This window comes from Adiantum capillus-veneris, chromosome 11 (assembly GCF_014529385.1).
Source record: "Adiantum capillus-veneris isolate H3 chromosome 11, ASM1452938v2, whole genome shotgun sequence".
NCBI classification, from domain to species: Eukaryota; Viridiplantae; Streptophyta; class Polypodiopsida; order Polypodiales; family Pteridaceae; genus Adiantum; species Adiantum capillus-veneris.
The window spans coordinates 34,445,284-34,517,372 of record NC_140941.1 but is presented as its reverse complement, the minus strand read 5'-3'; positions in this window follow the sequence as shown (position 1 = coordinate 34,517,372).

Here is a 72,089-nt window from a genome sequence, read left to right as displayed (position 1 = left end):
GGCCCAGTCCAGGCCCGAGGGCAAGAGAGCACTAAGGTTGGACAAAGACTATGGTTAGCCAAAGTGGGGTCATTGACTAGCCAAAGTGAAATCCTTTGCTACAGAGGCTACATTTCAGTTTTGGGTGTGGCTGCACTGTACAAATTGGGTCAGATGACCTAGAAAGATACAATGGCAGCATCTCCTAAAATTTAGGAAACTGCTATTTTGGGACCTGAAAATGTGTTTGCGTCATTACCTCCGGAATGACAAGGAGAACATTTTCTTACTCTGCCGTGAAGTCAACTGGGCAACCGGTTGGGAGATTTTTAGGCGGCAACCCCGAAATAGGAAAATGCTTGTAAATGCGCCAAGTGGCACAATTCTGTGCACTTTCCTCATGCAAGAGAAGGGGGCGCTGATTTTAGAGAGGAGAAGGGCTCATTTGCAGATTTTGTCACAGGTTAAGAGCTATGGAGTGCTTCCTTTCCCTCCTATGTACAGTGCGGTGCTAGGAGTGATGCCCTGCACGCTACGCACTGCCCTCTCTCTCTTCTATGGCAGTATGTTATGCCCCTCTAGTGGGCTTTTCATTGACCAATGTACAGTTGTGTGGGTTCATGCGCGATTGCCGAGGCAAGAGCCTCTTGCACAGGTACTGGATTAGCTAGCGGCTAATCCCCCGCAGATACGGGTGAATTCGAAGAGGTTTCACGCCAGAAATCTCGTCCGATTCAAAGGGCAAGTAGCCCTACAGGTGCGGGAGCTCGAGGACTTGCTACGGATGCGACCGGCACGTGAAACGGAGCCCGAACAGTATATTACAGCCTGCTGTGTATTTTTGCAAGTTTAGGGTTTTGGCCCTAAACGGTCCCTAATACCCCCAGGAGGTTCGGGGACGCGAGGGGACCGCTGTACAGTTGATCTGGCACATTCGGGGCTGAAAACAGAGAATTCAGCGTGCTACAGATTCTCGCCAGGTTTTGCAAAGTGCCCATATGCGTCAGGAAAGTCATTCAATGCGTGGGAATACTGACTGTGAAGTGTCCTAGTACAGTTATGCTGCCAAAATCGGGCCGGAATTGTTGAAATTCAGCCAAGCTTGTGCAGGGCAGCTTGTAGGGAACCACAGCATTTATTCTCTCTTTTAAACAATAAAGAAATACCGAAAGGGGCGCCTAAGTTAGGGGCCAATCTGGTGTCAGTCTTCCCATAAAGGTGCAATCTAGCAGCCTGTATCCCTCTCCCCTTTTGTTGTGTCTTGAAAGTACAGATAAAGTGGACGACAAATTAAATGGGTGAAAGCAAATAAGGTTTAAGTTTAAAGTCTACCGCCCTTTTTGAAAGTACAAGCCGGTTTCATATACAGTTTAAGCAGTGTGATGGTGGTATTGCCTTGTGTCAGAAAAGTTACATAGAGACATTGCTATGTAAGTTTGGACTTGAGCATTGCAAACCTATTGCCACTCCCATGGAAACAGGTTTGAAGTTGAGTCTACATGATCCTGGCGATCCTGCTGATGTCACTCTTTACCAAACTGCTGTTGGCTCCCTCATTTATGTATGCAACACGAGGCCGGATATTCATTTTACAGTCTCACAAGTAAGCAGATTTATGCATAGCCCAGGGTCTAAGCATTGGCAGGCTGTCAAGAGGATTTTCCGCTACCTTAGTGGCACTTTACATCTTGGCTTGTTTTATCCCAAGGGGGGATCATTGCCGCCAGACTTACATGCTTTTTCAGACTCAGATTCGGCTGGTTGTTTTGACACGCGAGTGTCCACAAGTGGTTTTTGTTTCATGCTTGGCAGTTCATGTATATCATGGTTGAGCAAGAAGCAACCTACTATGGCCACTTCGAGTTGTGAGGATGAGTACAGGGCAGTCTTCACAGCTACGGTTGAGTGTGTATGGCTCAGACGCCTTATGGCTGATTTGGGTGTTGGACAGGACACTGCCAACACTATCTACACTGACAATCAGAGCGCATTGGCAGTTGCGAGGAACCCAGTTTTTCATGCTCGCACAAAGCACATTGAGGTGCATTACCACTATGTCAGGGAGAGGCTCTCAGCAAGAGAGATCAGCTTGGCTTATGTGCCAACACAGGACAACCTTGCAGATCTTTTCACAAAGGCATTGTCTTGTGAGAAGCTTGAAGCTTTCCGCAAAGCTTTGGGCTTACTCCCCTTTGTGAACTGATCCTGTCCTAAGGGCATGGCACTTCCCTTTACTCATGTGCCAGCTCTCGTTCACCGCATCACTCCAGGGGGGATTTGTTACCATATACATGTGGTAGTGATGTGTGTGAACACACTAGGACCGTCGGGGCATTTTTTCCCTTTTTAGGAGGTTTTTTCCCCCATGCATTGTATATACGCCCATCACTCTAGGGCTATCTATCTTTCCATTGCACACTAAGTAACACACTCTCTATTGTGTGCCTTGAGCTTTCTTCGTCTTCTCCAAGCTGTGTGTGTTTCTCTGCAACCCTAATTCCAACAGAACTTTGCTCAAGATGAGTGCTCCGAACTGTGCTCAAGGGTTCCTTTTACTTACGGAAAGGAGAGCCTTCCGTTCCTTTAGTGAGAGAGTGCAATGATCACAAACAAAGTGAATGACACTGTGAATGAAGGGGATGAGATTGAGAGAGAGAGAGAGAGAGAGAGAGAGAGAGAGAGAAGAATACGACACTAGAAGGTTCTCAAACCCTCCTCCAAGCGCCCCTCTCTCAATGGCGAAAGAAGTCTATGCTATTGATTGCACAAATCTGGTACAATGGTGCTGATGCAAAGTTCTTGATGCTATGATGCAATGATGGTCTAAGTCGATGAATGTTGAAAGTACTAGCAGTGACGGGCTGATGATACTTGATAAAAAACGTTGGGTCTTGACAAGGTAGCATCCGCACGTAGTACTGATCCGTACAGTACGGTACAGCCGTACGGTACGGTTCCGTACGTACGGATAGGTAGTGTACGCATTTTTTTTTTTCACAAATTTTATTTTTTTATTTTTTTATTTTTTTTTAGGGGCATCTTGCCATTGGGCAATGGACTAAAGTTTATTGTATCATATAGTGTATTCCCATTTTTCTGTCTTTTTGACGGTAGAGTTAAGTACGGATAACATTTGAAGTAGATAAATCTTTTTGCGGATAACATTTGAAGCAAAAAGACGGATAACATTTTTCTGTCTTTTTCTAAGAGTTAAGTACGGATAACATTTGAAGCAGTATCTAATGGACATTGAAGCAGTATCTAATGGATGTTTGAAGTAGTATCTATGTCTAGACTCTATGTAGTTCCTAGTATGTATGGGCTGAAAAAGGCTAAAGTCACTATTCTTTTTGTTGTTACAAATGTTACGTACTGATTACATACCGTACACTCCGTACCTTTCCACCTTGGGTCTTGATGAGGTTCTTGCTGAGGAGAAACACTAGAGGGCCTACTGCAGATATTGCCTGTGCTCTCTTGGTTTCTTCCGCTTCTACTGAGTGACTGCCAGGTTCCTTTTGAATTAACTTAGCAAATTTGCCCTACCCACTTTCCCAACAAAGTCACTTATTAATAATAAGTGAAACATGGATAAAATAAGGAAAATAGGTTCTGTGCACTGTAAAATGCTCATGATGGGTACCGACTGTCATGCCGATGATCATGATGTGTTCAACCAGAGGATATGCAACTACTCTAAGTGCCTGGACATGCACGGCCTGCGTACAGGCTCACACAGGTGCCAGATAACTTTCTAAGCTAACCTGAAGTAGCTTGTCCACATGCACATAGGGTTAGATGTGCACGTGACACTTAATAAGTGTAGCGAGGGGGCCTAAATCACTTTGAATTGATCCTAGACACCCTTTTATTGTTCGGATTCCAAAGCCGGTCGGCCCGACCAGCTCGTGGCGAGAAGGCCTTCTCGTCTGCAGGTAAAATTCTCGATCATCGGCCGTTTCACATTGGCCACACAATGTCCGGCCATTTGTGGCTTCAAAAAGAGGGTCCCAAAAATTAAATAAAAATCATCGGAAAGAAACCAACAACTAAGGTTAGCAATTGCCACATCCTTGACAGTCAATGGTGATTGTGACGATGACGACGATGGTGTCGTCGTTAAGTCCGAGATCTGCGATGAAGATGACGATGTCGATAACGACGATGGTGTCGACGACGCCGGCGTCAAGGCTGAAAACTGAAAACGCTAGATATTGTGCTATGAATCTGCAACTCTGGCGGCACTGCCGGGCTAATCTGCACCACCGGAGAGCGTTAGGGCTGAGATTACAAAACGCTGGCTGATCTGGAATGGAATTGCAAAACGCTGGCTGTTTTGGCTGAAAACTGAAAACGCCAGGCTGATCCAACAGGAAGTGGGGGATCTGCAAGGCTAAGGGCTGAAAACTGAAAATGTTGGTGGCTATGGGCTGAAAACGTTGGATTGCCTGAGGGTGCCTGCTTGTGTGTTGTGGGTGCTTGTCTATCCTGTGTCCCTGCTTCTTCTACTGCTTCTAAGCGCTTGAGCCTTGCTTATATATATTGCAAATGCTGGGTCGAGCAGCCTTCCCAACAGCCCACGATCCCATAAATAATAAAGTCCAAAGTCACTTATAGAATAAATGACTATAAGAGGTGTTTCATACGCTAGGTCGGAAACTAAAACCATGCGGTGGAAAATGCTCATGCTAGGTATTGTATCATGATGCTAATGCTATGGGTTGTGCAATCAGAGGGTATGCAACTACTCTTAAGTGCCTGGACATGCACGGCCTGCGCACAAGCTCACAAAGGTGCCAGAACACTTCCTAGGCTTCCTAAACCCTAGAAGTGGGAAAAGCTAGTCCACATACACATAGGGTTAGATGTGCATGTGACACATCACCTAGTCCTTTCCTACGGAACTACGGTACAATAATGCTCCGTCACGCATCCTATGAGGTATCAAAGATGTACGTTCTTGGATGGTCGACTCGTCCGATGTGACGCATCAGAAGTACCCATTCCTAGTGGCCTTACAGATATTCCCGTTCACAGTGCTCTCATCATTTCTCCGAACAACGCATTAGAAATATCTGTACTCGAATGTCTCGAGTGAGAAAAACCATCTCACTTATAATTGCAATAATTCATTTAGAACTATTTTTCTTGGTGTCCAAACAAGAAAACCCTCTCACTTATAAATCCAATAATTCATATAGAATTATTTTTATATTAGATAAAGCCAATTTAGCAACATCTCGCTCCAACACACTTCCCTTCCCAAAAATTTACTTGAAGAACACTAGGACCTAGTGTCCTCTCCATGATGATTGCAAACTTGAAATGATCATCTAGGATGGGCATGTGACTTTAGACATTGAGAACGATAGGGATAAAATACTCATCAAGGGGTTTCAATATGAAAAACAGTAAATTGTATTTTCTTTCCTAAGACATCTTTCAGCAATATGTTGCAACAATGCAAGTATTCGAACTGTATTCACATTATTTCAATCATATAAGAAAGAGACTTGTTTCCACAAAAACAACACTAAGCACATGCATACCTTGCAAGTTCGCTCTCCAACCCTCTTGCTCTTTCCATGAAACTTTCCACACACCTTGTTACAACAACACTCTTTGCCATGCCCCATGTTCTTCCTTGTCCATGCAATGGCATGTTCTTGTTCTCCGGGTCGAGTGCAGAAGTGGCCTCTCTTCTGGTGTTGTCACAAGCCTGCATGCATCTTCCAAAGCAAATTTGGCCAGACAAAATGTTACACATTCATTGTCAACTCGGGTAATTCCCTGCATCAACTCAGCCGGAAGAGGTGGAATCAGCTGTTGCATTAATTGAGTGGTTGATCTCACCCTTCGCCTTGCTTTCATACTTGCGAACATCACCATCATTCTTATCAGAGAGACGATTTTTTGAGTTGGCCCACATTAACTCCATCTCACTGGTTGAGGGTAGACTATCTCTTGGCTGAGTTGCTGTCACGTGACACATCCAACCCGATGTGTCTATGGACAAGCTACAGCATGATCAGGGTTCAGTCAGTCCAATCAGTCTAGATTTAGAAGTGATCTGGCACTTTTGTGAGTCTATTCGTAGACCGTGCATGCCCAGTCAATTAGTGTAGATGCATATCCTCTGGTTGCACACAGCAGCATGATCATAAGCATTCCCACCAGAATCCATCAGGGGAATTTTTCGGTGCATTTAGCCTATTTTTGACATTTTTCACTTATTATTTTTAAGTGACTTTTGTTAGAAAGTAGGTAGGGCAATTTTGCTAAGTTTGTATATAAGCAAACTAGAGCTAGCACTATTTGGCAGAAGAGGCAACAGGAGCCAAGCTCAGCAAGCAACTTCTCAACAGGACCTTGGCGGTTTCCCCCACCAAGCAAGAAGACTTCAGCCCCTAGCGTTTTCCATCCACAAGCATTCCCAGTGTTTTTGGAAAGCATCAGAGCCTGGCGTTTTGCATCATCACACCAAAGCCAAAAGACCCAGCACATAGCGTTTTTCCATCAGCATCATCGCCAGCAGAAGACCCCAGCCTACCTAGCGTTTTTTATTACCATCAGCCTAGCGATTTTAACAGAAGCAGCCTCGTGTCTTCATGAGGATTCAGCCCCCTAAAGAAGCAGCAGATTCAACCGGAAAGAACCTCAGTTTCAGCCCCTTAAGAACCTCAATTTTCAGCCCTAAACCTGCAAACTTTCAATGTCAAAGACCTACAGAAACAGTCCCAGAATCAGCGTTTTTGGACCTGTAGCAGATTTCAGCCCATAGCATTTTTGGACAGCAGTAGAAAGATTGCAGATTTCAGCCCTTAGGTCGGTCTCGTCGTCATCACCGACATAGCCTAGCATCAGTCACATGCATTTCCATTGTACCAAATTGTGCAATCATAAGTAGACCACTCTCGCCGACGAGAGTGGGGCCTTCGGAGGAGGGTTTTACAACGTCTCTGGTGTCGTATCTCTCTTCTCTCTCTATCTCTCAGTCTCGTACACTTGCACACACAGTGTCCATTCACTTTGTTTGTGATCATAGCATTCTCTCATTAAGAACAGAAGCTCTGCCTTCCATAAGAACAAAAGGAACCTTGAGCACAATTCGGAGCACTCATCTTGAGCAAAGCGCAAACATTCATTCCGCTGCACCTAACATTGGTATCATAGCTTTGACAGTGTTCTGTATCACTCAAGGAAAGAACCACAAGAACCACATAATTTATTTTTTTTGCTTGTTGCGGTCGCACGTAACCCAAGTCTTCTTAGGCGTGTTGATTCCTAATCGTGTTTTTAAAGACTGACAGGAATCCCAGGAAAGAAGGGCTTGTCCAGCCTCCTCTTGTGTCTCTTTTCACTCATTGAGAGCGGACCGTGCACTTAGCGGCCGGCCAATCGACGTGAGGTTGGAAAAAGCAACCTTGGTGTGAACGCAAGGCTGCCAAGGGGTGCGCCCGCGAAAAGGAGTAGAACTCGGGTGAAGAGAAGATCCTTCTCAAACACGGTTTGCAAGCGAAAGAAAACCTCAAAAACTCAAGACTCCCAAGAACCCAAGTTCCTCGTGCACTTAAGAAACCAAGACCATAAGAACCCACGACTTCAGAATGGTCATCACTCGAAGCGGAATGGATACTTCGCTTGGAGGTGATGAGCATGAGAGAGACGAAGAAGAATTTTCCCCACCAGGAGGTTTTTCTGACCCTTCCCCATCTACATCAAGGATTGCACTAACTCCTATGGGGGCTTTGGAGTTGATGTTTATGGAAAGGAACTTAGAACGCGAAGCAAGAAATGCAGAAAGAATAGCAGAAAAGAATCGCAGACACGCAGAAATAAAAGCAGAAATGGATCGTAGGCACGCAGAAGACAGAGCAGAAAGAGAAGCAGAAAGAAAGTCAAGACAAGAACAGCGCGAGCGACACATACAAGAGTTCTTGCGACTCTTTTCTCAAGTGCCGGCACAGATGCAAGAGATTCAGGAGACGGAGACTCTCTCAGTCTCTTCTTCTCCAAAGCATGACACATAGGATTTGCATGATTGTAAGCAGCATGATGATTTGAATGACAATGATTTGCATGATGATGATTTTGTTGACAATCATCAGCATGATGATTTGGATAATAATGACAAGCATGATGAATTGAATGTCAATGATTTGCATGATGAATTGGATGCCGATGATTTGGATGACAATGACAAGCATGGTGATTTGCATGATCAAGATGTGATTTCTCACGAGCATGATGATTTGCATGATCAAGGTGTGATTTCTCACAAGCATGATGAGTTGCATGAAGATAATGTGATTGTTCACAAGGATGATGTGTTAATGGATGCTTTTTCTAACGAAGCTAACCTTGTTGTAGATTCGATCAATCACGAAGAACCGATCTTGGCTTTTGAGTCGAGGTCCAAAGAACCCCACAAGACGATTCGATCATTCAGGAAGAACCGATCTTGGCTCTCGAGCCTAGGTCCAAAGAACCTTCACAGGAAGTATTATGTGTTTGCATGATTGATACGAACGCATTGTTCGAGTGTTTCATTCGTGATCGTTTCCTGTATTTTAGTCAGCATCTTTATGTGATCCCTTTTTCTAGACATGACATATTGTACGTTGAGCACATTTCACTCGTGAATGAGCACGAAAGTATGCGGATTTTTCATGAAAAGCTAAAAAGTATTTATGTAAGGAATTTACATTCCATGTCTCTTCCTTTGCATGACACATTTGTAGAACGAGCACATGATAGTATGAGCACCAAGTACGGGCATTTTCGTTGTGAATTGCCACAGCTGATTGCTTTAGATCAAAAGAGCACAATTCGATCTCATTGTTTGCCTGTGTGTGGTGAACGGTTTGTCACTCCGTCTCTTTGTTCATCTACATTGCATGCACAGTCTTTGAGGAAGACAATATTTTTTCCACTCACTTTACATGAATGGGTATGTTCATGTTTTTGTGTTGGAAGTGGTTTCAGGAGTTTTCAGCCATGGAGATTCTTGAAGAAGAAAGAAGCATGACACCCTACGAAGTTGAAGCATTGAAGGAGCCACAGAAGACTTTGTGTCGCTTTCGGCGCGGCCCAAAGAAGCAAGCGTTGCAAACCTTTATGAACTTCAAGTACCGCACGACCCACACATCAGAGTGGGCCGGCGAACAGTCCCTTCTAGGATTCCGGATGCTACTGGCGATCTCCCTAGACGCCATACAGTTCGGTACCAGTACCTCACTTTGAAAAGGAGGGGATGTCACGTGACACATCCAACCCTGTGTGTCCGTGGACAAGCTACAGCATGATTAGGGTTCGGTCAGTCCAATCAGTCTAGATTTAGAAGTGATATGGCACTTTCGTGAGTCTATTCGTATACCGTGCATGCCCAGTCACTTAGTGTAGATGCATATCCTCTGGTTGCACACAGCATGATCATAAGCATTCCCACCAGAATCCATCAGATTCCATTAGGAGAATTTTCCAGTGCATTTACCCTATTTTACCTATTTTTAACATTTTTCACTTATTATTTTTAAGTGACTTTTGTTAGAAAGTAGGTAGGGCAATTTTGCTAAGTGTGTATATAAGAAAACTAGAGCTAGCACTATATGGCAGAAGAGGCAACAGGAGCCAAGCTCAACAGACAACTTGTCAACAGAGCCTTGGTTTCCCCCACCAAGTAAGAAGACTTCAGCCCCTATCGTTTTCCATCCACAAGCATTCCCAGCGTTTTTGGAAAGCATCACATCCTGGCGTTTTGCATCATCACACCATCGCCAAAAGACCCAGCAAATACCGTTTTTGCATCAGCATCATCGCCAGCAGAAGACCCCAGCCTACCTAGCGTTTTTTATTACCATCAGCCTAGCGTTTTTGGCAGAAGCAGCCTGGAGTTTTCATGAGGATTCAGCCCCCTAAAGAAGCAGCAATTTCAGCCGAAATGATCATCAGTTTCAGCCCTTAAGAACCTCAGTTTCAGCCCCTTAAGAACCTCAGTTTTCAGCCCTAAACCTGCAGATTTTCAAAGTCAAAGACCTACAGAAACAGTCCCAGAATCAGCGTTTTTGGACCTGCAACAAATTTCAGCCCATAGTGTTTTTGGACAGCAGTAGAAAGATTGCAGATTTCAGCCCTTAGGTCGGTCTCGTCGTCCACGTCGTCATCGCCGACATAGCCTAGACTTGCATCAGTCACATGTATTTCCATTGTACCAGATTGTGCAATCATAAGTAGACCACTCTTGCCGACGAGAGTGGGCCTTCGGAGGAGGGTTTTACGTCTCTGGTGTCGTATCTCTCTTCTCTCTCTATCTCTCAGTCTCATACACTTGCACGCACAGTGTCCATTCACTTTGTTTGTGATCATAGCATTCTCTCATTAAGAACGGAAGGCTCTACCTTCCATAAGAACAAAAGGAACCTTGAGCACAGTTCGGAGAACTCATCTTGAGCAAAGCGCAAACATTCATTCTGCTGCACCTTACAGTTGCTGCAATGTACCAGGGAATAAGAAGGGGCATTGGTTTTTTCCTCTTCTTTGAGTGAATAACTAAAGGGCCAGGTACCAGGGAATAAGCAGGGACACTGGTTTTTTCCTCTTCTTTGAGTGAATAACTAAAGGGCCAGGTGAACTCCTTTTGGAAGGAGAACTTTGACGCAGGGGTAATTGATTTAATGGAGCAACATGACCATTCACCCCAGATCTAGAATCCTCGACCTTGAAGTCTTCGCCATCCTCCTCTTTACTAGATGACTCATTAAGATGTGCAGCACGCTGAGTACATTGACTAGCCAAAAACATTTGTCGACAATTCTCGACACTGAAATTTTCTTGCTTTGGCTTTTGAGAATGCAAAGCCTAATCATTGCTAATGTCTGAAGGCAGTTTTAATTTGTCACGTGCACATCTAACCCTATGTGTACATGGACAAGCTACTTCATGACAAGGGTTCAGTTAGCCTAGCTTAGGAAGTGTTCTGGCACTTTTGTGAGTCTGTCGCAGACCGTGCATGTCCAGGCACTTAGAGTAGATGCATATCCTCTAGTTGCACACAGCATGATCATCAACATTACCATCAAAATCCATCAGGAGCATTTTTTCAGTGCACAGAACCTATTTTCCCTATTTTAGCCATTTTTCACTTATTATTAGAAGTGACTTTGTTGGGAAACTGGGTAGGGCAATTTAGCCAAGCCAATATATAAGAAAACCTAGCGCTAGCAGTTTCTGGCAAAAGAGGCAGCAGGGACCAAGTGTCCAACAGAGCACCTTCTCAGCAAGCCTCCCCGGCAGGCAACCTAGCGTTTTCAGCCACAAAAGACCAGCGTTTTTCTTCGGATGCGGATCAGCTCCAACGTTTTGCAACTTGCAGATCAGCCTGGCGATAGCAGAATCAATAGCGTTTTTGCAGCAGATGTCCCTTCAGCTTAGCGTTTTTGGAGTTGCAGATCATCTAGCGTTCTGCAATTCCTCGGCGACAGATTCAGCCCTAGCTTCAGTGTTTTCAGTTTTCAGCCTATAGACACCGCAGAACAGCCCCCAAACCTCGTAGATCTCACCTTCCCGCAGCAGATCCTCGCCACACGGTCAGATCAGCCAGTGTTTGCAGATTCAGCGCGCTATTCGCAGATTTCAGCATCTGCGTTTTCAACGCATCGTCGTCGCGTCGTCGTCATTGCCGTCGTCGCCGACATAGAGTCAAAATTCAGCAGATAGAAGATTTTGTAACAGACTTGGACACTCCAAGTCAAGAATCAACCGCGACAGCACCAAATAACCACTTCAAAACCATTCACAGATCACAATAGATTTGCACTGGCCCGACGGAGTTCCGTGCCTAGAGATATTGGCCCCAAAGACTGGCGCCCCTTTCGGTATTTCTTTTTATATTAATCAATCATCAAAGTACAAAAAAGCGGTTAGGGTTTCACTCTCAGACTCTGCGTCCAGATGCCCTGAGAAGTGAGGCCCTCACCACTAATTTAAAGGTTACAAGGGATGCCCAAAAGCAGAGCCCCAAAAGCTTCAAATCAAAAGCAATTGCTCTCTCTCTCTCACAGAGAGTCAAAACATGAAAGCAAAAGCATTCTCTCTCTCTTTCTCATTTAAGTAGAGAAAAAGCGAAATTTGCGTCGCTCATCATTTTCCTTTTTTTTTTTTTTTTTAATAATAATCCGCCTCCGCGATTTCCGGAAATTAGGGTTTCTGTTGTCCGCCACGTCATCACTTTGTGACATACCCCCCTCTTGAAAACATTGTAATCGACCACGATTACGCCTGCAAAACCGACAAAAGCCATAAACCATCTTAGCAGACACTGACTGTTAGTACCTACGTACTAGGAACACACATCTAGCACATGTACAAAATCGACAGTCACATCACACGACATCACTGGACATCACAGGACATCACATGACATTCAACATTCATTCCGATCTTAAACCATGATTTATCGGCAATGTAGCTAGCAATCACATCTAGGTCCAATCGGGACCTCAACGATGTCCGATTGTCTAACCCCTATTGCAACCATGTCTATTCGAGATCAATCAAACCAAAATGTTGCAGTCATTTCGGCTATCAGTTCCTGCACTCACAAGAAGTCAAGAACAAATCAGTATCATAATCAGGAATTCCATTTCATAAAGTCATCCAGCAGAATACTGTCAGCTCTCAGTATCCCTGAAGCTCAAAGAGACATCAGTGACTTTAGTATCATAATCGAGGCATCTGTTGACAAAGGAGTGGAGTGACTCCCCTCTTGTGCATCCCACTGCACCAGATCTCCGGCCAAGCTGAATTCTGGGTTCCGTTTGGAGTAGACTATGCTAAACCAAAACATCGAGGTAAAGTTTCACAATCCGAGGAGTATCTGCTAGGTCCTCCTCCTCCATCCACTTCGCATCAAATGCAGGAAAGTTCTTGAACTAAACCAAGAACCGCCTTCGGACTTTACCTTTCTTCGTATCATTATGTGCCAAAATCTGTTCAGGAACAAGGATCTCCTCGTTTTCTTCCACTTTGGGTTGCTCATCAGGCTCCCCATCATCAGGCAAATCACCTTTAAAAGGTTTCAAGAGATTCACATGAAATGCATTGTGAATCCTCCAAGTATCTGGCAGTTTCAGTCGGAAGGAGACTTCATTTATCTTGTCAGTAATCTGGAAAGGTCCGTAGTATCACATACTAAGCTTTGGAAAAAGCCTCTCCTTTCCCTTTTTCTTTCTTAGGCGTGCCTTCTCAAAAGTAAGAGCACCCAATCATCCTCCTTCAGTTTCAAGTCGCGACGATGGCGATCCGCTGCCTTTTTCTGTCGTTCTTGAGACTTCTGCAAAGTCTCGCGAACCTTGGCAAAAGCCGTATCCAAGTCTCGCGAATATTCATCCGCTTCAAATTTCTAATCTTTCGTGCTCAGGAAGGATGGAACCTTCGCAGCACTTTCAACAATCTCACATGGCGTCTTCCCCATCGAAGAGTGTATCGTGTTACTATAGGCAAATTCCACCAAAGGTAAGTTCTTTTCCCATTGAGTCTTCTGATCCGAGATACAAGACTTCAATAAATCTAAAATCACTTAATTGGCAATCTCAAATTTCCCGTCAGTCTGCAAGTGGAACGATGACGAGAACTGCAGCTACGTGCCAATGTTCTCTCAAATTGCCTTTCAAAACAAACTCATAAATCTGGGGTCTTTGTCGGAGACAATCGTGCCATGTAATCGGAAAATCATCGTGATCATTCTGTGTTCTTGGGAGATCAAAAATGAAATCCATTGCAATACTTTCCCAGGGGTGGGTGGGTATGGGTAAAGGCTGTAAAAATCCCTTTGCCTTATGCCTATCAAACTTGACCTCTGGCATACCAAGCAACTGCGCACAAACTCTTCCATATCCTCCTGAGTTTCCGCCAAAAGAAATATCTCTCTACCCCTTTCATGGTGGTAGCAATGCCGCGGTGACCCGTAAAAGGTGGACAGTGGCATTCAGTCATAACCTTTTCCCTCAACGGCTGTGTAACGCACAACATAGTCTTTTTCATCAAGTAGCCTTCCCGAAGGGAGTATCCAGCTACTATCTCCCCATCCCGTATCCGTGTGAAAATATCTGCAAAATCTGTATCTTTGGCATACTGATCGACCATATCCTCGAAGCTCCTATGATGTATCGCGGAAATAGCCAGAACCAACGGTTTTCGAGACAAAGCATCTGCCACCACATTCTTCTGTCCCTGCATATGGACAATCTGGAAGTGGAACTGTGACAAGATATTCACCCACCGCATCTGCTTTTCCCAAAGCTGCTTCTGTGACAAGAAGTAGCGCAAACTCTGATGGTCTGTAAAGACAGTAAAATCCGCTCCGAGTAGGTAATGCCGCCACTGAGTAAGAGCGTGGATAATCGCCAAAAGCTCTTTCCCATAGATCTGTGCTGTCATCTCCGGCCTAGAGAACAAACGGCTCTCGTAAGCTATGACATGGCCTTCTTGCATCAAGACCGTACCCAGACTACGACCACAAGCATCACAAAATACTTCAAATGACTTCTGCAAGTCCGGCAAAGTCAAATCTGGTCCTGTAGTGAATTTCTCTTTCAATGTCCGAAAGGCAGTCACCTCTGTGGGTCCCCTCGAAAAAGGTACTCCTTTCTGTGTCAAGGTATGCAAAGGGGAAGCAACCTCTGCACACTTTCGTATGAACTGCCTGTAGTACGAACACAGTCCCAAGAAGCTTCTAAATTCATGGACATTCCTCAAATCGGGCCAATCACGGATAGTCTCTATCTTGGCCGGGTTCATTTGCACTCCTGCTGTTGACACAATGTGTCCCAAAAAATGTATCTCTGGTAGGAAAAATTCACTTTTCGTAGCATTAATCACTAATGTGTGATCTCGTAATGCCTGAAAGACCTGAAGCAGATGATCTCTGTGTTCTGCCTCATTCTTGGAGAAAACAATGATGTCGTCAAAGAAAGTGCCAACAAATAGCCTGTACTCTCGAAAAATCCTATCCATCATCCGGTTAAATGTCGCAGGAGCATTGGTTAAGCCAAAAGGCATCACCAAAAACTCAAATAACCCAAAAGTCGTCCGAAAAGCTGTCTTGTAGACATCTCCTGGCGCTATCCTAGTCTGATGATATCCACTCTTCAAGTCAATCCTGCTAAAGCACGAGGATCCCTGTAACCTGTCGAGTATATCATCGATCCTAGGAATCGGAAATCTGTTCTTGATGGTGATTTCGTTGAGAGTGCTATAATCGATGCACATTCTCCAAGATCCGTCTTTCTTCAAAACCAACAACACTGGAGAGCAATACGGTGAAGTACTACGCTGGACAAGACCCTTTTCCAAGAGGTCTTTCACTGAGTTCATAATCTTTTCATTCTGTACTCGGCTCACACGATAAGGTGGCCGATTCGGTGGCGTGCTTCCAGATATCAGATCAATGGTATGATCTTCAGGCCCTCTTAAAAGCAATCGGCATGAGCGTGGAGAAAAAAATCTTGGCATTCTTTTCTTCAGGTCAAAACATATTCAACCTTTATCCATCGTTCAGTTCTCCCAAAAGAATGAGTAAGAAAACTGAAGTTCATCAAGTACAATCTCTAAGCCCTTCATTTATCAAAGTCGCTTTCTCGGCCCGGTAGTCAACCACGGCGTAGTTCTTGTGGTACCAAGGGATCCCGAGTAGAACGTCACTCGCGTGCCCTGAACACCCCTGTCATTGCAAACAAAGTTTGCCAATGCTCGGTGTAATGGCAACATCCCATCCGGGTGCCAGTAGAACTACCTCCGCCTGTGGCGTCAGTCTGTCGGGCGTAGTTCCAAATCGAGCCGCCAATTCCAAGTGAAAAGAAGTTGGCCTTGGCTCCTTCAAAAGAGCTTCCTGATCCTTCACTTTGCCCCGAAAGCGGCAAAGTTTGTACTTTCATTCATTAGATTCGGTGCAGGTCCCACGCCATGTGGTACCAGTTCTGCTTTTCTATCTGCCTTTTCTGCCACATTCCTCAGCTGCTCTCGAACTCTCAGACCTGTCGTCGTCTCTATCATTCTGTTCTTTCTGTGCCTTATCAGGGCACTTCGCGGAAATATGTCCATGTTCCCCGCATCCAAAGCACTTCCCCTCTCTGATGAAGCGAGCTCTCTCCTCGGGAGTAAGCTTGGGTCGTGCATCCTTTTTTTTCTCTGGGTTGCTCTTTTTCATTCTACTTTCATTCCCAGAAGTCTGTTCGGCTCGTTGTGTCATGGCCTCATCTGTGGGGTAGGTCAGACTGCCAGAGTGAATGGCAAAGCCCCGCTTCGCATGACTCATCAACTCCTGAATAGAAGCTGACTTCTGTTCCAAGCAGTGATCTCGGATCTCTGTAGGTAGACCCAAGGTAAACCGCTCAATCTGTTCTCTGAGCGAGATCTTCTTGAATGAAGAGGCGGGTAGAAAAGAGTTCCAGAATCTTTCACAATAAGCATTGATTGTATCTTTCTTGGTCATCCGAAGATGGTTCCAAGCAGCTCGTACATCTTGTTCATATTCTTGCGTCAACCAAGAAGAAATAAAAAGCTTCTTAAATTTCAGCCATTTAATTGGCGCAGTCTTGTTTAAAAGAAGCGTGGACCACCAAGTACGAGCATTCCCCTTAAAGTAAGAGGCAGCTCTCCGAATCTTGGAGTGCTCTGAATAGCGTCCTCCCGCGAAAGCGATGTCAAACTGCTGAAAAAAGACACAGCCTTCGAAGCATCCGAGTATCCTGAAAAAGTATCAAACTTGATCGAGTGGCCACCTTCCTTAAACTCTCGGACTTTCTTGCTTTTATCTTCGAGAAAGTCATACTGGTTGGCTTTGTAAAAATTCTTCTTGTTCGCATAAAACTTTCCGTCATCGGAATCTAAGCTGCCTGTAGACGAGTCCTCAGTAGAACTGTCAGTCTCTGGGCGAGATGTAGCCTTCTTTGCCTTTTTCTTGCCCTTTCCGAAGCTTTGTGTCTTGCTTCGCTTTTTGCTTTTTCTGTCTTCTTCGCTCTAATCCGAGGAGCTAGAAGAACTGTCAGAAGAAGAAGAAGAAGAACTGGGTACTCCTTCAAATCGAACACGCTTCTTCTGTTTCTTTGCCTTGTCAAATGTCAACCGACGACCCAAATATCCCGGGAAGTCAGTGCCTTTCTTCTGCTTTTTGCCGTGCTTTTTGTCTTTCTTTTGTACGTCGAAAAGCTGAGCAATCCGTGCATCAACCACCAGTTCCTTCTCCGTATATTTCTTGGAGGCAGAAGGTTTCTTGAGAGTGGGTTTCGAGAGTGGTGTTGTGGTTCTCTGCCACTCCATCTGTACCTCTTTCAAAGAGGTCTGGTTCATATATTTTGCCATCTTCGGGTCCTTGGCAAAATTGAGCATCATCTTTGTTGCATCGCCGATCAACTGGCGACGCTGTATCTCTCGCCGCTCCGCCTAAGTAGGCCAAGGCGGGCCATACTCTCTGCCTGAATCTTCGTTGTGATCCCAGCCCGCATCTCCAGATGCAGAGGGAGTCGACTGATCATTGCCTGAAGCCATAGGTGCCGCGGAAAAAAAATTCGGGGATCGGATTTCCCGTAGAAGAGAAATCGACCGTGCTCTGATACCACTGTAACAGACTTGGACACTCCAAGTCAAGAATCAACCGCGACAGCACCAAATAACCACTTCAAAACAATTCACAGATCACAATAGATTTGCACTGGCCCGACGGAGTTCCGTGCCTAGAGATATTGGCCCCAAAGACTGGCGCCCCTTTCGGTATTTCTTTTTATATTAATCAATCATCAAAGTACAAAAGAGCAGTTAGGGTTTCACTCTCAGACTCTGCGTCCAGATGCCCTGAGAAGTGAGGCCCTCACCACTAATTTAAAGGTTACAAGGGATGCCCAAAAGCAGAGCCCCAAAAGCTTCAAATCAAAAGCAATTGCTCTCTCTCTCTCACAGAGAGTCAAAACATGAAAGCAAAAGCATTCTCTCTCTCTTTCTCATTTAAGTAGAGAAAAAGCGAAATTTGCGTAGCTCATCATTTTCCTTTCTTTTTTTTTAAAATAATAATCCGCCTCCGCGATTTCCGGAAATTAGGGTTTCTGGCAGAAATTAGGGTTTCTGTTGTCCGCCACGTCATCACTTTGTGACAGATTTGCAGATTTCAACCCCTAGCGTTTTCATATTTCAGCCCGTCTCGTCGTCGTCGTCATCGTCGTCGACATCGTCTGCAAGAACATTGCATTCAGACCATTGTAGAGATTTGTGCAATCAAAATTAGACCGCTCTCGCCATACAGAGTGGGGCCTTCGAAGGAGGGTTTGACAACATTCTAGTGTCGTATTCTTCTCTCTCTATCTCTCAGTCTCACCACCTTCATTCACAGTGTTTACCACTTTGTTCGTAATCATTGCCAACATTCACTTCCGCTGCACCTTACATTGGTGTCAGAGCTTTGGCAGTGTTCTGTATCGCTCAAGGAAAGAACCACAAGAATTTTTTTGGCTTGTTGCACTCGCACGTAACCGAGTCCACTTGGGCATGTCGATTCCTAATCGTGTTTTTGAAGAGTGACAGGAAACCCAAGAAAGAAGGGCTTGTTCAGCCTCCCCTTGTTTCTCTTTTCACTCATTGAGAGAGGACCGTGCACTTGGCGGCCGGCCAATCGACGTGAGGTGGGAAAAAGCAACCTTGGTGTGAGCACAAGGCCGTGCAGGGGTGAGCCGGTGGGAAAGAGAAGAGCTCGGGTAAGAGAAGATCCTTCTCCAACACAAATTGCAAGTGAAAGAAGAACCTCAAGAACTTAAGAACTCAAGAACCCAAGAACCACAAGAACCCCAGTTCCTCGTGAACTTAAGAACCCAAGACTTCAGTGTATAGTCATCACCCGAAGCGGAATGGATACTTTGCATGGAGGTGATGAGCATGAAAGTGGCGAAGAAGAATTTTCTCACGAGGAGGTTTTTCCGACCCTCTCCCTTCCCCATCTACACCAAGGATTGCACCAAATCCTATGGAGGCTTTGGTCAAGACGATGATGGACATGATGATACGACAAGAAGCGCAACGCGCCACCTTGTAGCGCGAGCGCGAAGAAAGAAAGCCAGAATTGGATCGTGAACGCAAAGAAAGAACGGCAGCCTTAGAGCATGAGCGCGAGCAAGCGCGCTTGACAGTCGGAAAAAGAAAGGCAAAATTGGAGCGCGAGCGCGAAGAAAGAAAGGCAGAATTGGATCGTGAACGCGAAGAAAGAATGGTAGCCTTAGAGCATGAGCACAAGCAAGCACGCTTGGTGGCCGAAGAGAGAAAAGTAGAATTGAATCGCGAACGCAAAAAAAGAAAGGCCGACTTGGAGTGTGAGCGCAAGCATGGGCGCTTGGTGGCCGAAGAAAAAAGGGTAGCCTTGGAGTTAGAGCATGAGGCGCAGAGAGACCAACGCATACAAAACTTCGTCCTACAGGTACTCACCTCGAAACCCGAGCCGGCCAAAGATGTTGGTGGTTCGTCAAGTAGCAGAGACTCGAACTCCAACAACCCCGTCACAGAGAAGATCACGTTCAGTAAGTATAATGGTAAGATGGATGCTAGTGTTATTCATTCTTGGTTGCATCAATAATGCTTATTTTGCGACAACTAAGAAGACAGGGAATAGCAAGGTTTTGACGGCATCCATGTACCTTGCCAGTGATGCCATCAATTGGTACCACGCATGGCAAGAGGCACAGTTGGCCGTGCACCTAGCGGAAGCCGACGGAGACGCGCCCCTTTCCTTCAATTGGGCCGACTTCCAAGACAAGCTCAAGGCGCGGTTTATGTCACCACAGTACCTAGCACGGTTGAAGGACGATTGGCGCAGTCTCAAGCAAAATGGTTTGCCAGTTATGTCTTTCTCTAATCGTGTTTTGCAGCTCGACACCCAATTACGCAAATCGGATAAGCGCAACGAAGTTTCCATTTTCAAGTTAGATTACTATATCAGGTTTGATGTCGAAGTCCTCGACCCCGTAGATCTCAACACGGTGGTAGCCATTGCTTTCACGCAGGAGATGAAGCACACTAAGGGAAAGCCTAGGAAAACAAGACTTCTCCAAGGACCACTCAAACTTCTCAAAACCCTCATAACGGTAAGAATGGTAACTCTTCTAATCAATCTTCCTCTAGTCTCTTAGCAAAGAACTCTCCAAATAAACCTAAGGGTAAAGCAAACACAATTGCTAAACCTAAGCTCACTCCAGATGAAAAGGCAAAACAAGGAATTTTACAAGGATACATCACGTCAGAAGAACAAAGTATTTATTCTAAGGAAGGTGGATATTATCATTGTCACATCAAGGGTCACATAAAAAGAACATGTCCTAAGATTGAATCTAACGAATCTAAAGTACCCACAGAACCCACATCCTCTGTTAATGCGAACACGAGTGTGACCCAAGTTTCTCATGATCCTTTCATTGATGAGTCTCTCATTAAGCGTTATGGTCATGTAAAGAGTCAGCGTTTTTGTCATATTGTTTGATCCAGGCAGTATGCATGATGTGATAAGTGACTCTCTTGTCGAAAGAGCCGGCTTGGAGGTTAGCAAGACATCTCCTTTCGAGGTGTTACATTAGGCAAAATTTGGACTCACAAGGGGCCCTTTAAGGAGTTTGACTTTACCTCTCTCTACCAAAATGGACGCATGGATAAATTTTTACAAACTCACTCCAAAGTTGGCGGAGGTTTGACAGTTAGAATGTCCTCTTCAAGCTCTATCTACTGATATATAGCACGCCATGAGATTCCTCATATTTTAGAAGATTCTTTTTTTTATTCACTTAGATTCCGACAGAGTTGTCACATCATAGGAAGAACCCTTCTCAGCAAGAACAAGAAGCACCTCAGCCTTGCGTTTTCAACAAAGGGACTTCAACGTTTTCAGCAATACAGCACTTTCTTTGCACCTGCTGGGCAGTGTTTTTCGCTCAGCATGTTAGCGTTTTTGGTGAGCAAGATCAACGATTACGCCCTGCAACAGACTAGCGTTTTTGGCCAACTATAACCAGCGTTTTGGGCTGCTATATTCAGCGTTTTGAAGCGGCAGATTCCAGCCACTCGTAGCGTTTTTGGACAGCAGTGCAAACGGCGATTTTCAGCAACATACGAGAGGTCAGCAGATAGCGTTTTTTGAAGCAACAACATTCAGCCTTCAGTCGAGCCAACGTTTGTATCAAAATTCAACAGATAAAGATTTGCAAATTTCAACCCTTGTCATTCTCAGATTCAGCCCATCTCGTCGTCCTTCTTCGGTTTTTCAATTGCTTTTTGGATTGATTTTTCGCGTCCATAAGCTGACTGATTTGAGTATAAATCACCTCTTAAAGTTCTTGTTCTGTAAACATCCTCGGAGAAGGAGGTTTCTTGATTGCCGGTATGATTGGTGGTTCGATTGCCTTCTGTCACTGAGTGCACTTCAGCGCTGGACTGCTGAGACAAAAATTTTGCAACCTGAGGATCTTTCGCAAATTTAATCTACTTTGTGCACTCGGCAACCTGCTGTCGACGTTCCGTCTCTTGAAGTTCGTACTGAGTAGGCCGAGATGGCCCGTACTCTTCCTCTGTTAAATCATTAAAATCTTATGTATGGTCTCCTCCTGCATCAGCAAATGAAGAAGAAGTCGATTGATTCTTTCCAAAATCCATAAGTGTCACCAAATAAGGGATCGGATTTCCCAATAGAAGAGAAATCGGCCGTACTCTGATACCACTGTAAGAAACTTGGACACCCCAAGTCAAGATTCTGCCGCGACACAGCAAAGATTCACTTCAAAATAACTCACAGAACAAAAGAGAGACGACACACCCCAGCGTAGTTTTGTGCCAAGAGGTATTGGCCCCAAAGATTGGCGCCTCTTTCAGTATTTATTTTTATGTGAGCAAAGTACAATGGAGCCTTCGGCTGCTCGCTCTCAAACTCTGCGTCCAGATGCTCTGAGAAGTGAGCCCTTAAGGCCACTTATAAAGATTTTACAAGGGTTGCTAAAAGCAGATCCCCAAAAGTTTCAACTCAAAAGCTGTCAATGTGATTTCAAAAAATCGATACAGTCAACGCCTTTGGCGGAGTTCCGTACAATCAACGCAAGGAGCGGGTTTCCGTACAACTGCCACATCAGCCAATCAGCGTGATATCCGGGTGTCTGTACTGCTGGGTTGCACTCGTTTTTTTGGCCTATATGTTCCCAGGCCCCACCTCAGCCAATGTCTCTAAGTTGGAACAACTTATAAGGTGAAAATCCTTTTACTTTAATGTCCAGGGTCATGCCACGTCATCAAGTTGTGACAGTTGCCTATGTCTGGAAGGTAAAGTGTCAACAGATTGCAGGCTGCTCTCACTGGCAAACTCTGAAGCAAAGGATTAAGCAAAGGATTTTTGTACGTTAGCTTTCTCGAGTTCCAGTGCTGTGTCTACAAATGTACCATCCCCTTGGCCTAAAGCCGCTTTACGAAGATATCCTAGGATTGAAAGGCTCTTGAAGGGCTTCAAATGTGCCTCAATTGGTTTGTCAACAGCATCGGCAGTGCTGGTCAATCTTGCAGTCTGAGCAGTACCAGCTGTTACTTCCTAATTTGAAACTTGGTGAAGCAACAAACCCTGCTGCAGTAGATACTGATCTTCACCAAAAGTTGACAATCGTGCATTCGAATCCCTCATTTGAGATTCTACTTGTGAAGGGATGGAATTCAAGGTTCTCAAAACTGATAATTTGGCTGCCTGTCCTCCCGATTGCGATTTACTACTGTTTATCAAAAGTGATTCTCTACTTTGTCTCTGCAAATCTGAACATAAGCCACTTCCTTCCAAGCTCTTGGCCGTGGGATTCGGTCTTGGCCAATGGCCGAGATCATGACAAGTGGCCACTTTTAGGATCAGGAAGCCAAGAAACCTCATTAGGCTCACCACGTAATCATGTATCTGAAAATGAGACCAAACGCAAGCGTACCTGTAAGCAGGATGATCGAGCTCTCTGGAAACAGAAAAGTCTTCATGAGAAGGTATTTCATGCATTGGCATCATTGAGGGTTTGGGGGGAGAAGGGGCATACTGTGGAAAGGTGCAGGAACGTTTCACCATGGCTAATTGGTGTTGTAGAGAACTCTCCTCACGAGCTGAGATGGGTGCAGTGAGCATCGACAACTTCAAGCCATCTCCCGTCTAGAAAGGCACAGAAGTTCCTAGTCGATCGAGTTGAAAGTTGCAACTCTTTGCATGTCATGCTGTCTACTGTCTACTTGGAACCTTTGTGAAAAGGCAACAGGTAGTACAAAGCAACATAAAAATCCCGAAAGAACAAAATTGAGACCATCCAGATTGCTTCATACAATTTTAAATGCAACGACACAACAATGAAGCCTGTCTGTGAAACTGATGGGATCTGCATCTTAAACTTCATCTCCAGACGAAGGCCCAATCATTCCAGCCAGCCTCTTCAAAAGTGCGAGTAAGTCTACCATAAATTCTACACTAACCAGATGGGAGAACTTGGCCAAACCATCAAGGCAGGAACCAAGTAGAGGCCGTGGCCCATACTCTACCAATGCTGCTTTTACAATCCTATTTGCAGCTCTTGGGTTCATGTCTCCTGCATTACGTGGGACGCTTCTTTTACTGTATCTTTTTCTTGGAATTTTGGCAGGTTCTGCAGCAGTGAGTCTTTGGAAAACAATGAAGGGGAATGATGATTCTACACGCTGGACATCAACTGCATGGTGTGTTGCGTGCTTCTTCCCTGGGATTGCTTTTGCCATCATGGCGGTTCCGGAATTTCTTCTTTGGGCTAGTAAGAGCACAAGTGCAGAGTGCTCTTCCAATCTCGCTCTTCTTAGTCCTTCTGGCTCTATCGTTCTGCATATCCGTACCATTGACACTGCTGGGAGATTATTTCGGAGCAAGAGCAGAGCATATTAAATATCCAGTGAATACAAATCAAATTCCAAGAGACTCCACAACACCCTTCGTGGCTACTGTTCTTGCGGCAGGGACGCTTCCATTTGGAGCCCTCTTCATCTGGTCCAGCATCTGGCTTGGCAGGGAGCAGTACGCGAGCCCAGTATCAAACCTCAAACTACCAAAGTCTGAGATCTAAACTGAACATCACAAAAGAGTGGTGTTTTCTTAGAGCTCGCTGACCCGGACGCAGCAATCTTTCTCTACCGTGAAGGGTTCGCCAAAGGACTGCGAGGCCTTCAAAACGCAGACAGCTCTCGTCTTCTGATCGTCTCCCATACGTTAACATTTGCAATTCAACCAACAACGCGAGAAAAAAGCGTGCCCCACGTTGCTTGCGATGGGGACAGAGCCTTGAGCAGCTAACCTGGTGCATACAACAGCTGCACACTTCATGAGGAATGTCCTGGACGCCATAACCTAGAACCCTACTCGAGGAAGGATTTGCGGCGGCGGAATTTGGAAAGCCCAGTAGGCTAGCTCCAGGAGGTCAAAATAGGGCACCCATAGCCACGGCACTAAAGGGCACGGGTAGAAAGAGATGGGATCGGCGACGGAATTTGGAAAGCCCAGTAGGCTAGCTCCAGTAGGTCAAAATAGGGCACCCATAGCCATGGCACTAAAGGGCACGGGTAGAAAGAGATGGGATCGGCGACGCACGGCAAAAGGGGGAATCTCGAGGGGGATTGAAGGTGGAAAAAAATGGGCGTCCATGGCGGGCATGGAGACTCGAACCCTCGCGACCATCGTGAGAGCCCAATGCGCTAACCGCTATGCCCGCGAGATGGGGAAGTTGACATATGGGTAAACTGGCAAATGATAAATAAACGTGGACAGTCCCCCCCCTGTTTGTCCAAGTTTACCTTTTGGTGTCCTAGTTTAACTCGGCATCCTACGGTTGCGCGCGTCTTGAACTTCGTGTTCGAACTTCGCTGCCGTGGATCGCACCGCTTGAGCTTCAATAAATCTCCCGTGCCCTTTAGTGCTGAGGCACCCATAGCGTGGAGAGGCTTTTGTGTAGAAATGCTCAACCCCTTCAAATTGAAAAGTTGAAGTTTCAAATTGAAGGCAGAGAAACTTTCTATCTTTTTTAAATAGAAAGTGATAACCGATCCCCCCAAAAAAAAAAACCCTCCCTTCGTCACTATATGGCACAGCTCTATCTCAGAAGGGATCTAGGGCCAAAATTGGGGGGGGGGGGGGGGGGGGGGGAGGCGGCTTTAATCTCAGTCGTCGGATCATGCAAGGAACTGGGGGTGAATTAGGGGCAGGTAAGCTGGGGGTGAACTAGGGGCGAGTAAACTAGGGTGTGATCATGTGACATGCCAATATGGGCAGCGACGCGCGCTAGCGTGATGATAGGGCATTCGTGTGGCAACCGAGACGTCCCGGATTCGACCCACACCCCACGAGGCGGGTAAAATAGGGGTGAACTAGGAGTGAACTCGGGGCGCACCATTTTTGCCCCGAGTTCACCCCCTAGTTCACCAAGTCGACGGACGGTTGAGATTGCATTGCGGTTTTCGTTTCTCTTTCCTACCATAGATCCCCCCTGGTTGGAGTCGTGCCATATAGTGACGAGGCCCCTCTCCTCCCTATCTTGTCTAACTCTCAAAATCCCCCTCCCGCACTTCCCCCCCAAGTATCCTCTCTCTCTCTCTCTCTCTCTCTCTCTCTCTCTCTATGTGTGTGTGTGTGTGTGTGGGGTTGGCGCGAGCGCGCACGCGCGCGACTGGGCTCGACTATGAGTGCCTTCGAGTGGCTTGCTGCTGACGTCAACTCGTGCGACCTTGGCAACGTCCCCATGACGTCGTCCTATACCTAATCAAAAGGCCACGTAAGTGGGCTTTTGTATGAGGTATTATAACCATAATAATCATAATACTATCTTTTGTGTGCTAAATTAATTGTTTTAAAGGGTGGGCCGTCGTGTGAATAGGGCACACAAAAGATAGTTTATAATTATTAATGGAGAGGCATGTTGAGTTGTTTGTGGGCCTGCAATACAATCCACCAGCCAGTGCGTAAAAGTAAAAGGTGCATGTGTGTGGGCTATGAGCAAAGATGAGAGGCCCAAAGGGACGACTATAGAGTCTAGACGAAAGACAAGAAGAGAGGAAAGAGAAATGAGACGCTTCATGTAGAAACCCCAAAAGTGTGTAGGTAGTGCACACATATAGCATGGGCATAGCTCTATATATATCGCCAACATTGTGCCCTTGCTACGCTTAACATATTCATGTAATTCGTTGTAGCAGTACCAGGCAATGGAGATGCATGTCTTTGTGTGATGTGTGTCTCGTGTGATGTGATCAATCAATGACAATCTTTTCTAAGCTAAGACAAGGGTAGATCAGCCGCGTGGCTCTTTAAACAAATGCAATGCTCGTGGTGCCTGTGAGGTTTATGTCGAATTCGTTGTTTTGTAGCACCAAGTTTATGTTCTTCATGCATAACAGACAAGCAGAAGTTTGGAAATATAAATTTTGTATGGTTCACGGGATATTCTAAGCCGGCTTTGAGGTTCAGGATAGGTCAATTCTAAGATGGGACATGGAGTATGTCTCTACTTTGTAATGTACGTCTTTTATGAAACAATTTTGTCAAACAAGGATTTTCACCAAGGAAAAATTTGTGATGCACAAGGGTTCATGATCTAGTAGAATAGAATCTATGGAGTGCAGGTTTTGTGTTTGTGAGATTGAGTGGGAGTAAAGAACAAGCAGTCTCCAGAGGGAATCCAGAAGAAAATTTATGCATTGTCTCATGTATGCAATGGACATTGGAAAGTGAGTGCTTAACTTCCAAAGCTCACTTAGGAGTTCTACAGTAGGGCAGAGGACTATTGACCAATAGCACGCTGCCTCCCCTGCAAGTATGTTTTTTATGTGTGTATGTGTGTGTGTGTGTGTGTGTGTGTGTGTGAGAGAGAGAGAGAGAGAGAGAGAGAGAGAGAGAGAGAGTTGCTGCAACAGTTGGCACCTTTCACGACTCACAATATTGCACAGCAGGGCTTGTAGAGACTTGCAATGGAAAAGGGTGGCTTTATTCCAATGAGATATGTTGATGCACGCTATGGGGCATCACCAATAGCTCGTCCCCCTCTCCTCAACTGCCTTCTTAAGACCTCCACATGTCTCTTGGAGACCAATCTGTTGCCTCTCAGAGCCCTGGTGAGGAGGCCTTCTATACAGGCGTTGTGACTGCAAGCTGCTATATGACCTTCTCAAGCCTTGGCCGCCCCACCCCTCCCATGCGTCTATGAGGTTGCATTCATGTGTGGAGTATGAAGCAATTTAGTAGCACGAGCTTAAGCAAGCTTGGACATGGTGCCATTCATTGAGAGACATGTCTCATATCAAGTTTCTGATGGATTGAATGCCTGTTGTGGTTGATCTTGAACAAGGGGTTGCGGATGCACTCAAACTGTTTACTGATGGATACCACGCTAGTTTCTCACAATCGGTAACAGTCATGGCCACCAGTGGTCTAAGGTTGGGGATTCGTGCTCATATGTATGTGACATAGGTTTATTTCCCTTGGTATCCATGTGGGTACCAGAGTAACCCCTCCTAGCGCATTTGCGGCAAGACGGGTTGGACTCACTCTAGTAGGCCACCCCTAGCCAAGTTCTCCCAGTTTGCGCTTTCATTTGCATCAATGATAAAGTGGCAGCCCAAGATCTTGAGCCTTTGGTTCTTCAAGCCCCTTTCTACCCTTAACCTCTTGCAGATACTAATTTACCTTCTAGCTTACAAATGCTCCATCTACTAGCCAGTGCTTCTTCCAAAGCTCTAGTTGGAGCTAATATATACGAGCACTTTAGCCAGGGAGAAGCATGCATATGAACCATTGCCGGTGTTTGTTCTGTCTGTGCAGTTTTTTGCACTTTCATGTGCTTAGGGAGGATTCAAGTCATTGTCACAGGATTTGTGAACTATGGTGTTTGAAGCACATCAAAGTTCATAGGCCCAAGCTATGCTTATGGGAGTCAGGTGTCAAGAGCTACAACAAGTCGGGAAGATGGGAAGATCAAGTCCTTGTTGCTTTAATTGGTGAGTGAGGCACCCACCCTTCACCTGGGAATGGTGACGATACTTTTGCTACCCACCATGTGAGGTAGGATGTCCATAGCCCTTGGGAAGATTTGTATCTACTCTGAAGTTTAGCATATATGAAGGACGTGGAGAGGGACTTTGTGAGCTTATGTGTATGTCCACAAAATAAGCATAGAGCTTGAGTCTCCCTTTTGGAGGCTAGTGATGGAAGGGAGAGGCAAGTCATCTTTTGTGGCTAAGAACAAAGATGGCTATGGTAGAGAGAGCAATGGACCTATGTAGGGAGAGGGGGGGGGGGGGGGGGGGGGAGAGAGAGAGAGAGAGAGAGAGAGAGAGAGTGAGCGAGAGAGAGAGAGAGACCTATGTAGGCTATGGGGCATGCCCAACGTTTCTCCCAGCTTTGTCTCCCATTGCTCTATCAGTGTATGTTAATTTGGATAGGTGGCTCCTCTGCAACGGTTCCCTCTAATGGTCACAAGTTGGTGTACTCCTAATTGTGTGGTTTGCCATTAGGTACCCCACTTATTAATGGCTATCTCCAATCAACATATGACAAAGGTAAATCACAAGTTGCTCCTACTGCCAGGAGAAAAATTAGAATAAAATGTGGGCCTTATGGACGGACGCAAGGGATGGATGTCAAAAGGTAAAGAAAAGCAGTAGAAATAACTTGGGGCAAGTGTAGCTGGGGAAACTTAGCTCTATTTTTGAGGTTGTGTTCTTGATTTGAGTTTTTTCTGCTGACAGTGGTTGGTGGCATGGGTAGAGGAGAAGGCAGCTCGGGTGAGTTGTTGAAGACCACCTGCTGCCATTTCTTGCAGCATGTACATCAACACATGGAAAAGTTTCTAAGCATATGGAAAATTTTTAGAGCAGACACTAGTGGTTTTAATGTCACAGAAGCAAGTAGTAGTGCTTTGTGAGCCCTTCTGATCACACACAAGTCTGGTAGCCATATTGATGTTGCTTGCAACATTTTGCATTCACCCATGTTGCTTGCAACGTTTTGTACTCACCATTATTGCTATAGCCTTTTCATCACCAGAGCCACATATTTTCCCTACTTTGGTGAACACTACTGGCGCAAATTGACTTCGTGAATCTTCAACGACATCGCAGGTGAGGAAGTATTCCTCCAACTGCGCACAAAGTGACTCCCTACGAACACTCGGAGGTGGTGCCTCCTCCTCCTCCAATGCCCATGCTGCCATTCTCTCCACAATGCTTCTTATCATGTTGCACCGATCAAAACGTATGTTGAACTCATCAAACTTGCTAAGGGCCCTGAAATCCTTGAAAGAATTTCTTTTCATGCTTTTGCATCCATGAAATATAGCATATTGTAAATGTTTCACGCAGTTAGATCCTTCTATGACTATGAGCTTCAGACAAATAGTAGTGAAAGCCCTTCCAAGTGCACCCGGGCATGCAGGGAAGGTATCTTTTCTAGCCCCAGATATATGTATCTACCAGGCATGCTAAATGAGAGATTCTAGCCCTCATAAGCTTCAGAAATTGCACTCTTCAAGCCTAATGAGTTTCTCAATGCCTTGGGTGTCTTTACTGAATGTAGCTTGAAGAGGTTCAAGCTAAAGAGGTTCAAACTAAAGACCCCCTCACCAAACCTTACCATTGGGAGAACCCAAGCTTTCATGGCATCACATCAATTTCCTCAAGAACCTTAGTACCCCTATTATGTGAAGGTGCAACAACTATTCAAGCTTGTCCAAGTCCTTCAACTTTAAGTCCCTGGAGGAATTCATGCCATTTGCCCTCATATTACAATCTGAAAGGCTGAAATAGCACTCGCCATCTATATTAACCTCATACTATTTGAGGTTTCTCAGATTACACAAGCCAACCTTAGCTATTACAACTGTTGTAGATGTGCGCCCCCAACTAGTTGCATTGCACATAATACTTCCACGGCCTACAGCATGTGCGGTGTAGCCTTACTACCATCACCAGCTCTCCTATTGGATTTTTGTCGTCGACTACGATTGGTGGATGCCTCCACGTCTATCACCAATAGCCCTCTCTTTCACACACACTTTAAGAGGAGCATTCCACAACCGCTAGCATTGCCGCTGAAAAACAAAGGAATATATTGTGTATGCAACAATACTAGCGACAAAAAGCGCGGTAGTGGTTAAGCAGCAATATACGCGGTAATAGTCGCAGGTATATACCCGCGACTATTATCGTGTACATTGTTGCTGCTATTACTGCGTATATTACCGCTAACGCCTATTCAAAAATAAAGGTGCTCATTTGGACCACCCTCAATTGGGTGGCCCAAATGAGCACCTTTATTTTTGACCCCCATAAAACAATGAAACATCAATTGTTTTTTGAAAGAGTATACGAAAAAACAAAAAATTGATTGAATTTATTTTACCTTGACAATTTAATGTGCAGAAGATCAACTATTTAAAAAAGTTGCAAATAAAATAAAAGTAGTTGTATATACATTGTGCCACATTGGGACTTTATGAAAGTTTGAACAAATATTTTTCTATCTAATCCTCCTTCTTTTCATCGTCGTCCACAGGCATGTACGTTTGATCATCTTGACTCAACATAAACCCAAACCAAATTAAACAAATATCAAGAGCTCAAAACAATTGATACACAATTATTTGTTTAAACTTACCGCTTGTAGTGATCCAACCACTGCGTCGAATTGCTCACGAGAGATGTAGTTCTCAAACAACCGTCGCCAAGTTTTAAATTTTGTATACCGATTCCAAAACTTGACCATCTCTCTGGTTGGTCAATTAAGAGTGATATTTTCTTAAGTTAGAAATAACAATAACAAATCATCAACTATAATCTTTGTAATCACCGATTTAGGTTATAATTTAACCAATCTTACATATTTGTCCTTCCATGCAGCTTTGCCTCCTGAGTCATAGTGCGTGGGAGTTTGTATGGTCCAAGCTTCATGTTGTTTTGTCTATAGGATGAGCCCTTTGCAGCTTGGTCACTCTTTTCTTGCATTGCCCACTCCCACTCCACATCTACCATGTTGCCATCGTGATAGCTCCTGTCCGGATCTTTAACTTGGTTGGCCACTATGCGTCGTACACTCGACAGCTTGTTTTAAAAAATATTTTCATGTAGCCCTCCAACCACTGTTGTGAAAAACGTTGATCGGGGGCATTTGGAAATCTAGCATGTGCGTCCTCAATGTAGCGTGCATGATCGAGTAGCCGATCTCTAAACTTTACGAAACAATTCTTATACGTCGAATGTATAAGAATCTGAAGATGGCATCGAAACGCCCTGCCTTGTGCTATGTTGAAGTCCACCTCCCCGCCATATTTTACCATGTAGTAGCGCCCATGCGTGTCTGGTAGTGGCGCATCAGTATCCTCGTCCTCTGTGTTAGGGGCGACACGCTTTTAAATAGGAGACTTTGTCCCCTCCCACTACCAAAACAAGCGAAGCCATAAGATCCCCCGTCGCTTCGTCTCTCTCGGCGCTCGCTGCCTTGAGACGAGCATCGACGCGCGCTGCTAGAAGAAGTGCGTCGATGGTGCTCTGGCAAAGTAGAAGTGGAATGGAGTGGTGTGGGACCCTGCGATGTGATGGGAGTGGGACCTTGCGATGGAAGGGGAGTAGGACTGTAAGAAGGGGCCGTAGACTGAGGTGCCACGGTATGAGGCTCTGGATGTAAGGAGCCCCTCTTTGACTCCCCCATGGCGTGGACTGCGGAGAAAGACCGTAGGTTGCAAGCTGTTGCAGAGTGTACTGGCCAAACAATGCATCCGTTGAACGGAGGTACTGGTCCTGTAAAGAGATAGCCCCCTGTAGGTCTGGATTTACCACCGATGGAGGAACCTGAGTAGAGTAGGTATAGGATGGCCATGCGTGCAATTAACAAAAATAAATCTATAACACTCATAGTTTAGGGGTTTAACTAGACACAAATAATCTTAATTTCTTTGCTTGGTCTCACCGCTTCAAGACTCGGGTCCACTGGAGGCGATGTCCACCCCGGGTGGGAGCCCACCTCGGATGTGAACCAACCAAAAGAAGAGCATGATGGCTGCTCCCCACCAGGTCGTCTCTCGTCTAACATCTACATTACACAGAGCAATATGAGATTTAGATTTCCCTCCCTACTCACTCATCTATATATATGTACACAAGTATATATGCACATAAGCACGTAGATCATATACATAGTAGTAGACCTAAGTAGGGGCTAGTAGTGTCAAAGGTCAAGTGGAACCTCTTTAGATATCATCATAGTCTCCACCGTGGTAAAACCAAAGGTATGTTGCTATAATCCATGTATGAGTGGATCAACAACCGCAACACCACGATTAAAAAAGAAATATACCCAAGAGGAAGCGTCTAACCTTCGGGTGCTATGCTCTCATACTCAGTGCCTTAATACATGCATAAACAAATATATACGTACCGACCCCCCTACAATTTAAGTATTTAAGTAGGGTTTAGGGTAAAGAGCTAGTGTTGTAAATGTAGCCATTGTTTTGTGTTGTGCGCAGTGCGAGAGGGCTTTTGCCTCTGTAGGGTGCTTTGAAGGAGAGCTTCTTTATTGTGCTTCGTGCACAACATCTCTTCACAGCAGCCACTTCTTCGACCTAATGCTTCATCCGTAGAGAGAAAGAGAGAGACGGAAAGAGTGAGAGAATGATAGAGAAGAGCGTAGAAAGTCATTTCTGAACTCCATCTTGGGGACATAAAAATGAATTTTTTTCAAAGCACTCTATAGAAGCCTCTGCACTCTCGCATGACGCACCCCACAAAACGGTGGCTTCGCTTACAATCATTGCTCTTTACTTACTTGCAATCATTGCTCTCTCTCTCTCTCTCTCTCTCTCTCTCTCTCTCTCTCCCTCCCTCTCTCTCTCTTCTCTATATTCTCTCTCTATATCTTATGATACCAATGTAAAGCCCTGGGACTGCCTAGCCTCGATCCTCCGCCCAACCTCCCTTTATAGGCCTTGCCCCTAGGATCCCGTCTCCATTAGCAGCCGATGGCCCTTGGCCCGCCGGTCCTTGAACTCTAGGGTGGCCCTTGGCCTGACATTACTCCCCCCTTGGAGAAGAGTTTTCATCCTCGAAAACAAGAGTGATGATACACTAATGTTTTCCACAGTGGCATCCTTCATGGATCCAGCTGTTTGCTTGACCGGAACACAGTTCAGTAGGAGGTTCAATGAAACCAAGAATAACATCTTGATTTTCCACATTGTTGTCCATTTGCAACCATTTGATGGTACCGGTTTTATCCAAGCATAGTGTGTAGACTCCATTTAGAACTCACATGAGCATTCTAAACGAGTTATTACAACAAAGATGTAAAGAGTACCTCTTTTCACTTTCCATGAAATTAACTTGCTGACATAACTCATTAGCCAGGTTTAACTCCTTGACTTGTTCTCAAAATTCATCAGTAAACAACCCCACCATAACTAGTGTTCAAGGTTGAGAACCTGACTTATACATGAAGAGACTAAACCTAGTCGCAAACATGCTTTAACTTATGATAAGAAAACTCCAACTAGAGCAATAAATGCTTACTAATTGCATTGCATTTATTGCATATTCTTTAGCACAAGATTACACTTTGTAATCTGCCTATCCTCCTTGGATAACGGCCATACTGAGGTGTTTTTCCCACGGTTTACAGACAGTCTTCCCAGATGACTCGTAAACAGGGATCACAATATCATACAACATTGTTGAGCAAACAACAATGTCTTGAATAACCATCTTGGTTAAGGTGAAAAATCCACAAGCACCCAAAACCGAGCCATGACCTCTATTGGTGATTGGTAGATCCAAATGTAAGCTCATAGAGATACTGCACATAGAGTGCAAAATGCTTCATAGATGAATATGCATGCTGCTCCAAATCAGCCTTTGCTAAACACTAGGGCCGCATTTAGCAAAAAACAGATATGAACCTGTATATCCATGATCATCCTTGCCAATACTTATGGCGAATGTGATGCTCCTAGCACTCATTAAAGAGGAATATAAATAGTTATGAAAAGAAACTAAATACATTCATCTGCAATCATTGGCAAGCCTTGCTGAAACGTTTAAACTATGATAGAAGGTGAAGCAGTAATCACTTCTAGGTACAAACAATGAAACCTTTTCATTAACGACTCATAGCCTTGCTATATGCATAAACAACCATCTATAATGCTGTTTAGCTGCACTTCTACCTTAACAAGTCATTCTAAGTATCTGATAATTTTTGGCTACCAAAATTGCTCATGATACGTCGTGCTGAAAAAAGTCTAGAAAACAGATTTGACCAGCACTTTTTGACCAGCACTTAAGGACTTTGTCGTGACACATAGTTGAAATAGTGGCGCCAATGTCAGTCCCAGAGACTCATATTCTCCACATGTGGAATATGTCTCATGTAAGGATGTCTAAAAAAGAACATCCTTGACATACAAGATGTACTTGTGCGTGGAGGTAACTGCAAACACTCTACGGCAGGAGTGAGAGGGACTCTCATTAGCCTTGCTCTACACTGGTTAAACCGAACTCCTTGAGTTCTTAGACCATGTTGTATTCCATGCAACAACACGCGCCAAGTCAAACCCTATAAGTGGGTCTATAACTGCATAATGCAAAAATTTATTTTGGACACTAGAGCCCAAATTTCTTGGCTTGTACATGACCTTGTCATTTCTCTTAAGAGAAAAAATGGATGACGACATAGTTTATGCAGCCTTCGTGGAAAACCAAATAACAAGAAAAAAAATAAAATCAGACGCGTACCTGAAAGTTGAACCTAGGGTTCACTTATCCGTAATGAAAGGCACCTGCCCAAATTGCCCGCCTGTAAAGGCCGGGGAGCACTAATTTGAAAATTAGTAAAATGCAAGTAGTATTGCACATGTAACCTTGGGTGTTGCCTTTGCAATCCAAACTTCGTGGTTAAAATCAACATTGTCAAACCCCTTGGTTAAACTTTGCAAGAAAACTGCTCAACTAGCAGCCGGCCCTTGGCTATGTCCGTGACCCCCCTAGGGTTGCCCGTGGTAGTACTTTCCTTTGGAAGTTGAAATTTGTCCACTACCCCTTGGCAATCTGTGGACTTCTTTCCTTGAAAATGCAAGCGTGAAGGTTCCAAGTATAGACCATCAACCCTTACTAAGTGATTTAATAATTGCGAGCCGGGTCTTACCCCAAAACTATACTCATATAGGTTCTCTTAGTGCGAATAACAGCTCCACTGAAATTGGAGTCATATGCACAACTAGAGTTGTTTTACACCCAAAAATCCATAAGCGTGGGTTTTTGTGAACAATCATGTTCTGAAATGCGGGTGTCATCCATACACCATGGTAGAGATAAGACCTTATGAGTTTAAGACGTTCAAAAACTCAACTTGACTTGCACACTGAAAGTGTGGAGTGCTAAAATAATGTCCCAAAAGCACTAATGGCAAGACGTTTGCTGGTCCATTATAATCGATGGGTACTCAACTGGAGAGAAGTGTTTGATCGTGAAATCAATCATTGATGGACTACAAACAGATGGCTCTTAGCCATGCCAAATAGGTGGTAATAGATGGCTCGTAGTCCTTCTTGTGGGCTCATAGCCCATTCTGTTATCGTTTTGACTTAGAAAGATGTCAATAAAATCATGGCTAGTTTCACCTTTCCCGCAGAGAAGTAGGAAGGGGAGAGAGAGAGAGAGAATGTTGGACTGAGGAAAATCCTGTATTTGAATCTGTTTTATGCCCCTTGCACATGATGCAGTGTAGACCATGTCCGTGTCTTTGTAAGAAACTAGGCAACTAGGCTCTGATAGATCCTCCTCCCAACCTCCCTTTATAGGTGGGCTCCTAGCCCCTTGCCATACACGGATCCCCTGTCCACACTGCCTAGCCTGGCCCGTGGCCGTAGTCCATGCCTAGCCTAGTTCTTAGGGTACAAGACCCGTGTCTTGACATTACTCCCCCCTTAAAGAAGAGTTTTCGTCCTCGAAAACAAAAGTGGAAAACTTCTTCTTAAGAACACTAATGTTTTCCCAAGTGGCACCTTCTTCAGGTCGGTCTTTCCACTTGATTAAGGCTTGTTGTCGTACATGATGGCATGTACGCAACTCATGATAATCCATAACACGTTCTGGTTCATGCGATAACGTAGGAGGTTCAATGTAATCGACCAAAACCTGTTGGTCAATGACGTTGTCGTCCCCATGTAACCGCTTTCGTAAACGGCTAACATGAAACACCGGATGAATGCGAGAGTGTGATGGTAGTAGTAGCTTGTAGGCGTGATCACCAACTCGCTTGAGTATTTTGAAAGGCCCACAATACCGAGGAGATAATTTAGGTGTCGGTCTAGTTTTCAGACTTTCTGAATGTTCTTGCACATGTAAAAATACTTCCTCCCCTTCTTCGAAGGTAACTTGCCGACGTTTCTCATCAGCGTATTTCTTATACTGATCCTGTGCTTGTCGGACATTTTGACGAGCAAGTTTCAGCATATCCATGTGGTCTTGGAGAAAATCCTTAACCTGTTGGAGTTTTTCGGTTGCCAACCCACCGTAATTGGTGACCTAGGTTGAAACCCGTACATGAGCATGAAAGGACTGAAGCCCGTTGTGACATGCTTGAAACTGTTGTAGGCAAACTCGAGAATAGGTAAGTATTCTTCCCAGTCTGTCTGTTTTTTGCTAACGTATGCTCGAAGCATATCCTCTAGCACCTAGTTAACCCGTTCCGTTTGACCATCTGTTTCCGGATGGTCATCTGTACTGAGGTTGAGTTGTGTACCCAATCGTTTAAATACAGCTCACCAGAAGTGACTGTTAAGCTTTGGGTCACAGTCACTAACAATATTACTTGGCAACCCATACAATTTGTACAGATTGTCCACAAATAATTTTGCTAGTTCTGGTGTCTTAACCGTTGATTTGGTCGGAATAAACTTACATAGTTTAGTCAACCTATCTACGACCACCCATACTGAGTCATGACCTCGTATAGTGGTTGGTAAACCTACTATGAAATCCATGGAGAGACTTTCCCATTTTCCATTGGGAATTTCCAAGGGATGTAAGAGTCCTCCTGCTTTTAGGTGCTCTGCTTTGTTAACTTGACATTTTTGGCAATGCAAGACATAAGCTTGAACAAAGCCACGGAGACCTGGCTAGTAAAACTGTCGTCGTACGAGAGAGTAAGTTTTTCTAATCCCCGAGTGCCCTGCACTTGGACTATCATGACATTCATAAAGAATTTAGCGCCGAATGTCTGTGTCTGTCGGTTCACAAACTCTCCCCTTGTGGAGTAGGTACCCATTGTCGATGGTAAAATGCTTCCATCGCTATAGTTCATCACTTGATAAAGGAGAACTAGGTGTGGAGGTTAACTACGCACTACTTGCATTGGAGTGAGAAGGATCCCTCTTTTGAACATGGCTCCACACTTTGGAATATGTTTCATCTTGCTCATATTTGCCCTTGAGAGAATCTATAAATTCACTACGAAGTTCCGTGAACAATAGCGAATTGATCTCTAGCATTCGACTGAGAGCATCTGCCACTATATTGTATTGGCCTTTGCGATACCTTAACTTGGCGTCATATTCCTGAAGGATTTGGGCCCACCTGGCTTTTCGACCCTTTAAATATGTTTGTTGTGTAAACCATTTGATGCTTTCATGGTCAAACACAATTTCGAATTGAGCACCATACAAATAGTGACGCCATGTCTTTAAGGCAAACACTATTGCATAGAGTTCACGTTCGTAAGTAGAGTAATTTTGCTGAGCTGCATCCAGCTTCTTACTTTCAAATGCAATTGGCCATCCGTCTTGTAACAAGACTGCTCCAATAGCACTGTCACTGGCATATGTTTCCAAAACGAATGGTTTCAAAGGATCGACAATAGCAAGTATAGGAGCTGTAGCTAATGCATCCTTGAGTGTTTCAAAACTGTGCTATTGAGCGGAACCCCACTAAAAAGACTCACCTTTTCCTTTTAGTTGGTCCGTCATAGGTACAACAAGGTGAGCATAGTTTTTAACGAACCTTTGGTAAAAACCTGCAAAGCCTAAAAAGATCTGTAATTCTTCCAAATTTTTAGGAGGTTGCCATTGCCAGATGGTATCCACTTTGGATTGATCCATGTATAGGCCATTAGCTGAAATAACATGCCCTAAATAATGAATTTCTTCCTTGAGAAAATCACATTTAGATTCCTTGGCATATAACTTGTTTGCTCGTAACAACTCAAACACCTGCCTGAGATGTTGTAAGTGCTCTTCTTCAGAAGCACTATAAACTAGAATGTCATCGAGGAACACAATGACAAATTTGCCCAGATATGGTTTCAAGACACTATCCATAAGTGTCATGAATGTTGCGGGCACATTGGTTAACCCAAAGGGCATCACCAAAAACTCATAATGTCCAAACCGTGTTCGGAATGCCGTCTTAGGTATATCAGCAAGCTGAATACGGACTTGGTGATATCCTGACCTCAAATCAATTTTTGAAAAAATTTGTTTATGCGTTAACTTGTCAAATAACTCATTGACCCTTGGCAATGGGTATTTGTTCTTAATTGTCACCGCATTTAAGCCTCGGTAGTCTACGCACATGCGCATACTGCCGTCCTTTTTCTTCACCAAAAGTATAGGCGAAGCCCATGGTGAAGAACTGGGTTGTATAAACCCTCTGCTAAGGTAGTCAGCAAGCTGACGTTCCACTTCAACAGCCTCGGAGTAACTCATACGGTATGGTGGTTTACTAACAGGCTTACAGCCTGCAGCCACGTCAATGCCATGTTGCACTGAACATGTCGGCGGTAAACCTGATGGTAAATCATTAGGAAAAACATCTTGAAATTCCTTTAACAATTTTTGTAACTGATTAGTAACTTTTGCTTGTGTAGAATTAGAAATTGGTGGAATAGAGGAGAGAGAAGCATGCGGCGTTGAGGAATGTTCAACAGACTCAAGATTGGAAAGAAAATGAGACAGTGAGTAACACAAGAAAACTTGGTCTATTTCATTATCAGAAACGAGCTGCATCAGCACAACAATACAAATCAGTGGTGATGATGGTATATCCTTTTCTCCTAACAACAACACATGTGCGCCATGGGAATCAAACATCAAACTGTTGTGCTCGTAGCTACGCTTCAGTGATGGACCTAGGCTATGCAACCATTCCCTACCAAGAACCACATCAACCCTTTCCATGTTAATAACTTGAAAATCCAAACAAGTAGAGTACCCTTGTACCTCCAATGGAACAGCTCGGCATTGAGTATCCCATATTTCACTATCATGTCCATTCATCATTGCTACCTTGTAGCGGTGGTACTCGGAGTTTGAGGGAGTTTGAGTTTTTTCACCAATCCATAGTTGAAATTGTGCGTAGCACCGTCATCTACCAAGATGCACACCTTGTGCCCTTGCAGATATCCGTGCATACGTACTAACTCATGTGGTCCAAAGGTCTGTTGCCACATGGAAGCTATGAGACAGCATTCATGCACCACCTCAGTGTGTGTTACTTCCACTATAGAAAACTTGGAGGAAGACTCGAGAGGCAGTAGTTGCACCGTGTGCACTGCTTTCTCCTTCCCCTGGGCAGCAGATTTCCCCTTGGGACAATCCTTTTTGCCATGGCCTCTTCCTAAGCATTGCAAACATAGCTTCTCTTTCTTTGCCTTATCAAAATCCTCGGGAGAGAGAGGACCCCTTGGGTTTTTTAGATGCATATGAATTAGAAACTATAAATTTTCGTTTATTGTGCCCGTACTGAGTGCGTGTATTATTATGTGTACTAGCAGGCACGTGACTATTATGTGTTTTCTTATCATCAGGGTCATCATGAATATGTGCTTTCACTATGGCTTCCTCAAGTGTTTTAGGGGCCTGAGATTTGACGTACTTCTTAAGTTATGGAGTCAGACCTCGTACTTGCTGAAAGGTATCCAAGCCTTCCAACTTGAGGATAACGTCTTGATAGTGAGAGATACATTCAAGGAGTGATCAATATTGGAGCATGGAACATGTGTCCCAGTCGGTCCAATTCCGATCTACCTCATTTGTAGGCAAAAACTCCTTGCTGAACATTGTTTCAAAGGCTGCCCAACTCCGCGGTATGATGTTCTTCTCCTTGAGGGACATCCACCATTTGTAGGCCTTGCCTTCCAGAGTTAAGCTCGTTTGCAGAGCTCTTACTGTATCCGAAGTGCACCGTAAGGCATGAGTTCCATCCCATTTACTAAGAAAGATGTTCACTGCATCCTTATTGTGGTCCCGGTCTTCACCTTTGAAAACTGGTGGTTTAAAATTCTTCAACAAATCATCTACCTCTTTGGCAGTGAGTGTATGCAATGTTTCATTAATTGGGCCTTGCCCTTGTGTTCCAACGTACTCATGTATGTGAGTGTCAGCCAGACCCTTGGTCTGCTGTTGCAACAATTGAATGACTAAAGTAGAAAGTTTAGTAACATTTTCATTCAAAGCCTTATAATTTTCGTCCATGACTGTCATGCGTGTCTGAAGTGCACGAAATTCCTGAATATCAAGAAATTCATAAGTATCTTCTCCCGCCGCAGCGTTGCGGGTACTCTCCTTGAGAGTATCCGGCCGCGAGCCATCATTGGCAGGAGCGGGAATACTTTGCTCAAAATCGAAATTCATGTTGATATCCGAATCCATGGCTACACAGTGCAGTGTAAGAATTACTCAGAAAAAATACATGATGTCGGTCGCCCTTGCAAAGTATAGCTACTCCGTGCCGTAGCAGTGAATCGTCGTGCTAACTCCGCTTTGATTTCCAAAAAATACTCCCGTAGTCGTAGTTTGCACCGTAGCCGATAATTAGCCATGCTAATTTCGTTGGTCGTCAAGGCTTTGAGCAATGCGTAACTCCGTGATGTTGGATACTGTTTGAAAACTTACAAGCTGTTGTCGACAAGCTTGATGTCCTTCGGCGAAGCTATGGTTACCGTGTTCGATTGCAAAAATTACAACACCGTAGTAAATTTTGCTTGGCTTGCTCGAGTTGCTCGGCTTTCCGAATTTTTCTGGCTTGAGTTGCTTGGCTTGCTCAAGTTGCTCGGCTTGCGTCACCATAGGCTCGCCGGCAAACGAAGGCTGGCTTGTCTGTGGGAAGGGCCACCTATAGCAGCCAAGGCCTTCAAGTAATGGCCAAAGGGCTTGTCTAATGTGAAAATAGCGTAAAATTTGAAGCTCCCAAACGCAGGCAGCGGGTCGACGCCTACGGGCTTGAGCAAGACGATGACGGGGCTCGCCCCTGCTGGCTATGGGCGCAAGATGGTAGCAGCCCCTTCTGCTGTTGCACGGCGCACCCCTCAAGCCCGAAAACTCCCCGTTTCATGCACCATACAGTGGTTTCCAAAACAGGAAGAACTGCCTGATTTGGCAAGGAGCCCGGCTAAAATTGGAAAAGGGCTTAAAAAGCAGCGGTTCTCACAAAAGGGGCATGCTTTTAGGGGCCAAAGATGACCACGCCTAGAGAGAGGGTGGAAGAGAGTCCCAAGCTCTGATACCAGTGTAAGAAACTAGGCAACTAGGCTCTGATAGATCCTCCTCCCAACCTCCCTTTATAGGCGGGCTCCTAGCCCCTTGCTCTAGACGGATCCCCTGTCCACACTGTCTAGCCCGGCCCCTGGCCGTAGTCCTTGCCTAGCCTAGTTCTTAGGGTACACGACCCGTGTCCTGACAGTCTTAGCTTATCATATAAGCATACAACAGTGTACTGGTACCACGCTCTCGAAGAGAGAGGTACCATGAATAACATCTTGACTCACTTATTGTGTATGTGATCGTGATTGTAACAGGGTGCATATGGATGGCACTTTGCCTATGAATACACATAAACACAAAATGTTTGAAAACGTCAATAACTGAGCTCTTCCTTGATAGAGTAGCTAGTGCTATAGCGGAAGCATATGCAATGATGGGTGTTGTATGGACATCGTACTAGTATGCCATGCATACATATCAAAAAATGGAATGATAAGCCCTTGGCTTCAATAACAGTCTCAACCATGTGAGTCGTTGGTATACGTGCCTTGCACGATTATACTGGCATGGATACATCACAGTGCATCGTGGCAAAAACTGTGAGGTATATCCACATAGTGCCAAACATGTGTGCCATTATGAGTGACAGAAGTCCATCGATAATACCTAGGCACATAAGAGAATCCGTGCTTCACATGAAGACATGCAAAGTACTTTGCTTTGTACAGTGGCTTCTTAGGGAGTCTGCCCAAGCACTTTGCTTTGCACAGCAGAGAGATCTTTTCCAAAATGAAAAGTAAAACATAGCTAAAAAACAAACGTAACTTGAAAATGACTAACCTTGTCGCCCACTTGTGGGTAGGTTTTTGGTAGTGTGCTCGAAACCGACGCATAGCCATATATGCGAATAACTTGAGAGTTGTTGGCTGTCCCACACATGCCTTCTTGGCTTTGTTGAATCTGATCTCTAGTGAAAAAACATGCAGACATGTTGCAAGGACTCCCAAGGTTGTATGCTGATAGCATATTTCGAACATCGGACGCTGTTAGGCTGTATGTCTTAGAGAAAAGCCTTGCTTCCTGTGAGTGTGCGGATGCGGTGTGCGTGCGGAGAGTGAGAAGGAGAGAGAGGGAGACAGAGAGCAAGACACAGGATGCGGGGTGGAGCTCCCAAATCTCACTATGTGAGCACCATGTGAGATTATGAGTGAGAGCTCCTTATTCTTTGTATGTATAAAGAATAAGGAGATAAATGTGGGCAGCCGGACACTGGCCGGCGGACACGGACAAAGCATGGTGAGGCACACCGCCTTTACCTTACATTCTCCCACTAAAGGCTGTGTGCCAATAAGTGGCGAGAAGACTAGCCTACAACTAGTATATACAAGAGGTGAGAGAAGACGACTCTCAACCTATGCCCACTGGCTCACTCTGTAACCGCTCTAGTGTAGATGCAACATGCATACCACTACGGCTAGAGCTACGATGACACTTCTGATGCAGGTATCGAGTGACAACCTACATGGCTCCACAATGCACAATGCCAGTGTCAGTCATCGCACGACTAACAACTCCCGCTGCAAATGCACCAACCGCATAAGCAAGATCAGGTCTCGAAACCAAAAGGTCAGACATGAGAGACCGAAAAGCGACGAAACATGCACTATGTGTGCCAACCTATCACTGTAAGTAACCTCAGTGCCATATGCATCCTCATCAGGAACCACCTGACTATGCATCACTATGTCAGCATCCTCTAGTAAAGGCATATCTGCTAAGAATGACTGCAAAATCGAAAAATCAGCACCACTGCAATCACACACAGCTATCTAAAGGACATGGTTACCCTCAAACGTATCAGATGCATCATAGAACAATGCATCGGTCTCTGGCTCAATTGATGTCACCTCAACTGATGACTGACAAAGCTGTGCATTCCCAGAGATACCACTGTCTGTGTGAACGTCACCACAAGACAAATGCACAACCTGCTCTCCATGCAGCACATCCGCAAAAGAGACACGCCTCGTCTCTCGCTCCAAACATGGCTGCAAATACACAGAGACTACACCGCCTCGTGTGTTTGAAATATGCAAAGGGTATATCAGACCACTCCTAGCACCTCTGGCTATCACCAGTAATCCCCTATGCATATAAAATGACCGCTCTCCAAGCAGTACACGATGTCCACTACTCTGCAAACTGACGCACTGAAATGAGACTCTGACTGAGTCCTGGTACATAACGTACATCTCATAGCGTAAGCAATGCACCGCTAGGTAAAGACATGCATACATCTCCAGCACCCTCTATGTCATATGCTGAACCATCAGCAAACTGCACACACCCAAGTCTCCCACTAGAGAAAGAGCAAAACAAATCACGATGTGGCGACACATGAAAAACTGCATGCTCGTCTAGTAGAAAACGCGTAGACAATGTGCTATCCCAAGACACGAAGTAGTCTGAAGGCAAGCTAGACTCAAAAGTGACATGCCCGTCACATGCACACTCTAGCATGTGTCCTCATAGTAGCACCGTGCATCTGCCTCTTCCGTTGCCTCATATGCCTGAAGCAACGACGCCTAATATGCCCATCATGGCCGCAGTGCCAACATGTCAGTCGCGATTGTGAACAAGAACCACCTCTAACCCGAAGCGTCTCCATGCCAAAACTATGGCAAACAATGCTCGAGATCACAAGACTCTCCTACCCGAGAGCAAACCACTGTCTCAAGCAAAGAAGGATACACAACTCCTCACTCTTGCGAGAGTGGATACAAAAACACAAAACTGTGTCCAAACTGACAAAACCTGTCAAAGTGAGAGTAAACACTCGATCAAAAACTATGGCGAGAATCTGGGAAAAATCCGGCAGAGTTTCCCCTGAAAACTGAGCAAAAACTCAAGTACAATCTCTACCATAAACATAACACTACTCAATGCCAATGAGTAGAAATGCCAAAATGGCTCCATATTTTCACATACAATGGCAATCCGCACTCAACGTACATCAAAGGAGTGACCGTGCATAAGCAAGCGCCAAAAGAGTTGCAATCCGGAAACTTGATCAATGCGAAAACAATGCTCTCAAGAGAGCTTATCGGCACTTGAAAGTGCTCGCCAAAATGCATATATAATGGGCATCAACTATGCACCATAACCATATGCAAACCCATTCACAAAGACCATGAATCCAAGCACAAAATCACTACCAAAGTATCCTGTGAAAACTAGTGAAAGAAGCTCCACCTATGTGCTCCAAAAAAACGTGTCTCTCAAGAGACCGCTTCGATGGTGTGTAAACGTCTTCGTACTTCGTTGCCCAAATCTACCAAAAAACCCTCCAATCACAAGCTCTGCACAAGTTCAAATTGCATCTTCAGCTCATAATTGATGCACCTAACTTCAAGCACCTGCCGTGCTTCCAAAAGTGCATAACTCGCACACTATGCGAAAACAAAAAACGTGCAATTTCTGTATACAGCCAGTCTGAGTTGAATATCAGCAAAATGGTGAGTAATTTGCAAAACATTTCTTCTACAAAATTGTAGACCACGTCGAAACGGATAGGCATGGAGGACATAATTCTCAGATCTGCATTCTACAAGGAGAAAAACGAATCTGAAAATAGTGCTGCTGCGCACACATTTTTTAGGGCAGCACCTTCACTTACACACAATCTTCCACACTCCTTTTTGAGCTTCCACAAGAGCATACATCACTCTCAACTGAGCTCACAAGCTCCCATTGCATTCTCACAAAGCTTCCAAGCTTTCTTAATCTCTCCACCGTCGAGAGCGAGCGAGCTATCGCCTCGAAGCTCTCAAAGCCATCGTGCTCTCCGCGGTCACCATGGCTCTGATACCAATTGTGAGTGTGCGGATGCGGTGCGTGTGCGGAGAGTGAGAAGGAGAGAGAGGGAGACAGAGAGCAGGACACAGGATGTGGGGTAGAGCGCCCAAATCTCATTGTGTGAGCACCATGTGAGAATGTGAGTGAGAGCTCCTTATTCTTTGTATGTATAAAGAATAAGGAGATAAATGTGGGCAGTCGGACACTGGCCGGCGGACACGGGCAAAGCACGGTGAGGCACACCGCCTTTACCTAACACTTCCTTGGCGAAGTGTAGGTAATGGTCGGCCTTGTCTAGGTCTCGGAGCCTTCTTGATCAAGGGTAGTAATAGGTTGTGCCGATCTCCTTGGGGCGTATGGGGCGCCATGCCCCCAACTTATGACCGTGTCGAGGAGGATGCCACATTGGAAGCATAAATTCACGACAAGCAATAAGTAGCTCAAAAAAAAAGCGTACCTGTAAAATCATTGTCAATTACCCTTGGAAACACGTTGGATGCAGCATGTCGATATTGGATTGAATGAAAACAACTAGCCGACCATGCCTAGCATCGTTAATGGACATGCCACAAGTCTTGCCTGGGAAACTCTATTGTTATTGAAGTAACCAGCAAAATGCCTTGCATTTGGTCGTAGTCAAAATGTCTTTACCGATGCCTCTACATGATTCCCTGCTCATGCCCGTGCATGCATCCACAAATAACCAAGGAGCAATTAGCCGCATATACTACATGCTTGGTCTGTATCTACATGCCATGATTACGATGCAATCGTGTCGTTGTAGCAAGATAAATTGATCCCACCATGGAATCCTAGAGAACCTGTTGATCTACAAAGACGAAGCAAAGTGCTTTGCAAATCGCCATAATTTTCTTACTATCGAATCCGCTACATGATTTGTGGCTCATGCTGTGCATGCTAATGGTCCGTTTTGATCTTTGTACTCAAGGGAAAATTGCATACACTGTATTGCACACATGCAATGATCGTTGATACGGAATTACCTTCACAATTTGTCTCACCCGAAAATGTTAAAACCTTGTCTTTATTGCAAAAAAAATTCTCCAACGCAGAAAAATCATGCAACTCATGATGCCTTGGCAGATACGATGTCGACCTCGCCTTTGGAATGGGGGGAGGGGTGTGTGTAGCGTGGGCACCCTTCCTTGGCCAAAAAATTGTCCAAGGCCCAACATGGCTTCTTGGTGGGAAAATAACCCTGCTGCACCAGGGATGGCGTGCACAGGATGCCACAAGAGAGGGAGAGAGAGAGAGAGATGGTGGTGATCGCCCCCTGCTATGCCCCGGTCTTGGAGCCTGTGACGCAAGATACGCCCCTCGGCCTCGCGCTCACATCGAGCTTATCTGCATGCAATTTGGCTTGGGTGCACCTATGCCTCTTCCCCTCGTTAGGAACTGCACCCGCGGCCCTTTTGTGGCTTGTCTTCCACCTCTGCCAAGCGGCCATGTCCGCGCAGTCAAGCCTCGACTGTCTTCCACCTCTGCTAAGCAGCCATGCCTGTGCAGTCAAGCCTCAGCTTCTTCTTCTCCACCATGCAAACATGCAAAACCCTCCCCCAATCGAACACGCCCTTTGTGACGTTGTGAGCGGGATGAAAACACACAGAACGCCTCTATAACAACCCGACACACACTCTTGGGAAGATACACACACACACACACACACACACACACACACTATGGGGCACCACTCGGCTTACATAACCACCTGGCCGAGATAGGAAACACACCTATGGAGTGAGAGGAGAGAGACTATCCACTTGCCCACTCCACACAGAGACACAGACATACACACACACACCCAAAAATTCAGCTCAAAAGAGGAGAATTTCTGATGTTTAGATACAAATGAGCTTGGGCCAACACCAATGGGGCAAATAGCTCACACAATTTGGGTAAAAGATACCAGATACAATCAGAAATTGGAGCGGAAGCTTCGCTCATAGGAGAAACTTACACAGCAAAAACAGCAGGAAAAGAATGAGTAATTTGGAAAAATGGATAGCACCATCGCGTCCGGAACGGCCCAAAACCCCAGTCTACAATGTCAAAGTGCTCAAATCCGACCTAGGATGAGCACTTTACGGGCAAAACAAGCTCCAAAATGAGCAAAAACACACCTGCGGCTGTTCCTCCTCTCTTCTCCACGTTTTTTCTGGTCTTCTCTCTGTTTTTTCAGTTCTCACACTTAGCTTTATTAGTTGGGCACCCGTGGCCTTTTAGATGACCTCAAACGGACCCCGAACAGGCCAAAAACTGACCTCGCAGTGCATAGTTGTCACCTTTTTGCATCATCCGCACACCTGGCAATCAGTTTTTCCCAATAATGCATCCGCAACCACATGAAGTGGCCCCAAAAAGTGGTCCTCATGATGATCTTTCTGCATAAGTATCACAAGAAAACACCCACTTTGTGTCCGTATTCATCCACGTGCAAATATTGACCCCGTTCGGCCTCTTGACGCCACTGGATGCCATCTGACGCACCTGCTTACCTCATGTCGTCAGCCCTCGGATAGCTTCCTCGAGAAGTTTTACGCGCTACCAACTCCTCCTTATTGTAGGAAAAACACACTAGTACTGATAATAGTGAAAATCGTTGCACTATGTACACCCTGTCCTACTTGTACACACGTGGGCCCCACGTAACCACCTAGCTATGGAAATTGCGTAATCCTTTATTCGATGCACCATGCATGTGTATGTACATATGCGCAATCCCTTGATCAAAAAAACTCCTGACATAATTTGCCCATCCCCTAGCCTGCTAGATCATTCATGCTCAGCAGCAGCAAAGAGAGATATGAGACTCGCTGCATCACAGGTCTCCTCATCCTTCACCAACATTGCTTGCTCCACAGACAGCTCATCTTGCTCCACCATCATCAATCTAGCATGATACAATTTAAGACGCAATACATTTACCCTTGACTTATGTAGAACACCATCCAGGTTAGCCAGCTGATATGTGCCATTTGGAAAACACTCCACTACCTTGAAAGGGCCTTCCCACTTAATTTGAAACTTCTTTTGGAAGGTGTTGTCCAGCTTACTGATGTAGCGCAAAACCAAGTCATGCTTCTTGATACCCTTACTTTTGACCTTTTCATTTATCTTTGCCAAAGCCCTATCTTGCATCTGCCCATAATGTTCCAATGCACTCATCCTATCCAGCTGAACCTCTTGTAGCTGTAAGAGCCTCTCTTCGAATGCATCACTAGGCGGTCCAAGCAACTTCTCTAACATCTTGACCGCAGGCAACTCTACTTCCACAGGCAATAGTGCTTCTTTTCCATACACCAAATGAAATGGAGTAAACCCTGTACCTGTCTTCACCGAAGTACGGTAAGCCCATAATGCACTAGGCAATTCCAAATCCCAATTCTTTCCTTGGTGCTCTGTCACTTTCGAAAGAATCTGTACCAACTCACCATTGAATCTTTCATTTAAGCCATTACATTGTGGGTAATAAGGAGTGCTATGCTGGTGCCTAATCTTCATCTTTGCACATAAAAAATCTAGCAGTTTAGCTCTAAAGCCAGGCCCCTTATCTGAAAGTAGCTCAAGTGGCACCCCAAACTTGCAACATATTTCATCATACACAAATTTTGCCACATCCTTTGCAGTGATCTGTTTTACTGCTATAGCCTCTGCCCATCTAGAAAGATAGTCCACTGCCGTCAAAATATAGCTTTTGCCCCTGCTTGTGATAGGTAACGGGCCTATTGCATCAATCCCCCACTTTTCAAACACATCAAACGCCATAATGGTTTTTCGTAGCTCTGGCTTCAACACTCTCTTCCCAAATGCTTGACACCTATTGCAAGACCTACACCAATGGTGAACATCCTTGTGCAAACTAGGCCATACATACCCCTCTTGCAAAATCTTATGCAAGGTGATCTTTAGAGCAAAATGGCCACCACATGCGCCTTCATGATTCTCTTCCAACACTCTGTAAAGCTCCTCCTGCCAAGGTACACGTCTCAACACGAGATCATCCCCTTTCATGTATAAGAAATCACCAATCAATTTGTACCTGTATGCTCTACGCACAGAGCCATACTTCTTAAACTTCTGAATCTCCTTTGGAATGATTCCTGTTAGCAAAAACTCCTCTTCTTGAGCCAAACTTTCCTGGCCATGATAAAGAGGTAAAGTGGTCCTCAACACAAATAGCTCCCCAATCATGCTTTGAGTTGCTTCATGTGCCTCTCCATTTAGAGCACGTTCAATGTGTCTGATGCTCCATGCTTCGAACTTTTTTAACAGGCCTTTAATTTTGAAGCACATTTCCTTCAATGAGGTGTTCTTGCTCTTCCACACACCCAGCACTTGCTTCACCACTAACAAGGCATCACCTTTTATGCTCAACCTTCGAACCCCATGCTTCAAACAAATGTGTAATCCAGCTTCCAGAGTAGCATATTCATCCTCATTGTTACTATGAGCATCCGATTTGAACCCTCTCTTGCATACTAGCTTCCCCTCTGGGTCATAAAGTGCTATACCCCCTGAAGCTGCATCATGGCTCTTTCTGTATGAACCATCAAATAACAACACATGTGCATTGCTGATCTGTGGCACTTCTTCAACTACCTTTCTCACCACCTCTTCCTTAACAATAAGGGGATTCTCCTTGTAGGTCAACAAATCAGCTAGGGTAGCCCTTGTACTATCTTCCACTAGAAAAGAGAACTCAAACTCCTGCAGCTCAATTACCCATTTCTTCACCACATTTGACATGTTAGTGCCATTAATTAACTGTGGCAAAAAGGCATAACTCGTCAAGAAAACAAAAGGTCGTGGTAGCAAGTAATGACGAAATCGTCGACAAGCAAATATTACACTGGCCATCACTAGCTCTACTTCCAAGAATTTTCTCTCTGCTACCAGCTTCACACGGCTTGCACAATACACTGGCCTCATATAATGGCTGCCCTTCCCCTTTTGCAATAGCATGGCTCCAATAGCATCCTCCCCTACTGATGGATTTACATAAAACACTTGCTCCCAATCAGGAGCCTGCACGGTTGACAACCCCCCTAACACCTCTTTCACCTCTTGAAACACTTCTTCACAGTTTTCATCGCATTGCAATGGATCATGCTTTGCCACTTGTTGTAATGGATAAAGAATTTGAGAAGACAATGGAATAAACCTTGCCATGTACTTCACTTTGTGTATAAAGGTTGCCAATTGCTTCATACTCGTAGGTGATGGAAGAAGAATAATAGACTCAACCTTGTCTGGATCAGCCTCAATGCCATTTTCTGACACCATGTGGCCCAATAACTTCACCCTTGGCTATGCTAGATGACATTTCGTTGGATTTAGTTGTCCTCCACATTCATCATATCGAGCCAATACCATCTGCAGCTTCTCATGGTGTTCAACCCTACTGCTATAAACACAGAAGTCATCCATAAAAGCTTTAACACAACTACCAATGAATGGTTCCAACACCCAATTTTCTCTCTCTTGATAGAAGGAAGGTCCATTTGACAATCCAAATGGCAATACTGTGTAGCAATAGCAGCCCCATAGCGTAATAAAAGTTGTCTTTGTGCGGTCTTTAAGAGCAATCTTCAATTGAAAATAGCCTGAAAAACCATCACACACATTGTACCTCTCATAACCTGCCATTGAATCCAAGATCTGATCAATGAATGGAAGAGGATATGGGTTCTTCTTAGTGGCTGCATTTAAGGGTTTAAAATCTATACAAATTCTCCACTTCCCATCCTTCTTTGGACTGACTACAACTGGACTCACCCATTCTGTGGTCTCCACAGGGACTATGAACCCTGCCTTCAATAACGTGTCCACCTCTTCTTGCAAGGCTTCCATTTGCTCTTGACCCATCCTTCTTAGCCTTTGCCGCACTGGCTTAGCACCTTCTTTCAGCTCTATATGCATCTCTTAGCCCTTGAACCCTCTAATCTCTTCATATGAAGCAATGAACAAATCAGGAAAACTAGCCAGCATGTGCAAATATATATCCTTCTCCATAGTTGAGAGGTCTCCACTGATCATTTGTGTCATCAATTCCTGCTTCTTTGACAACTCAACCTTGGTTTGCATCAACCCTTCAATCCCTTCATAAGGCCCTTCACTTTCATCTTCAACCTCATTCGCAAATGCAACTAAACCAAACTCCTGGATTTCTTTGTCCATCAAAAGAAATGCAACATCAGCATCCTCATCACTGCTGGTAGTGCTATCACTGTCCTCATCTGTCACCGTGGAAGAGTCTTCATCACTAGACTCATCCTCATCTTCATAAAGCTCCTCTAATCGTTTCCTTGTGTCCATATTATAAAGCTTCTTGGTACCTGTCTTTCCATAGAGGCTAATCGTACCATGTCGCCAATCTTGAACAGCTCCCACTGCACGTAACCATGGTCTGCCCAGTATAATAGGATATGCTCCCAACCCTGCTGGCATCACATGAAAATCAACCACTGCCTTTGCATCATATGCTCCACTTCGAAGCTCTTTACAACACCCAAGCATTTTACTTTTTGATGGTTTGCCAATCTGATCCGAAACCCTGACACCCAAGCCACTGTGAGACCCATCTTCTCAACGCATGAGTGTGTTATGACGCATATTTGGGCTCCGCCATCCACATAACCTTGTCCCAAATTTTTCCTTTTATGCCACATATCTACTATTGGACAAATGTCTGGTAGCTCATCCATTGCCAACACCTTTACTGAACCTCTCTCTGGCTCTTTCTCCATAGGGTTAACCATCCTCTTCCACTGTCGCTTTAGCTTAGGCACCATCTCTATAAGCTGCCCAAAAGTAACATCTTCCTTCCTGCTCGTCAGATCCTCCTTCAAGTCATAGCTTAATTGCCCATCCCCTAGTGGAAAATCTGAAACATGGGAGGCCAATACTTGCTTTTGTTGCATGCGATGAATGATTCTGCAATAAAACCATTGAAATAACTCCTTTAGACTGTTTGCCTTATTTCGAGAGCCTCCGTGTTGTGTATGTCTGAAGTAGGCATTTTAGCCATGTAATGAGACTTCTCCAAGCCCTGGGTGTTCCATATACCTGGATTCTCATACTTTTGGATGAAGTATGGAAAATGATTAAAAATAATGTGCTGCAAAAGAAGAAATTTATTTAGAATTTTAAACACACACTTAGTACTACGACTATATGAGGCGCTTTGAATTTACCATGTAATGAGTGATTTGAGTATCCGTCCATGTTGTCTTGAAGGATTTTTTCAGTAGTTGAAGATTCTGTTTAAACTTGCTGAGATTATCCTGCGACCAATCATCATTCTCACACATTTGAAATAATATGTCAATGGAACACCACACATCACCCTTTGCATTACGAGTTGTTGGCTCTTGGTCTTTCACTGCTAAATGAAGTTTTTTCTAGTGCATATACTCAACTTTGCTAATGTAGGTAGAGTGATATACTCTCCCTCGATTTGTTAGCTTCACATCTTTCATACCTTGAGGTTTAGATAGAAAATGGCATGCCTTGACCCCACCTATGGATAGTTTGCAGGGTACATCTTTATCATTGGTCGACCAGTTTTCGTCCCGCTGTATTTTCACATTGCCCCCATGTAGACCAATATCTGACAAAACTAGTTCCAAAGCCTCTAGAGCGACTTGTCATTCAGATGACTTTTTTATTTTCCAAGCAAACACAATGTACAGATATATCAACTTCTCTACAATTCGGCAAACAGCATGCATTGTACAAATATGGACATTAACAAGTGGTATATTTAGAACTGGTCGGAAATTAGAGTCTTCATTGTGATGAGTAGGAGCCTTTCGCCACCACTTTCGGTCCATCACTTTTGCAGGTTCCATGCAATACAAGCATGGAGACTTTGCCATGGCACCCATTCCACAATTATACATACACTTTAGTGTTTTGAGGTCACCCGCAAGATGCTATTCAACTTGAAAGTCTCCTCTCCCATCTACAGCCAATACCTCTCCTCGATTCATTTGCCTATCAATGATATTTGGAATAGGGGTTTGATGGAACACCCAAAATAAAATGTCATGGTCTTCTTTCTTTACCTGCAAGATCAATCCTTATGAGATACAAAAATTAAATCTAAAATTTAGGTACAATAGAGGGCTTATCAAGTATTTTGCTTGCGTAAGTCAGGAATGATATAATACGTAACGTGACGTATAGGATACGATATAGGCTTTGTTTTAAAGTGTTGTTATTAAACTAGATGAGAAGCCACGCTGCAAAATAACTCCTTTTCGCCATGCATAGACCAAGCCGACGATTAAGACAAATAGAAAAACAATTACTTCAACGAAAGCTAAAATAAGCCCAATTCCCGCTATAGCCCACCTCCAAAGAGGAAACAATGGCTGAAAATTCAGCGCCCAAATAAGCCCTCAAACCTGCCTATAAAATTGTAAACCTGTAGCTGAAACCTGCTGAAAAACCTCAAGCCATTAGTGCTCGAATCCGGCTACCTAGCTCGTAGCCACACAAGCATACATCACAACATTCACTCTTGTGAGTGTGCCAAGATAACTGTACGCCTGTCAAACCGTGAACGAATCACCAAGCCCACACTGTGCGGTATCGATGCATACACACGCACAAATCTCCCACCTGCAGAGAACACCGCATGCAAATGCTGAGTGCAACTCGCAATCTCTACCTAGATTGCATAAATGATACGCATAAAACTCCTGGGAAAATTTCGCCAGAGTTTTGTCAGTAAAATGGCCACAAAACTAGTAACCAAACTGACTGCACGCTCAAAACCATGAGCAACCAAAGCGCATCAAACCGCACTTCATATGCATGCACCAATCTCCACACTTTACATACATCATTGCAAACACCTGCAAATCTAGTACACAAATATCTGCTCTACCTGTGACTGCCAAAAAACATGCTCGAGGCATACATTGCCGAGCTCAAAATGCAATCACATTAGTCTCCCTGAGCATCAAACCACATAAGGCATACTTTGTATCCTCCCACCTGTGAGGAAACTTGCAGCAAATATCACTCTCACATCTGAGAGCAAACCATGTGTGGAATCCTCGACACACAATAAACTTCTGCTACAGAAAATTCAGCGTTCAGAATTCTAAAATTCTGATATGACGAGCGCGTCCGAAGCGTGCCAAAACCCCAAGGTAGACTCCTGGATCACATGTATCCGAGTCCGGGTGTGAAAGCTATGCCAAAAACCTCCGTTTCCGCCCAAAAACGTAGCATAAACTGCCAAAAGAGAGCTGAAAAATGCAGCTCCTCAACCGTAGCTCTAATGAGGTTTCTGATGGCTCGGATGGCTTCGAAAGGGGCGTAAAACAGCAGGACACCTGATGGAAACGCTCTCGGGAAGCTGAATGCCGATGCCGAAGTCGAAACCCTGTTTGAACTCTTGAAAGTGCGGGCACGCGGAAGCGATTTCGGGAATGAAACTGGCTCTCCGCTGTCGTCGTGACTGTGCTCACACGCGCTCCCTCCGCACCTACGGTCTGATACCAATTGAAGGGGATCGGGGAGCACCACAGACAGAGAGTGAGCGAGAGGAGGAGACACACGACACACAGATATGGGTGGGGAGACTCAATGAGTGAGCAGCCCCCTATACATTTATGTTATGTATAAGGTATACAAGTCAGTCGGCGCCCAGACTCTGGGCGGCCGGGCAAGGCACAGACGCCTATACCCCAAAAGTACTTGATGAGGAAATGGTTGCAAACGAGTAGCCTAGAGGTATGCCAAAATGACTGGTGCATACATTGCGTGATAGTAAATTGGATGCACCTTTGTCTAGTTGTACTCATTCAGGCTCTCGCCGTGCATCTTATGCATCAGATTGTTATGCTTTGGTTGTGTCTAGCTTACATGATGTTAAGGAACCTCTGTCTTTTGATAATGGGGGTGCAGTATGTGGTGAAGATTTCTTAGGTCGATGTTCAAATGGAAGAAATCAACATTTTGGAAGGCAATCATGGAGCACTGTAAAGAGAATCCACCATTGTATTTCAAGATGGCGAATTCTCTAAAGTAGAGAAACGCTGTTTCCTATTCATTGCTTATATACTGAGACCTCTACCTTGAGACATGCCTCAATGCTACCTTTAGTCCATGGAAAACGTTTGCTCCATAACTTGGGAGGTGTCAATTATGTATGCTCTCATTGTGGCCCTCTTGCTTGGAAAATAGAGGGAAAGTTTAGTTGTCCAGTTAAGGCAATAACTTTCGCTCTTCAAGCAAAGTTTCCTTACCACCATTGAGTGACCCACCTTTAGAGTTGATAGAGTTGATGCAAGGCAATAATGCACTAAGCAAGAATTTCTTAACTTATTTTAGGTCATACAATAGTGCAATGGCTCTTGCATCTTTGGCTCACGTGGATGAATCTCTTTCTCAAAGAAGAGTAGTTTATAGCTTCAAGGTTCATGGTTCCATTTATCACAATATCACTCCTTTAGTTCCTTAAGAGAGTGTAAACAAGATTCCTCGCTTTGCTGAGCTTTCTTTTTTTGACTTTGAGAATGAATTACATAATAGAATGCATCATGTCCCAAATGTAAATAGAGATATTTAAGAAAGCCTAGAATTTATGATGCATCGTTTGAATCCATATGCCCAGGCTTTATGTTCTGGTCCAATCTTTATGCAAAGTGGTAAATGTTACCATATACATGTGGTAGTGATGTGTGTGAACACACTTAGGATCGTCGATGCAATTTTTCCCTTACTAAGAGGTTTTTTTCCCCGTGCATTGTATATATGTCCATCATACTAGGGCTATCTATTGTTCTATTGTACACTAAGTAATTTACTCTCTCTTGTGTGCTTTGAGCTTCCTTCATCTTCTCCAAGCTGTGTGTATTTTCCTGTAGCCTTAATTTCAACAATTGGTATCAGAACAGGTTGCGTCCTCCCGCGCTTAGTTGCTAGCAGCTCCAACACACACCTGCTCACTTTATTCGATTTTAGTGAGCTTTAGCAAGCGTTCTCTGGTCGACAAATTTTTTGGGGTAGCTCGTAGAGCTAAGTTTGCTCAGATTTTTGAGTCGGACTCATTTTGGCCTCTGTTACCACTACAGGTAGTTACTGGACATGCTATTTCGTCATTTTGTGTAGAATTTTTGTCAATGTTGATTTTTGCATAACAGGTCTCTTACAGTCGTCTACGGTTTGTGCTATATAACATGTGCTATTCCCGCTTTATTTCTCCTATTTTCGGGTAGTTTTCACATCAGGTGCAACATTTACCATGGCTAACGACAACACATATGTGTTCAAGATGTTTGCTGCTGAGGATAGATTGGATGGGAACAATTACCCTATGTGGGCTTACATGATGCAACATGTTCTTGTGTCAAAGGGCATCTAGAATATTGTACAGTGCATTGATGTACACCCTAGTTCTGAGGATGTAGGCGATGTTAAAGATGTTGCAGGTCTTGCTGCAAGCATTTCTATTGTTAGAGTTGCTATGCCTATGACAGAACAAGATCATTGGGATGTAAAGGATGTGCAAGCTCATGCGTTGATTGCGTTTTCTGTGAAGGGCACCATTACTCCTCACATTCGTTCAATGAAATCTGCAAAACAGACTTGGGATATTCTGGCTGGTCTTTATGGAAGCATGAGGAAGATGATATGGACACTTTCTGTGCTGGTGTCAAGGATATCAATGAGCAACTTATTTTTACAGTAGGTGAAGTCATTTCAGACAGTTCCCTTGTGCAGACTATTCGTGATGCCTTGCTAGACTCTTACCAAACTTTCGCTAGTACTTGGAGATTTATGACCCAAGGAAATCCTAAAGTTGTCAAGTTTGATGCATTGTGCACAGTACTGCTGCAAGAGTCACTATCCAAAAAAAAAAAGGAGTAGAGAGCGTGCAGTTGAACAGGCTTTTATTGCTACTCAAAGAAAGGGTGGTAACAACAATGCATCCACTTCTTATGGTTCATCTGCGAGTGGAAAATCACATGTTCCTAATGCTTCTCCTGGCAACAATTCGTCTAAAAATTTTGGTGATAAGGGCAAAAAGAAGATGAGTTGCCATTAATGTAAAGCTAATGATTACTTGATCAAGCAGTGTCCTATGTTGAAGGACAAAGAGGCTAAGAAGAAAGAGGGTGGTTCCACTACAAATGCCGCTATTGTTGAGTCTTTGGTGAAAGGAGACTTTGATGCTGATATTGATGCAAGATGAGCTTTTAGTGCAGAGTGTACCTATAATCCAGCTGCCAATGATGCATGCATGTCAATTGCTGCAGATTCACATGTGTGGTATTTTGACAGTGGTGCTACAAAGCACATTACCTCACATCATGATTTGTTCATCTCTCTTGAGTCTGTCCCTCATGGGAATTTAGTTACTTGTGCCAACAATGCCTCTTATCCGATTCAGTAAGTTGGAAAGATCCTGCTTATTGCTTCAAATGGTAGTTCTTTCACACTTGTTGATGCACTATATGTACCTGGGATCAAGAAGAATCTTTTGTCTGTATCTGCACTTGCTAGACATGGGCTTGTAGTCAAATTTTTGGATGACATATGTACAGTAGATGATCTCAATTTCGATGATCAAATTGTTGTATTTGGTGTTTTATGCCATGGACTGTATAAGATCACTTTGTATGACAAGTGTGGACAGAATTTTGCAAATGCAGTTTTGGATTCAAAGGCTATTTCAGATACAAAACTTTGGCATGCTCGTTTTGATCATCTGACTTTTGCCAGTTTGCTGCGTTTGCAGAAATCTGATATGATTTCTTCTTTGCCGCCTCTTAAAGCACCTGTCAAACACGTTTGTGAAGGCTGTATTTTAGATAAGATGCAGTGTTCTAAGTTTCCAAAGGATGGTTCAATTAGGGCCACATGCAAGTTGCAGCTTGTGCATAGTGATGTTTGTGGGCCCATGCAAACTCCGTCCTTGGAAATTACCTTTACTCGGTGACTTTCATTGATGATTACTCTAGGCATGCATGGGTATTTCCGCTTAAAGCGAAGTTCAAAGTATTTATGTGGTTCGAACAATTTCTGGCTATGGCTGAAAATGTCTACCAATGTACTATAGGTACCCTCCATTTCGATCGGGGGGGGGGGGGGGGGGGGGGGGGGGGTATATATCTCATGAATTTAATGCATTTCTGGCTAATCGTGTAATAAAACACCAATGTATAGAGCCTTATACGCCTCAACAAAATGGTGTTGCTGATAGAAAAAGCAATTCACTTACGGAAATGGCACGATGTATGGTCAAAAGTCAAGCTTTGCCGCATTCTTTTTGTCTTGAGGTCATCATGTGTGCCACTTATGTACTAAACAAGTGTCCTACGAAAGCTTTGCAGTCTATTACTCCATATGAAGCATGGCATGATAGAAAGCCTTTTATTGAGCACATGCGTGTTTTTGGCTGTTTGACATATGCGTTGGTGCCACAAACACAATGTAGAAAATTGGATGATAAGGCTGTCAAATGTATTTATGTGGGTTATAGTGATGAAAAGAAAGGTTACAAGTTGTATCATCCACAAACAAAGCGTATTTTGGTTTCAGAGGATGTTATGTTTGCGAAAGATTCTGTTGAGCCCTTGTTGTCATGTACTAGAGACAGTAATGTAAGCTCACATGACATCTATGACACTTTGTTGCCTCTTTTCAGTGTTGGAAGTATGAATGTAAATTTCAATGAAGCAAATGTACAACCTATAGGGGTTTTGAAAATTTTACAGATGAGCCTATTACTGATGTAAATGTACATGATGTACTTGATGAGGAAAGGAATGCACATGAGCAGGCTAGAGGTATGCCAAAATGGCTGGTGCATACATTGCGTGACAATAATTGGATGCACCTTTGTCTAGTCGTACTCGTTCAGGCTCTTGCCATGCATCTTATGCATCACATTTTTATGCTTTGATTGTGTCTAGCTTACATGATGTTGAGGAACCTCTGTCGTTTGATAAAGCGCAGAATTCAAAACTTGGATGGTTGCCATGCAATCAGAATATGATGCACTTATAGAAAATGACACATGGACTTTATGTGATTTGCCTCGTGGCAAAAAGGCCATTGGTATGAAGTGGGTTTACAAGTTGATCTCTATAAGGCTCGACTTGTTGCAAAGGGTATGCACAACAAAAAGGCATAGATTATGAAGATACTTTTTCTCCCACTTGTCGTATGACTAATGTACGTTTTCTGTGTGCATTGACAACTCATTTTGATTGGGATGTACATCAATCATACATTGTTATTGCTTTCTTGAATGGTGACATATTTGAGGAAGTTTATGTAATGTAGTTTCACGGTTTTGTCAAGAAAGGACAAGAGGATAAGTTGTGCAAATGTAATAAATCTTTGTATGGGTTGAAGCAATCTACTCGTGCTTGGTATGAGAAGGCTGACACTCATTTGATCAAACGAGGCTTTTGTAACAGTCCAATAGAAAGCACATTGTATGTAAAGCGTGAGGGTGATATACTTCTCATTGTGATTCTATATGTGGATTATTTGTTGATCATTGGACCAAATGAGAGAGATATTGCTGAATTTAAGACTGATTTGAATGCTACTTTCAAGATGAAAAATTTGGGGCTATTGCATCATTACTTGAGTATAAAGTTTAAGCAGTGTGATGGTGGTATTGCCTTGTGTCAGAAAAGTTACATAGAGACATTGCTATGTAAGTTTTGACTTGAGGATTACAAACCTATTGTCACTCCCATGGAAACAGGTTTGAAATTGAGTCTTCATGACGCTCGTGATCTTGCAGATGTCACTCTTTATGTATGTAACACGAGGCCGAATATTTGGTTTGCACTCTCATAGATCAACAGATTTATGCATAGCCCAGGGTCTAAGCATTGGTAGGTTTTCAAGAGGATTTTTGGATACTTGAGTGGTACTCTACACCTTGCCTTGTTTTATCCCAAGGGAAAATCATTGCCTCCAGACTTACATGCTTTTTCCAACTCAGATCGGGCTAGTTTTTTTGACACGCAAGTGTCCACAAGTGTTTTTATTTCATGCTTGGCAATTCATGTATATCATGGTTGAACAAGAAGCAACCTACTGTGGCCACTTCTAGTTGTGAGGCTGAGTACATCACAGTATTCACAGCTACGGTTGAGTATGTATGGCTCAAACGCCTTATGGTTGATTTGGGTGTTGGATAGGACACTATTGACACTATCTACACTGACAGTCACAACCCATTGGTCGTTGTGAGGAACCCAGTTTTTCATGCTCGCACAAAGAACATTGAGGTGCATTACCACTATGTCAGGGAGAGGATCTCAACAAGAGAGATAAGCTTGGCTTACGTGCCAACACAAGATAACCTTGCAGATCTTTTCACAAAGGCATTGTCTCGTAAGAAGTTTGAAGCTTTCTGCAAAGCTTTGGGCTTACTTCTTTTTGTGGGTTGATCATGTCCTCAGGGCATGGCACTTCTCTTTCCTCTATGTGCCAGCTCTTGTTCACCGCATCACTCCAGGGGGGATTTGTTACCATATACCTGTGGTAGTGATGTGTGAACACACTTAGGACCGCCGGGGCATTTTTTTCCTCACTAGGAGGTTTTTCCCCCTGTGCATTGTATTCACCCATCATACTAGGGCTATCTATCTTTCCATTACACACTAAGTAATAAAATCTCTCTTGACTACCTTGAGCTTCCTTCATCTTCTCCAAGCTGTGTGTGTTTTTTTGCAACCCTAATTCCAGTAGTAATATGCAAAAAGTTATGATGGTTTTCAATAATGATCACGCACGTGGACGGTAGTATCTTGCTCCATATGGTGGTACAAATGTTGCAGAAATCCCCCAGCAATCATGCTTGGGCAAGGTGATGAGACCAACATAGGCCATTATGACATCGTATTAAATTATTGCAGTGGACACCTTACACTGATCATATATGTCTCTATTATATGTTTTCAAATGGTGAAGATGGATGTTATCCTTATATACAATGTACAGATAGAGCCACAAAGTTTGTTAGTCAAATGCAATACTACAAATATAGACTACAAATCAGGGATGACATAGTGCATTGTCTGTTACGATGTGGAAGGTTGCTGCAGCAATATATTGTGGATGCATACAACAGTATGGAAGAATCAAGGCTTTTATAAGTGATTGCATGATATAATTAGTCGACTTAATGTGCATAATTCATGTGGGTTGTTGGATGCAAATTCTCTTTGCATGGTAAATGAAAGATGCAAATTCAAATACCCTCAAAAGTTCAATGTGTCGACTACCGTGGATGGAGATGGATACCCAGCATACATGTGACGTGATGATGGGAATTATGTAATATGCAAGAAATTAAGTAATCGATGGATAGTTCCATACAATCACTTTCTATCGTTGAGATACAAGGCACATGTCAATGTTTAGATATGCTCCACTATCTCAACTGTGAAATTACTCTATAAATATGTGTACAAGGAACATGATAGGGCCATTGTTGTACTCCAAGATGGAGGAAGGTGCCCTTGATGAGATCAAAAGTTATCTTGAGGTGCGCTACATGCCAATCTCAGAGGGTATATGGCGACTATATGGATTTGATTTGCATCAAGAGAAGCCCGATATCCAATGACTGCAAGGTAATTTCCCTCTACAAATTCTATCCCTTTTAATAATACAACCACGGTGCAAAGTGTAGTAGATAATGAAGCCAACCGGAAAACAATGCTCATAGACTGGTTTATTGCAAATGAGATGTATCCGGAAATGAATGAGCTTCTGTACATTAACTTCCCTACTTAGTGGATCTAGAATTCAAAAGAGAAAACTTGGGCGCATAGGCAACAAGGTGACATGATTGGTAGGATATTCAACATTGTTCCCTCAACACGAGATTTATGTTACTTATGGATATTGATCACTAAATGCAAGGTTTGTCAATCTTTTGAGGACATACAAACTTTCAATGGGCGGGTCTATGACACGTTTAAAGAAGCTCGCAATGCAAGAGGTCTATTGCAGAATGATGAAGAATGGTTTCAATGCTTGGAAGAAGCCTCCTTTCAGAGCATGGATTGTAGTTACGTCTATTGTTTGTGGTCATTTTGGTGTTTTGCGAGAACAGATATTTCCTGGTGCATTGAGGACTAAGTTATGTTGGACTGGAGCATATTGACAATGATGCACATGTTTTTGATCGTACTGCACAAAACGAAGCACTGCTTGACTTGGAGAGCTGATTGTTGTACTATGATAAAAGAAATTTTGACTACTATGGAATGCCAAAGATAAACTGTACACTGTTGTCCTCGAGGGAGCATGGGATGCTTGCTGAGGAGCTGCTATATGATTCACAACAACATAGTGAATTGGCTACTTCGATGGAACAATCTTTGAATCAGGGGCAATATGAGTCTTATAATCAAGTGCTTGATGCTATTGAGACAGGCAAGGGAGCATCATTCTTTTTGGATGGGCTTGGAGGAATTGACAAGATATATCTTTATAATGTGTTGCTCTCAAAAATACGAGGATCACAGAAAGTTGATTTAGCATGTGCATCATCAAGAATTGCAGCTCAACTTCTTAACAATGGGAGAACAATGCACTCGAGGTTCAAAATTCCCTTACAACTAACCGCCCAGTGAACATGCAATAACAAGGTAAACAATCACTTACCGAGATTTCGAGGAGGTCTTCATTGCTTATATGGGATGAAGCTCCCATGACACAAAGGCATGCTTTTAAAGCACTCAACCAAACATTGAGAGATGTTTTTCGAAAGGATGATTTGTTTGGTGGTAAGGTTGTTTTGTTGGTAGGTGACTTTAGAGAGATTTTGCATGTGGTTCACATGGGGTGTCGTGCAAACATTGTTGATGCTTCCTTATGTCACTCTCATATACGACACAACAGAAAAACTCTACAATCCATCAGAGAACATGCGAGTGCTTTATGGTAATGACAATGTAGTAGAAAGAGACTTTGTGCAATGGACTCTTAGTATTGGCAAATGTGATATACATGATGCAGGATTGGAGGATAAGGTAGGTTTGTCACCATGTATGCTGCTTCCACAAAACTCTTTGGATGCACTTATAATATGTATATATGGAGGCTTAGAAAATATTTGAAACCATTCAAGATTTTTAAAGGTTAGGGAAATACTAGCCCCACACAATAAGTAATTTGATGTTATAAATAATGTGGCTCTACAACATATGGTTCACACATGCAAAGAGTATATTAATTCAATTGAGTGTGTGCATCTGAATGCGACAACATTATCTACATGAATGAGTTCATCAACAACTTGGATCTAGGGGGAGGGACTTCCACCACACTCCTTATGGTTGAAAGAGAATGCTCCTATCATGCTACATTGGAACTTAGATCCGAGGCATGGATTATGCAATGGGATGAGGCTCATATGTAATAAATTTCATAACAGGGTGATTGAGGCACAAATTACCACTGGCTCACACACTGGGGATCGAGTTTTCATACCTAGGATCGACTTTCTTATGGGAGGCAAAGAAGGGCTGTCTTTTGACATGAAGTGCCAAAACTTCCTGTGAGATAGGCATATGCTATGAAAATCAACAAATCACAGGGGTAGCTTCTTGGAACTTGGATTATATCTAAGTACACCCGTTTTCACTCATGGCCAGCTATATGTTGCAATTTCCCACGTAAGGTCTTCCTCTCCCATCAAGATTATGGTCAAAAATTCTGAAATGGTCCTGTCCAATGTAATTACAAGTGCAAAGGCATACGATTTGAATCTTGTCTACAAAGAAGTGTTGTAATTGACAAGCCAACAAAGGTCATAACATGATTTTTATATTATAGAAAATGTACATAGCATATATTTACAATATATTTGCTACTTTTATGTTTAATTTCTTGAACAATCACTAACTTTTCTATGAAGATGGCGAGACATGCAATAGTGAGTTATAAAGTGTATAATGTACTTGCCCAAATCCTAGCTAAGATAGATTTGTCGTTATGATGACATAATTAGGTTTTTTGTAGTATCACTTTTGAAGCTAATAATGAAATATACTTCGGATCCATCTTTGTGGAGGAGCCAAGTGACGGCATATAGGGCTGTCCATATAGTAGAGGACTCTGAGGCCCTAAGGTAGCAATGATGAAAGCTTTTTTTCTTATACTTTATCTATATTCTTGCTTGAAAACTAATGATCTTTCTTCTTTTGTAGATTGATGAACTATCCAAAATTTCTTATCGTGGTGGTTGTGTATGAGTCTTTCAACATCACTTGCAATAGAGGTACAAGGATTATCACTATTAGACCCTTTGGATACCAATGGCCGATCAACACAGAGTTGTCTTCAAAGTGCAGTCCTAGACCTGGGATGTGTGTATGCCATGCTCACTATTTGGCCAGAACACATACCTTGCAGTGTTCAATATGCTGGACCACGGATCTTAAGGATTCATAGCAGAGTTTTTTGTAGGGTGGGGTTCTAGCCTTGTTTATATATGAAATATGTCTCCCACTTTAGGCTATCTGTCATTTTTTCCAAGATCTTGGACACTATGTTTTATGCAATCTATGGACTTTTGCCCATTTTGTCTCCTATTTTGGTTTATCCACCATTTTGTATGAAAAATTGACACTTTGTTTGATGTTAGTTTATATAAACTAGTGAGCATTTTGTCTCCTATTTTCTCTTGCATAATAGGGGCTAACCACCCTAATAGTATTTCAGTACAGGTATACAATAAAACTGCATACTACACTATACTAATGCATAAGAGAGTACTGAAGAACACATGGAATAGAGAAGAGAATGCAGTGCATTAATTACTATTCATCAATCCACAAACGGTTACAACAACACAGCACCGAGAGCAGTGCGACTACATAAGAGAAAAGCTAATTGCTGAACTGCAAGACAACGTCAAGAACTAAGAAGAACCTTACTACCTTCACATGACCGTCTAGTTACAACTTCCAAAGTACTGGTGTAAATACACCCTTAGTGCCCAAACCTACAACCTTAGTTACTGTCTCTATAGGTAAGTAATGAACTGTTACTGAGGCATCAATGCCTGTAACACTTGGCACACCGCGTGGGCAATGTTTGCAAAACATTGTAAGAACCCAAAAAACCCTTGACATAAAAACATGAAAACCAAAATGAAGTTACTGCTCTTGAACACCTGTTTCTTTAGTTTTTGCCACTCCTCTTGATTGTGCATTGACATCATCATCACCTTTCGTTAATATAACCTCAATAATTGGATCTTCTGGCATTAATTATCAATTTTCATCAATGGGTCTTCACGTTGGTGCTAATCACATGTATCTCCATTGTGTGTAACTCCATTTGAAACTGCACCTTGTACTTCATCTTGAACTGTACTATGAACTTCAACTTCAACTGTAGTCTGATCTGCATCATTTGTTGCCGTATCGATTTGCACATCTATTTGTACCTGCTGCTGCAACTGTGCATACTGCTCCTTTAGCTTAGTATGCTGTCTCTCAAGATAATAATTTCCTCTTTTGTCTCCTCCTCTGCAAAATATTGATAAGGTTTAATCACAACATCATAAATTTTAATCTGAATCTGTTCCCACACCCCTTTCATATACTACATGACTTCATTTTTCATTTTGTCGATATCCCCTGAGCTGACATACCAACCATCTACATCTAGCTCTTCATCAAACATATCTCTGATCTTTTCTTCAACTTTCTTGCAAGCTGCAACCCTGTGTAACAAGACTCTGTTGCTACTTTCCAATGTAGCATTGACAATAGACATTTCTGTTAGGTGTTATTGCAGTATCTGAAACCACTCCTCCTTCCACTGAGAAATTTTTACTGAAGTCTTCTCTCTGAAGGACACTACCTGTTTATAGGATTTCAACTCCTCTTGCATGAGTTCCTGACTTTCAGTCAATTCCTGAACTTTTTTTGTTCAAAAGTTCAATTTCAGTCTGAGCCTTTTTATCCTTTATCCCTCTTTAATCTGTTTCAGTTCAGTATGCAGACCATCATTCACTCTACTCAAAAAGGTAAGATCTAGAGATTGCTGCTCAACATGTTCTTTAACCAGCTTTAGTGCATTTTGCACTTCATCGAATGACACAGTAGAAAACTGAGCCTTAGAAATTGTAGGTCTCTCTAGAATTTGATCCCCAAACATTATTACAGGTTCCTTCTGCTCTGCCAATTTGTCCTTTAATTTTTTGATCTTGAAACCTATTTTAGCAGTTGAAGACATAACACGTTTGTCACTCAAATGGACTGCAGTGTCAGTAAATAAGTCTCCAAAATCTCTATCCATTTTATTCTCTGCTGCATCCAAAGACTCTTGTTGTGAATAATCTGCGGATAAAAGGTCTTGAACATCTGTAGTCATTTGCAAAGACCTATGATCAAATTGCACTTTTTGTCTTTTCCCTTCTCACTGTATTTCTTGCATCTTCAGACATCTGTGTTGGAATTTGAGACATTCTTCCCTGCAAAATACTTTTGTTATTCACATATTGAAAGATAGCAGCTAGATAAGGCCCAACCTTAGTAGTTCTGTCCTTCCTTTTTTGCTTTGTGTCAATTTCAAACTTTATTATGTCAAATAAAATATTGGCCCACCCTATTTGCCTACCACTCTCAGCAGCCAACAAAATGTCATAGTTTTCTCTATTGATGTATTCTGATTTCACCAGCAAAAAGACTCTCTCGATAAACCACTTGACCTGCTGAAGTTTGATTGAATTCTTCATACTGATAATAATGCCTTTCTCCCTGAGACTGACCAAAATCCCTAGTCATATCCTTTTCAGTTGCCTTACTGACTTCATTATCATCTGCTATAGAAAGGTCAAACACCTTGGCAACTAACTCTTCAGTCAAATAGTCCTGTTTGAAAACCTGTCCATCATTTATCTGCAATCTTGGAAAATCAAGCAAACGAAATACTGCCAAGCCATAAATCATTTACCTCAGTATACTCTAAATCATACCTGAAGTCAAGAACAGTATAATCAGAAAATATATCGTCCCTTGCAAGCTGTACCATGCGAGTAGCAGTAACCATTTCCTGCTCATAATCTGAACTTTGGTCTCGCACTGTTGGACCTTGATAGCGAGTTTTCCTTGCAGATCGCATTAGTGTAGATGCAACTTCTTCCTGTTCTCGTGTATCCAGGCCATCATTGCAGACGAGTTGCAAACTATTGACATTTTCACCCCCTTTGTAAAACGCACAGGCTTGTTGTACACAAGGTGGTGATTGTGCGTTACCCTTTGCATGCATAACTAGTCAGTCTCCCAAATTCATCATTAATAGGATGTCCCCCTTGATTCCCAATGATTTGTCCAAAAAATGGTTTAAGTCAGAATCCATTAATTGGCTTTTCAATTATTTTATCCACTTGATTAGACAATTTGAAAGTATTTGGTACCACTGGCCTGACTATTTGAAATGGCCCCAAGTACCTGAGTTTGAGTTTGCCTGGCCTCAATCCTAATTTATTGTTATAGACCAACACCCAATCACCTGAAAAAAAATATTTTAACTTGATATTTCTGTTAATCCAAGCTTGTCTTCTTTGTTGAATAATATCTGCAACATATTGTCTATGGCTTCTTTCATCTTCCAACCTCAGTAAAGCCTCCTTCCTGTAATTGACTGACTCTTCAAGGGGTAATTTTTCTTAGACTCCAACCCTGAGGCCTGGAACTATAAATTCCATGGGTACCAATGCTTCTAACCCATACACCAGCTTAAATGTTGTCATGCCAGTAGTCACTTTATATGCTGTTCTGAAAGCCCATAGTGCTGAGTCCAATTTCTCATCCCAATCTGTCCTGTTTTGATTAACCACCTTCCTGATAATCCTGACCAAAATCTTATTGGTACTTTCTGCTTGTCCATTGACCTAGGGATAGTATAACATTGAATTCTTATGTAATCTCATATGCAGTTCAATCAATTTATTAATCATCTTGTTGATAAAATGTCCTCCCTGATCAGAAACTAGCTCAATGGGACAACAAAACCTGGTCATGATGTTTTGGTACAAAACTTTGGATACACTTTTTGCTTTATTATCTCTCAAAGCCACTACTTCAACCCACTTTGTACAATAGTCAGTTGCAACCAATATATATTTGTTCAGTGTAAATATTGCACGTGGTTTGATTGGATCAACAAAATCCAACCCCCACTTCTGGAATGGTTCTAAAGGAAAAATAGGTTGTAATGGCATTCTATCCACATTCAATGGCCTGCCCTCTCTTTGGCACAATAAACAGTTCTTACTGAACTCCTGAGCATCCTTAATTACTATTGGCCACCAAATTCCTGCCTGGAATATTTTTTCTTGCAGTTACCTCTACTGAAAAATGTCCCCTTGCATTACCTGCATGAGCCTCTGCCAGTACTGCCTTCTGCTCAAATTGAGGAACACATCTCCGTATCATCTTATTAATTCCTCGCTTATATAAGAGTCCTGCAATAATTGTGAATGGTTTACTCTTCAATGCCATTCTCTTCCTGTGATCTTTGGTCATTGTATCAGGTAACACCCCTTCAGTCAAAAACTGAAACATGTCATCATACCAATCCCCTGATTGGTCGGTCATTTGGACTAAAAACAAATCTAAATCGGGTAATTGATCAGGTACACCTAAAAGATCAGTCTCACCAGTTTCCAATCTACTGAGATAGTCAGCCAAAACATGAAGTCTACCAGGAGTATCTATTACCACATATTCAAATTCCTGCAAAAGTAGTATCCATCTGGCCAATCTTCCTGACAGATGTGGTTTGTTCACCAAATAAATAAGGGCTTGATGATCTACATAAAATATTACCATATTAGCCAAAAGATATTGTCTAAATTTTTGGAATGCATAGATCATTCCCAAGCATTCTCTCTTAGTCACTTTGTAATTCTTCTCTGCGGGTGTCAATACTTTGCTTGCATAACAAAATGGTCTAAACCAACATCTTCTGGTTTCTTGTATCAATGTTGCACCCACTGCCACATGAGATGCATCCACAAAAATATGGAATGGTAATTTTCAATCAGGAACAAGTAAAATTGTTGCTACTGTCAACATCTTCTTCAAAATCCTAAATGCTCTTCCCTGCTCTTCTCCCCATACAAATACTGTATCTTTTTGTAAGCTTTGCTAGTGGTGTACAAACATGTGCTAAATATCTCAAAAATCTGTTATGCCACTTCACTTGACCCAAAAATCTAGCCAGTTGCTTAATTGTCCTTGGTCATGGTGCTATACTGATTGCTTCCACCTTACTTGGATCTATAGATACTCCTTTCTCAAAAATTACATGTCCCAAGAGAATTCCTCTCTTAACTGCAAATGCACACTTGGCTGGGTTGAAATCCCTGCATTTATGAAAACACAACCTCAAGTGCTCAAGATGCTCGTGCTTCTTTCCAAAAACAGTAAAATCATCCAAAAAAACTCTCATAAATGTTGTAAGGAATTCAACAAACACACACTGTACCACCTTCTGAAATGTTGGTGAACCATTCTTTAAGCCAAATGTCATCACATTGCTAGTATAAACTCCCTACTCAGTTACAAAAGCTGTTCTCTCCTTGTCCACCAGTGCCATTAAAATCTGGTTGTATCCACTAAAACCATCCAGGAAACTATAAAGTTCATGTCTAGCTACTGCATCCAACAGTGCATCAAAAAAAGGTAATGGAAATGGATCAGTCACTGTAGCAGCATTCAATTTCCTATAATCTACACACACCTTGATCTTTTCATTCTTCTTGGGAACAAAAACAAGTGGTGGATAGCCAAGTGACCTTATCCAATGGGTAAATGAAACCCACAGCCAGCAGTTTATCAATCTCCTCTTTAACCTGTTTGGCATAGTTAGGATTCATCCTGTATCTTTGTTGTATCACTGGAACTGCATCTGCTTTCAAGTTAATTTTGTGTTGAAAAAATCTAGCATCTACTCCCTTCATATCTGTATATTTCCATGAAAAAACATCTTTAAATTCTAGCAACAACTCCTTCAATTTCTCCCTAAACTCTTCATACAGTTCATCTGACACCTTCACTGTTTGTGGTTCCTCGTGAGTGTTCAAGTTTAATTCCTACAGTTCATCCTGAGTGACCCTAGCAGCTCTTTCCATCTGATGTACAAAAGCTCTTTCTGCTTGCTTTACTGCTTCAATAGTAGTAAAGCAGTAAAGCAGACAGAATCCACAAATTTGCAAATTTTTCAATAACTCATTGCCCAATTCGGTAGATGATTGTGTACCTTGAGCAATCAGTGCTTCCTGATTCAAAGACTTCAACCCATCATCTTGATTCTGCAAAACATACATAGTTGCTATCTTTTGCACATCTACTTCAAAAATAAGTACCACTGATGAATTGGTTATTAGAAATTCTTCCTCTACATCCTCTCAATTCTTCCTGGCGGTATTACCTTTCTGGTATCCATTTGCATTCTGAATTTCTTCTTACCTCTTTTGAGCACAATGGAGTCTACACCCCATAACTGTTTTAGCTGTTTTACTCTTGTTGCTCTTAACCATGGTCTTCCCAACATTATTGGATAAGAACGAATAGATTCTTCCAACCTTAGTACTACAAAGTTGGCTACAAATTGTAGTCCCCCAACTAAGATCTGCAAATTTCTCAAAATTCCCAAAGCTTGAACCCTCTTTTGGTTTGCCATTTTCACTTGAAAAGGAGCTGGATCCCACTTCAAAAGATTCAAATTTTTGCAAGTTGACTCTGGGAGGATACTAACTCCTGACCCCTCGTCCAAGAGTACACCATGGAAAAAAACTTTTCCAATGGAAGCCCCAACTACAGGTACCTTATAATCAACATCCAAAGGTTGAACTTCACAAGCATACCCACAAATAGTTTCCTCAGTATACATCCCCGTTTCCTGATTCTTTCCTGCTACTTCCTTAATAATTCTCTTTAACAATTGTTGTGAAAATGCAAGTACCAGCCTCAACATTTGCTGCACTATCATAGCTAATGGAGTTGATAACAAAGCTTCATAAAATTTGACACCACCAACTTGTTCTTGCAGTACAGTTGTACTATGATTTGAAGTCCTTCTTCCCTGATCATCCAATGATCTTATAACAAAATTCCAATCCTCGGTGGTACACCTCCTCTCTGAGAGTCCTGCACTTCCTTGAGTGCCCCTATCCTTACTGCTTTTTTCTCTTTCCAGTTCAAACTGTCTGGGTTGTCCACTTCTTCCAAGATGGGTTTTCCAACCTTGGCCTTTGCCCTACTGAGCACCATGACATCAGTACATCCAATGGGTTCTCGAATATCCTCAATCAGGATACAAGCCGTGTAGTCACAATTATAATGCCTAGGTGCTTCCTGAGTCAGGTTGCTCTCCTGCACCTGCTGATCAGTTTGCTGTTTCTCTTTGGGAAACTCTGCTTTTTTCTCTATACATTCTTCCTCAGTCCATGCTTCTTCAATTCACTCTTCCAAAATCACTAAATTAGCATGACCTGGAGGTCTCTGTTGCTATTGTGGTGGAAGTGGCTTATTTTGGTATGGAGGTCGATTATTATTGTTATTATTGTACTTGATTCCCCTATCATTTTGATATCTACACCAGAGTTCACAATCAGGTCCTTGCCTGTGTCCCATGACCCACAATAATTGCATGGTGACTGTT